This window comes from Cryptomeria japonica, chromosome 3, assembly GCF_030272615.1.
Source record: "Cryptomeria japonica chromosome 3, Sugi_1.0, whole genome shotgun sequence".
NCBI classification, from domain to species: domain Eukaryota; kingdom Viridiplantae; phylum Streptophyta; class Pinopsida; order Cupressales; family Cupressaceae; genus Cryptomeria; species Cryptomeria japonica.
The window spans coordinates 653,085,415-653,157,503 of NC_081407.1; the positions used below are offsets into that span (position 1 = coordinate 653,085,415).

At 33.3% G+C, this 72,089-nt stretch overlaps 4 protein-coding genes across 4 annotated transcripts; all 4 read right to left on the bottom strand.

Annotated features, from left to right (window-relative positions):
• Positions 1 to 25,166: 25,166 nt before the first annotated feature.
• Positions 25,167 to 25,984, bottom strand: LOC131033804 (peamaclein-like). Its single transcript, XM_057965090.2, has 3 exons — positions 25,887 to 25,984; positions 25,709 to 25,763; positions 25,167 to 25,548 (listed from the first exon to the last, which is right to left on the bottom strand). The coding sequence occupies exons 1-3, from the start codon at positions 25,950 to 25,952 to the stop codon at positions 25,370 to 25,372; spliced, it is 300 nt and encodes a 99-aa protein (XP_057821073.2). The 5' UTR covers positions 25,953 to 25,984; the 3' UTR covers positions 25,167 to 25,369.
• Positions 25,985 to 37,900: 11,916 nt separating this feature from the next.
• Positions 37,901 to 38,663, bottom strand: LOC131033810 (peamaclein-like). Its single transcript, XM_057965096.2, has 3 exons — positions 38,584 to 38,663; positions 38,406 to 38,460; positions 37,901 to 38,202 (listed from the first exon to the last, which is right to left on the bottom strand). Exons 1-3 carry the CDS (start codon positions 38,647 to 38,649, stop codon positions 38,024 to 38,026), a joined length of 300 nt encoding a protein of 99 aa, XP_057821079.2. The 5' UTR covers positions 38,650 to 38,663; the 3' UTR covers positions 37,901 to 38,023.
• A 9,930-nt stretch (positions 38,664 to 48,593) lies between these two features.
• LOC131874306 (uncharacterized) lies at positions 48,594 to 50,132 on the bottom strand. The gene has a single exon (XM_059217608.1). It carries the CDS (start codon positions 50,130 to 50,132, stop codon positions 48,594 to 48,596), a length of 1,539 nt encoding a protein of 512 aa, XP_059073591.1.
• Positions 50,133 to 64,941: 14,809 nt separating this feature from the next.
• Positions 64,942 to 65,801, bottom strand: LOC131033811 (peamaclein-like). Its single transcript, XM_057965098.1, has 3 exons — positions 65,688 to 65,801; positions 65,507 to 65,576; positions 64,942 to 65,260 (listed from the first exon to the last, which is right to left on the bottom strand). The coding sequence occupies exons 1-3, from the start codon at positions 65,751 to 65,753 to the stop codon at positions 65,076 to 65,078; spliced, it is 321 nt and encodes a 106-aa protein (XP_057821081.1). The 5' UTR covers positions 65,754 to 65,801; the 3' UTR covers positions 64,942 to 65,075.
• Positions 65,802 to 72,089: the final 6,288 nt, after the last annotated feature.

The window sequence follows — 72,089 nt, forward strand, 5'->3', positions numbered from 1 at the left end:
TGTGCAACAAAGTTCTTATGGTCATGAGAAATCTACACCACACTTTTTAGGTTTCCAAAGTCCTCTTTTGTTGACATCCCCTTCCCCATTGTCTAGTACGTCCATGTCTTCTTACAACTTCTCATCACAACAAGATAGTATTTTGTATGAGCTCCTTAAAGCCAACTTGATTACTGTCCCTTTAAAGAATCAAATAAAGAATTGTAAGAAAAATCAACACGATTCTTATTTTTATGAGTACCATCGAATTCCTAGGCATTCCACTAATGAATGTCATGATCTAGCAAATAAAATTCAACAACTTATTCTAATTGGATCATAGCTTCAATCCAAACCTCCAAATCCAATCTCAATCCTCATCCCATTACCAAAAAATCCATCCAAGCCAAAGTCTCTGAAATGCAATAATTTTTCTAGCCAAAGAACCTCCCAAAAATCTCAAATCTTCATATTTAAAAATTAACAAAAAACATACCTCACCACAACCAAATAAAAAATAATGAAAAATATAAAAATTTTTACCATCCACCCTAAAAATCGAGGTAAAATATTATTTAAATAATATTAATCCCAAATACAACTCTCAAAAGCCAATAGTAAAAGAGGGTAGGTAAATAAATAATAAAAAAATGAGTAAAAGGATAAATAATAAAAATAACCAATGGCCAATAAATTAAATAAATCAAAGGCACAAATAATACAAATACTCAATTAAATATAATCCAATAAAATAAACATTAATATATTATAAACTCCCAATAATTAAATACATTTATATTTAAATACCAAACCAACCATTAATTAAGTTAATCACCAATAAAGAATATTTATCAATTGATTAAAAATTCAATTAATTAATAACTACAACTCCACAAGGCAACACGACATAGGATAAAATACAATACCACTTAACACCTACAAGGCAACTCTAGCCATGACACCAAAATTGACAAGGTACCAACTAAGCCTAGAGTATCTAATAAGGTCTCATTGCACCTCCGATCAACTTGCCATTGGGATTAGAGACACATTCAGACTTGTGAAACCAAGTGGAGTCGATGTCTAGTACCCACATTCCTGGACAACACTAATGTCTATACAAACACATATACATGGTATACCATTCAAATACTAGATGGCAATGAGTTGGAATCTCATATTTTTCCTTTTACATAACATGTGAGTTCATATTATGTTGCTCCTCATTATGTGACATTGGTAGCTTACTTATTGGGGACTCATTGTCATCGTGATGGTACAATTTCAAGTGCAATCATACTTTGGTAGCAACATAATAGTATTTTTTCCTTGTCTTAAATCTTGGGGGAAAATAATAGAATTTCAATCATCCTTTCTTTCTAAGGACTCACTTTCCCTTTGTGAAGTATGTCATGCCTCAACATGAGGCCTAGAGGACTAAACAACCATGAACAAGAAAATGCAATTTTTTTATTTATTAACATATACATATGCTAAGAGATACATAATGAAGCACAATTAAACAACTAACAAATGTCCTCAAGGCCCCATAATGTTGCAACACGAGGTTAAACATCATCTCAAATATTTAACAAAGAACTGCTATACAAATTACAATATAAATCATTACAAGGATACAAGATTCTCATTACATTGCTTGAGAATTTACATAAGAATTCCATATACATAACAATGGATCCTCAATATACCAATCTTCAAAAAGTCCCATGAAGGGAAGAATACATGAATCTGGTACAACAATAACAATCTTCAGAACTTCTCTCGAGCCATCACGATCATGAAGCTGAAGGAGCCAAACCCAATGGGTGCAAAAAGCACTCCACCTTGTTAGGATAACCGGTGGACAACTGAGAGTGGGGGGGGGGGGGTGAATCAGTGCATAAACCAAATACCGAAATAGCAGATGTAATAGTTAAGCATAAACATAAGTTACAGAATAATTAACCAACCATCCATAACACATGATACCAAGATTTGTACGCGGAAAACCCGGTAAAGGGAAAAACCATGGTGGGAAGCCTACCCATAGTCAGCTAATAATTTTGCAGTAAGTATGTGATTAAAATAAGAGGGGCATGCACATGTAGGAAGGCACACTTCCTAGAGCACACTGCTCATCACAAAAGGAGCCTCACTGACTACAAAGAAATCCAGACTACAATCCAGAAAGATGAGTGAACTGGAAGAATAGCATATCCTATGCCTGAACATAGTTCTGGTTAAGCTCAATACCGGAGGTCTTAAACCTCTTTCACAAACCCAATTCGATCACTTATGATCGACCAAAACCTCTACATATAATTACAACATTATTCGCACACAAATAATCCTATATCCCATAAAACCACGATCTACAAAGAGATCTTACATCATATTTTTTACCAACCCAGGACCTAAACAATTAGGTCGGCCACCTAAAAGATAATATAATAGATCTATTACATAATCCTGCAAACCAATGATAAACCAAGTCGACCTAAGACCAAAATGACATAATCCAAATAATAAATCCAACCGATGATGCATCGGGAGCATCAACCAACATGTTACACAAACTGGTCCATAACCTAGTAGAATAAGACTAGACCTATAATAGGTCACCATAAGCCAAAAGAAACACCACCGATCAACTGGAACACAAACAAGATAACCATTAGCATCCTGATAACCTTCTATAAGATGCACCAAGACCACTTATTAGATTCATCAAAAGATCTTCATCAAAGTGCTATCGATAAAACCCTTACCAGTGACCAAAAGGCTTACTAGAACAAATGATAGCATCAAGATCATCAAATCCTGAACCAACTGAATGTGATATGCATTAGGAACACAGGGAAGGGGAAGTACCTTCCCAAGGATCCATGAAACTCCTCTCGTGGAATGTTAGGGGCATTGCCCCTAACAAGTAGTGGATCATAAAATGTTGCATTACATCCACTAGTTATGAGATAGTTATGCTACAGGAAACCGAGATTAACTCAGATGATATTGGGACCTTTAAGAGAAAAGTAGGCTTTAGGGAGGTGATAGGACATCCAACTACTGGAGTCTCGAGTGGCTTGGCGGTAATCTGGGACCCTAGAACGGTGACCTTTGAGTTGGTCGAGAGCCACGCACACTGGATGAGTGGTTGGGTTAAGAGTATCAAAAACAATGTTTGGTTTATGCTTATAAATGTATATGGTCCAACACAAAATAAGGATAAGAGAAGGATGTGGAGGGACATAGATCTATTTCTAAATACTATCCCAAACTAGACTTGTATCATTGGGGGGATTTTAATGCCATCTTGGACCCAAAAGAGAAATGGGGAGGAATCGGTACAAGATCACAATCAGAGAAGGATTTGAATGATTGGGTATAGAGAACCAGTCTTATGGAGACGTGAAGGATACTTACACCTGGAACAATAGGAGGTTAGGCTTTAGCTACATAGCAGAAAAATTGGACAGGTTTTTTATCTGGGGAAGTCTGATCGACTTCCCTAATTCACTTAGCGTAGAAGTCCTCACCATCTCTGTCTCTAATCATTATCCCATTCAGTTATCAATTACAGAGGAATGAAAACCCAGAAGATGTCCTTTTAAATTTGAATTTATGTGGTTGAAAGATGACAAGGCCCTGGGATTGATTGAGCAATGGTGGAAAGAGGTAGAGTTCATAGGGTTTAGACTTTTTAATGTTGTTAGCAAGATGAAGGTGGTTAAGAATAACTTGTTGAGATGGAATAAACAACACTTTGGTAATATTTTTGAAACAAAAGTCAGAATTGAGGATGAGATTAGTGCGCTCAATAGGATTGTTATGGATAAAGGGATGGATCTAACTCTCTTCATGGAAGAAAAAAGGTTACTAGTGAATTATGAGGATATACCGGCTAAGAAGGAAGTTTTCTAGCGCCAAAAGTCCAGAGATCTGTGGTTAAGGGATGGAGATAGGAATTCTAAGTTTTTTCACAATAGCACTAAATAGAGGAGGTCAGTAAACAAACTAACCAAAACTAGATTGGGTGACAGACATTATACAGAGGACCCTAACCAAATTGCAGCAGGGGCAGTCAGGTATTTTGAGAACATCCTGAATAACTGGGAAGGCTCTAACCTTAGCTCTCAACATACTATCCTGGCTAGTATCCCAAAATTTATTAATGATGCACATAATAAGAGTCTGAGTGCTAGTTTTACCAAAGAAGAAGTGGAAGTAGCCCTTAGTCAAATGAACCCTGACAAGGCTCCAGGGCCTGATGGCTTCCCAACTGCCTTTTGTTAGAAGTGTTGGCATTTTATTAGGGATGACATAACAAGGGCACTGGAGGGAGCTAGGAACTTAGGTAAGGTGCTCAAGGAAATCCACAACACCTTTATTACCCTTATTCCTAAGAAGGAAAAGGTAGAAAACTTTGACGATTTGAGACCAATTTCTCTTTGCAATACAATTTACAAACTGCTCTCCAAAACTATAGCCAACAGACTGCAGAAACTGCTCCCTCTCCTTGTAAGTGAAGATCAAACAGGTTTTGTCTAGGGCAAGTCTATTTTTTATGGCATTATCATTTCCCAAGAGGACATTCACTCCATCCAACAAAACAAGGAACTGAGTATGCTTATCAACATAGACATTAAGAAAGCTTATGATAAAGTGGACTGGCACTTCCTTTGTAAATGTTTGGAAGCCTTTGGTTTTACTAAATCATGGATAAACCTAATTTATGAATGCATTTCCTCCCCTAGAATGTCTATCTTGGTAAATGACTCACTTGAAGGCTTCTTTGACACTTCAAGGGGGTTAAGGCAGGGGGATCCTATGTCTCCCTTCCTCTTTATCATTATGACTGAATCTTTGGGAAGGTCAATATCTAGAGCCAGAGAGAGGGAGTCCCTGGTAGGTATTAGAATAACCAGGGGGTAGCTCCCATCACTCATCATTAGTTTGTTGATGACATTATGTTATATGGCATAGGCAAGAGACAAGAGGCATGCTCATTCAAAGTTATTCTCGATTACTATGCCATGGCTTTAGGGCAGGAAATTAACACTGAAAAATCTGAAATCTTCTTTTTCAACACTGATAAAAATGAAGAATTTGCAATCCGCAACATTCTAAACTTTAAACCAGGAGAATTACCATGTAAATACCTTGGCTTATCCTTAGAAAAAGGTTGTAGATCTTCTAAACTTTGGGATCATATAGTCAACAAAATAAAGGCCAAAGCGGAATCTTGGAAAGGAAAATGGCTTTCCTCAGTGGGTAAAGCCACCATGATAAAATTAGTCCTCTCTTCTATGCCAATTTATCAATTGTCTTGTATTGACCTCTTGACAACTAAAAAAGAGGAGCTAAATAGGATCCTAATAAATTTCTTCTAGCAAGGGTCAGGGGATAAAAAAGAAATATGCATTAATGGCTTGGGATAAAGTTTGCAAGCCTAAGGATAGTGGTGGGGTTGGAATTAAGAACTTTAGAGATCAGAGTAAAGCCTTAGGGGTGAAATTAGTGTGGAATATGCATAAATTCCCTCACCTTAAATGGGCCAGAACCTGGTATCATAAATATTTGAATAGCATCAATCCTGAGAGCATCTTTAGAACTGCTAACCCCCAAGAGGGTCACACATTTGGAACTTCATGCTTGACTGCAGAAGCATTATTTTGGAAAAACTCACATGGAAGCTAGGAGAAGGTGGTCAGGCCTTGTTCTTGTCAGACTCGTGGGGTTGCTATCTGGTAATCAACAAATTGGCTAATTTCAAAAATGCACAAACCCTCTTGGAAGATAAATGGGGAAAACATGTAAAGAACTATATTGAAGAAGTAGATGGATGCATAACCAATAAGTGGAGATGGAAATCTTTGGATAACATAGACATTCTGACTAGAGAGAAAGAAGGGTTGACTCGAATCCTAAAATTGAGAATCCTTTTTTTTCAACTCTGCCATGATAAACTAGTGTGGGATGGATCCAAATCTGGAAGCTATAACACCAAGGAAGGCTATAAACTTCTGGCTGACAAACAACTAAGTCCAAAATGTTACATTCCTTTAAAGCTATGTTGGGATAAAAATTGCCTCCTAAAGGTAGGTATGTTCTCGTGGCTAGCCCTTCAGAATAGGGTCCTTACAGTCGACCTATTTAGAAAATGGGGCTATGAAGGTCCAAGCAGATGCCTTCTTTCCGAAAAGGAGGAAACTGTGGATCGTTTATTATTATCCCGTGATTTCTCACTTCAATGCTGGAACTGGCTCCATAACAAACTAGGTTGGAGTACAACAATACCGAGCTCTATTCTGAATATGTTTCAAGCTTGGCCTATAAAAGACAAGAAGTGTTTGTATGGTGGTCCGTGGATCATTTCCCATCTATTGTTATCTGGGAACTCTGGAAAGAGAGAAATAGGAGACTCTTCAAAGGACAAAAGTTGGGTTGGGAACAACTTACTAACAAAATAGAAGTTGTTATTATTGAAATTCTGAATAACAGAGTAATGAAGGATCAGCTTGAGGAGGCAAATTTGTCCTTCTGGGATGAGAAGATGAGGGGATGTTGGAATGGATTAAAGATTCCCTCTTATATTGGACCAGGGCCTAAGCTAGGTAAAGGTAAAAGGGAAACTTGTGTTTGGAAACCACCAAAGATGGGCTGGTTTAAGCTTAACTTTGATGGAGCCTCCAGAGGTAATCCAGGACAAGCTGGCATTGGTTGTTGTCTTTACAACTGAGATGGGACCGAGATGGCTCAAAGGGCTAAACCAGTAGGCATTGAAACTAACAATAGGGCAAAATTATTGGCGCTAGTAGATGGGCTCGAAATGTGTAGGGCATTAGGAGTGGAGAAATTGGCTGACGAAGGGGACTCAACCATTATAATCAATGCTATGAGAAAAAGATCCATTCTAAACTAGAGGTTAGAGGCGCTGCTCAATAGAGCTTTAAACCCGAGAAAGGCCTTCAAGAAGATCATATTTAATCACATCTTCCACGAGGGTAATTCTAAGGCAGATGAATTAGCTAATATGGGGGTAGATGAGACCTACATAGACTAACAGTAACATCATGCATGTAGCCTCAAGATTCTAAGATCAAACCTCCCCCTCACTCCTAGATCTATAAGGGGCTAGCAGATAAGAGGTTTGGAGGGTGGACATAGATTATACATCTCATTACCTTACGTTAATGACACATTTACATCCCTGTCATTTTTTCCTAAAGAGAAAATTCTCATTATGTTGATATAAAGAAGAACTCTATTTATTCATGCATTTTCTCATCTCAGAGGTTCTTGGATATATAAAAATATAAATATAAACATATTCATATATATATATATATAGGTATATATATATATATAAAATATTTACATATATATATATATATATGGACACACACACACACACATATGTATATATAGACACTTATATATAGATATACATATACAGGCATATATATATATATATATAATTGGATGTATATATATATACACACACAAAGATATATACATACATGCATACACACATATAGGGTAAACTCACAATGTTGGTTCCCACTTTTTGGGACATCCTGATTTTTGCTAAAATCATAGTTTTTTTAGAAAGTATAATGATTTAAGCTTTAAGAGGTCCCATTTGAAGTAATTAATTTAAGAGAGTTAGATCAAAGGCTCTTAGATAAAAATTTCTTGGATAGAACCTCTCTACTTCTAAATCATACTTGCAATGGAGTCTCCTTTGCATCTATGAAATGTTGATAACAAACCAATTTTACATTAGCTTTTGGGGGGTCAAATGAATTCATTTAGAAGTTTTATTTTTTTAAGTATTTAGTCCTTATTATAAGCTTTCTAGAATAGTATAATTTTTAATATATTTAATTTCATTAATATATATTTTTATTTTGTTTCTTATGAATTTAGGTTTTTCACCGAACATGAACTTCTTTGTTCAATGCATTGGGAAAAATAGCAAACTAATTCAAAAAAATTCTGAAAAATATCTATGCACTAGGTATTATGTCTTCTTTCTAACAAAAAAATAAAATTGAATTTTTATATATATAGACCAATTTATGTGTTTAAACATACACCTATATCTAAATTATAATTAGTCATACTTCAAAACAATAAAAAAATATATATTCAACATATCACTATCAAACCAACTGCATGCTCTGGGTATTGATGTTACAAACCAAAATTCAAAAGAATTAAGTTTTTATCATTTCTAGAAAAAAAGTTATGCATTTGGGGATGCACATCACTCTAAAAAAATGTTGTTTTTTGTAAAAACCTAATTTTTGACGGAGATGGAAAAATCAATAAAATTTTATTCAAATTTTTTTTTTAAAATAATATTTAGAATCTACAAACAAGATGTTACAAATCACTAGTTTACATCATCTTCAAATTATTAATGTTTTAAAAGTTATAGGTGTTAGAAAGTGAAGGGTTTTTTCAAAATGTTCATCTAAGTGTCAAAGTTGATCAAAAAGTGGGAGCCAGTATTGTGAGTTCACCCTACACACACACACACACACACACACACACACACACACATTGATATACATAACATATATTTACATATAATTATAATGATGCATATGCTGACAGATATGTGTATATATATAAATAGGTGTATATGTATATATATGGGTGTATATGTATATAATTTTATATATATGTATTGATATATATGGATATACATATCTATATATATATGCAAACATTTAGGAAGATATATATGCTTATAGGAATATATATATTTTCATCAATTTGTCAACACATTTGTATAATCATCCATACATTTATACAAATAGTAATCTATAAGTTCTCGAGCATAGCCATTTCTTCTACTCAAATTAAATCCTCTATTCTGGTGGCATATTCAGAGATGATGATGTGACCTTCCTTGTCGCGTGCGCTAGCAATAACTTGTATGTAGCAATCTCAACTAATGCCGGTGGTATTAATTACCTTGATCTTGGAGATCATCTGTCTCCACTTTCCTTGCATCATGACCCTTCATTCTTGCTCCTCTGACACTCTTAAGTGATCAAATCGGTCCTTTACTGAGATAGCTGAGTTGCATTTTACGACGCCTTTCAAAGCATAATTAATATAAAGAATGGATATGTTTATAAAGCAGTCGGTTATCCCAGTATAATCAAGGCTATTTGGTGATCTGAGTGAGTTAAGCTTATTATGGATACTCTGCTGAGGCTAGTGGGGCTCAAGAAACAAATGGCATTTACAGGTGACATCAAAGAAGACAGATTGAAAGGCATTCGGGTCTTCCCAAATGTCCTAGTTATGCGGGCGGTCAAGAAAATACTAGGGGAGGAGTATATTAAGAATGAGGACCGCACTAGGGCCAATTCTGATATAGCGGCAATGTTCTTAGTGGTGGCCTTGCACTTTGAGAGGCATAAGGAGGTGGTAGTGAAATTATTGAGAAGTGTCTTTAAGAAGGAACTGCTGGGTGAACTGGAGAGGGTTGTCTTCAACGTGGATAAGGAGTTAACTGTTCCTAAGCCCCACAACTATGACAGACTCATATGGAAAAGCAATCGAGTGCCAAGATTTCCAATCTTGGAAATTGAAGATGAGGCTGCCTTTGCGGCCTAAAATCCGATAAGGCGGAGGAATTTTTCCTTTCTTATGTGGCTCCTGCATGTCAAAAAATTGCCTTGTAATAGGTGGCTGGCTAACTATCTCGAGGCAGAAGACATTGAAGTAGTCCCTGATGATATGGAGATCCCTTCCGACCCTGCCTCCAGCCCAAATGATCTCCCTGCTAGCTTAGGGATGGTGGAAAGTAAGGTGCGGTCGAGAAGGTGTCGGGCCTCTCTTAAGTCCTAATAATTGATCCCTTACGACATGATAGTTTTTGTGTTTCTTTCTAGTTTACTTTATCATCTCTCATGGCTCTGAATGGCTTCCCTTGATACTTAAAGACTACTTATACTTTTACTTCTGATATAAGTTATACAGACATTTGGCTGCTCAAGTTAATATTTTATTTAGCTTAGATATGTTATTTCTATCTCTAACTCTCTGTTCTTCTTTATTTCACTGTCTACTCTGAAGTGGTTGCATTTTCAGAATTCTGCATAATTTAATAGGTCCCACTTGAGGGTTAAGTGGATAATTTTGTGAATATATAGTTTCTTACAGCTATTTTCAAAATGTGGCTTGTTGCGCTGCGTCATAGCTCATTCCTTTTATACATACATACATACATATACATATGCACATAGATATATACAAATATGTATTTATATGTATAGGCAGAGGTAGGCGGGGATGGCCGCTACTTTCACTAATTCTCTGAGATTGTTTTGAGAGGCCTGGGATTGTGATTCATTTTAAGAACTATCAGACATATCTCATGGTCAATTTATGGCTAATTTTGAATATCATTTTATATGATTATCTTTCCTACTTTTGGTTATGCTTAGTTTTGGTATAAGGGTGAGTAGTTGTTTTAAATATTTCCTAATGACTCACACAGGCTAGTGGGAAGGAAAATGAAATCTCCTGTTAATGAAAATAAAATAGGTTTGAAACTTTTTGTGGTGGAGTGATATGAAATTTCAGCTCTTTAGGGAGGATAGATTTTCCTCTCTTCTCAGGCCCGTGCTATGTTAATATTATGTTTGACTTAATTATATAAAACATGTTAGCCTGGAACTAATGATATACGAGACTGTGTTAATGATCTATTTGACAATCTTGGTAGGGTCAATTTCCATAGTGCTATTGTAACCTGGGTAATCTTTCATCTTGTAGTCAACATTAAAAGGATTTCTTTTTTGTCTCAATATAAAAGATACCATGGTTGTAATAGCAGTAGTGGAAAGTGTTATGCAAGCCATGTTATTTGAAAATTGTTTATTTTTACATATACGGGCTAACAATTCATGAAGTGGTTTGCTGTAGGGCAGTGTTGAGACTACCTTGCAAGTAACAGAGCTAGCAGAAAGTCTGGGTGTCAAGATAAATGAGGAAAGATACTAACGAGAGTGAAGGCAGAATGCTAACAAGAGCAGTCCCATGATGGATGACCATCGCTACAAAATGAGATAAGGGAGAGAAAATCATATGGGCTTGCAGGAGTATGCTGAGTCCAGAAAGAAATATTCAAAAGGTTATGATGTAATTATAACTGTTGTTGAGTTTTAGTCATTATCTAACTGGACTTAATGTCTCGGGCAAGGCCGAAGGTTTTCTCCTCTTTGCTCTTTTCTACCGGAGCCCACACTGAGTGGAGAATGTAATTTTGTTTATAATTTAATATAATATTTTGGCTTCGACCTTTTACCGATGAAAAAAAAGAAAAGACCGAAAAAAGAAAAAGAAGTAACAACTAATTTTTAACATCTCAAAAAATATTAAAATATTTTTTAATTGCTGTTTTATGCGAGAAGGAAAGTCCTTGCGCGATACCCTACACAACATTATGATCCCTCTTTATGGACATCACCTCTTTATATCATTATAAACTCATGCTTATTATTACCCAAACATGTGGGATAAAAGACAAATAAAATAGTTTGAAGTGGCAATGGGAACGACAACATTAAATTCTAAAATGGAAACGAAGGTTTATTGAAAGATGTTGAACCGGGCACATAAGTTGTCAGGTTAGAGTGTGTCAATTAATCCCAACCCCTATTCAAATATGCTCTTAGTTAACCTATGAATAATTAACTAATCATATCTAATTAGAAGTTAAGTATGTGGAGTCCTTTGGGTTAGCATGTTAAGTGGTTTTCTACTTAAACAATTCAAGGTAGGAGGTAAGGTAGTGCATCTATCCTTATTTATACTATAGTATTTTACAATTAAGTGCTAGTGAGTTACACCCCATGATAGTTAGATGCATATAGAGTATCGTGTCATTTTAACTATTTAACTATTAGGATTATAGATGTAGAGTTAGTGTGTCTCAATCCCATTAACCTTGGATAGAGTAAGATATTATGAGTACATATTTAATTTTTTCTATATTTTTGGTATCAAATGTAGCTTCCATTCACTAGATTCCATTTGATTATCTCCCTATGTGGCACTCTACAATGGCCATACACACAAAGAGAAGACCCTTCGATAATAAAAATGGATGATAAGGGTGCACTTAATACATTGTGGTTAGAAGAAAAATACTTCCACCATGCCCCATCCCTTCTTTAACATCAACAATCACTTGGTCGGTGTCATCATTTATTATTATTATGTTAGAATTCCTACCACTCCCGATATATGAATGCATGCTTATTTGATATCATTTTTTCTATTATGTATTATTACTATGTTACAATCCCACCACCCCTAAGGTGTGAATGTATGCTTATTTAGTATCATTTGTTCCAATGTGTATAGAACGAAATTCAAAATTTCATGCTACGTCTTAAATAGTTTTACTATTAATATGTATTTATTGAATGTTATCATTATTAATGCCAATTATTCTAGTTATGCGAGATATTTGTGTATCTTGAAATATTGGTTGTATAAGAATTATCAGTAGGTTATATTATGAGTATGACAATAGTGAATACAATTATTATTATTGTATTGCAATAGTAAAAATTATGCTTTTATATATTCTCGTAGATAACTAATTGATGTTAATTAGACAATTAGAATATAAAAATGTAAAAAAATTGTTAATGCATTTATTGGAATAAATTTATATAAATCACACAACCGAGATTGTATATACATATACATATATACTTTAATTAAAAGATATTTATTGAGTTCACAATAAATGAAACACTATTTTAGTAGATAAGACCATCCTTATGAAAGGAATCAGTAACCTTGTTTATTATTCTTAGTAAGAAAAATAATTGTAAGAAGATCATTTATCCTACTTAGAAATGTGTAATGACAGACCCATATTTGTTTTAGCTCCTTCCATAACAATACTAAACCAGGAGAAATACAAGAATACGTTTGATTCATGGGCACTTGGATGTGCCCTTGGAGTTCTTTCTGTCTCTGTAACATGGGCATTCATCCTTATTCCCGTAATGCCCGCTTGGAACACAGTTGCACATTTTACAGCAATCCTTGCAGAACTTCAAGCACCTCTTCAGCCAAGCATACTCACACCTGAAATTACATTTGTCCTCGCACTCTGTAAGCATCAAAGATGTTAGAAACCAAATTTTCACCTTGTATGCAGTTATGAAACATCTTTCTGAAAACATATAGTGGTTTTTTGTTATCAGCCTTGTATGAATCTATCATCAGGATAAGGAATATTCTCTTTCATATTTTACAAGCTGCAATACTACGTACTGGCTGGTTTGGAACAAAAAGAAACGGAAGTAGAACTTTTACCTTTTTCAGTTAGTTTTGGTGCAGGAGTAATCGCAGGGCTCAAATCTACATCATCTGCTGCTGCACTCTTTGTGTTTTACAACGATAGAAACAAATATGTTAGTCTAATAATATCTCTACTTGTGAAAAAGAGAAAAATATTGGTGTGGAAGAAGCAAAGCAAAGCAAAGAAAAGAAATGAAAGAGAATACAGACTTGAAATGAAAGAGCGAGAAAAAGAGCCAACAAGAGGCAAAGGCATATTGCTTTCTTCATCTCCATTATTGCAAAATGAGAATTCCTTTTTTCTGGATTCTTTTGATTTGTTGGGTTTCTTAGGTATTTATAGGGTTTCTGAGGTCTCAGATTTTTGAATGATGGAGCGAGATTATTTTAGGCAAAGCTGAGGAAGTTTCATTTGATGTATAGTTAAATAAAATGCTCATGACCGCCCATCTCTCTAGATTTTGAGTTGTCATACAGTTGGAAGTTGGAAGGTGTGCAGAGCGATTAAAGTAGAGATTTTTCATTTGATTGCTTCACCAGTGACGTATTTTCCATTCATTTGGTGAAGTCTTCAGGGTAAAGGAAATGCTTCACTTTTATGGAATATTAACTACTTACCTAGGGAGGCTTATGCGGTGATGTCTTCTACGGATTGTTTGACTTTTGCTGCCATGGCCCAATTGCTTCCTGGCTATCAATTATTTAATTATTACACACTTGTTGGAGAACAACCCCATATATGTAGGAATTTTTCATCTAAACAATTATGTCAAAAACGAAGTGAGCACATCTCCATTCAGTGGAGATAAATATTAATCATATTTCATTTGCATAAATATTAATCATATTTTCTATGATTTTTATTCTTAAAATAAAATTTAATTGGCTAGAAAAGAGAGTTAGAAATCAATCAACCATCTCTATTTCCTTGTACCTCCCTTTGGTTCAAGTGCTAGTATATTTTATGTTAAATGAATTTTTATAATTTAAATTATTAAATTTTATTAATGAGTTGAATTTGTAGATGTAGATTTTATTTATTTATTTATTTGAGTTTAAGTTGACCATCTTCTAATTAGCTATTATATGTCAACTTTTATATCAAAAGATTTAAATTATGCACCTAAGATAAGTATAAAAGGATTTCACCTCTAGAACATTTAATTATTTGGAAAACCCCCCACCATATCTATCTCTCATAATGGATCATAAAAATCTAGCTACTGCAGTAGGTCATTCCATCATTTTGCTTCACATTCAATTACATCAAGTCTTAATGTCAATTACCAAGCAAATTTATAGCCACACCAACATCGCTTGCATTGTTGTTTGTTTTCTTCAAAAGTTTTTGAAAATCCTTAAATTGGTTCCAAATGCTTATCATTTGAAGATCTTGTTAATTTTAATCTTTAGTTAAAGGACCCCAAAATTTATAAAGGGGTTGGTTGTGTAAGGACCTTCGATTGAGGGTAGCTATGTGGCAATTAGTTCCCTCCAAACCATAATTTAACTTTTTTATTTAAGACAAAAATCATTGATTCAAACCATATTTTCAAGAATGAAATAAATTTCTCATCATAACATTTTTCATGAATATAATCCTCTAAGTAAGCTAAATCTATAAAAAATCAGTTATAATGTATTTTATTTAATCATTTAATATTTATTTTTTATTTTTGAATCAACATCAGTTTATTACAATAAATAAACACTTGTTATTTTACAAACATGAAAAAGTAGAAAATTGTGATTTTTTTTTTATCATCTATATTGATGTCCTCATTTCAAAAATAATAAAAGTAAATTTTTAAAAATTAATCTCAATTAAAAAATTAATAATAAATAAAATCTACAACAAAAATTATAAAAAATATGTATCATTGATATTAATTTTAATTGTCTATATTTAAGACATTGTGAAAATATTTGATTTCTACTTCAACGTTATATAGGTAAATATTGTCCACTTCAAACTATAACTTTGGGGTACCCATTTAGTAACAATAATTTATTCTTGTTTTATTTTTAATTAGGTGGACAAATTGTATCCCAACTCTTTAACTAAGATAAATAATTGAGTTAAATACACATTTAATTCATTAATTTAGATATTTATGTAATTTTTATTTTTTTTTTATTGTTAATGGGCCGAAGCCCGATAAGGTGTGCATACCCTACCCCCTTGTGGGATTTGAACTTGTGACCTCTCTTTCAAGAGTACAAGTTCTCCACCACTAGGCCAACTTAGGTTGTATGATATTTATGTAATATTAGTTTTAATATCTTAGATTAAATAAGTGAAAATAATATATAAATCATTTTAGGATTGTATCGTGAGATTTTGAACTTGCTTGTATCTTTAGTTTTCACATTTAATATTTTTTATTTCACATTTATTATTAAATATTGGATGGATTTGGATTCGCCCTTGTGCAATGTGCTTTATCACTCTATATTAAGGATTTATCATTCATTATTTCAAATTTCTTTGATTTCTACCCACACATTTGTGTATAGTTCACAATTTGGTTCTAGGTTATAGCTCTAGGTCATATCTATACACACAAAATTGAAGCACAAACCTTTATATCTCAAATTTAAAATTTGAATACTTAAAAATATTTTCACTCGACATGTGAGTCAATTTAGTGCATATTAGTATATATTTATGTGCTATGACTTTGTATTTAATGTCATTCATCATTAATTTTGAAATAATGTAAGGATCACCTAGGAGTCACTAGAAGAGCATCTAAATGAGAGTATTACAATGGATATAGAGTTGTAATTTCATCATCAACTTAGGTATACTACATATTTTCTTTTTGTCTTCAATCATATTTCTAAAGCTACTCAATTGATTTACGTAGGTGTAATGACTAATTCATACAATTTTGTAAATATTATTAGATCTAAGTATACATAGAAAATATAGCATCATATACATTGAAATAACCTTCACATAATTTTTATGTTAAAGATATTGTATCTTGAGATTTTGAGATTTCTTGTATTTTTAGTTTTCCCATGTACATTTAAGGTCATTCATCACTTATTTTGAAATCATGCAAGGATCACCCAAGGGTCACTAGAAGAGCATTTAAATGAGAGTATCATAGTAGAACAATAGAATTAAATGATAATTGCATCTTTAGCTTAGCTATACTATATGCTTGCTTGTTGTCTTCAATCATTTTTCGAAAGCTACTTAATCAATATACCTAGGTGTAATGACCAAATCATGTTATTTTCTAAATATTATTAGATCTAAAGTATACATAGAAAATATAACATCAAATACATTGAAATTACCTACATCTATTTTTTATATTAAATATTTTATGATATAATAATAATTTTACAATAAACTATGCTATAGGAGCACTCAATATTTACATCAAGAATTCATTACTAGATTGGAAAGCATTTGAAGTTCAAAGAAAGGGGGATTAATTTTTTTAAAAACTAATGTAAATTTTTTTTTTAATTTTTATTTTATTTATCTCATTCAAAATAAAATAATTACAAATAACCCCCTAAAATTCTTGTATGACAATAAAAATATCCTTTTGGAAACCTCCTAAATTTTTTAAGTAGCCTAGGAGATTACTATTATATCTATATACTAATTATTAGGTAAACCAAGTCATTGATTTAATATAGAAAAATGTATAAATAAATCCTAACTACCCTAGAAAGTATAGAACCTGAAAAATTGTAAGATGTAATTTGAAATGATAATAAAACATGCATAAAAGGAATATGTGCACCTAGAATATATGAATCTTATCTTTGAAAATTAAATTGGAAGGACTAACACTTGATCTAATGAAATTTTGAGCATGGAGATAAATTGGTAATTTTAGTTGTGAATGGAGGGCACTATAATATTGCATAGGGGATCTATTACTACTTGGTATGGGCAATACAAAAATTTAGGGTCATTTATTTCCTATCATTTATGGCTTCTAATACTCCTTGATCACCTTCAATCCACGGTCCTTGGGCAAGTGCAAGGTAATGGGTCACAAATTGGCGAAAGTCTGCATGTTGGAAAACACACTCGTAGAAATGAGGTCCCATTTTTGCTTCAGACCCCCGAGGCAAAAGGTAACGGGGGTCCTGAGGTGAAACTAAACGGGCCCCCATTTTGTTCTTAAACGGGGGCCCATTTTTACCGATTTTACCCCTTTTTTCCAGGGCACATTTTGTCATTTTCACCTGCAACTGAAGTGAGAAAAGGGGATAAAAAATAGGCCCCCATCTTGTGGACTCCATTTAAAGCCTCCACCATTATCCCAGGTACACATTCGATCATCCATTTTCACATTTTGTAATTTTCTTGTATATTTTTCCTATTTTTTGAGTATTATTTAAGTTTTTTTTAAATTAGCCTATAAGTAAATTTGTTTTTACATTTGTAAATTCTTAATTTTGATCTGAAATATTCTTCAACAGTTAACCCTAAACCCTAAACCAAAATCAACAAATTTACAAATCAAAACCAAATCTAGATAGTTAACAAAACAAAATATCAAATTTACAAGCTACAAGATATCTCACAAACATCAAAACCAAAACCAAATCAAAACAAAACTGAAAGTAAATGGAAATCAAAAGCAAAACCAAATTGAAACTAAATGGAAATCAAAACCAAAACCAAAACCAAATCCAAACCAAACCGAAACTAAATGGATGTATCAAAACCAAAACCAAAACCAAATATTCATTAAGAATTAGCCATTGACATAGTCAAATTATTATAGATTTGATAACTATTTTCTTATTATTCCATGACATGACATAATAGGACCAATTATGGACCTATTATGGCATTTCATGGCATAATAGGACATATTATGCCATCATGCCATATTAAGGCATGTCATGGCATAATAGGAATATGGTAGGACATGGCATAATAGGACACATTATGCCATGATGGAAAATTATGTTCCTATTATGTCATGTCATGGCATAATAGGACACATTATGTCATGATGGCATAATATGTCCTATTATGCCATGACATTTCATAATAGGTCCATAGTTGGTCATGTCATACCATGACATGGCATAATAGAACCTATAATGCCATCATGGCATAATAGGTCCTATTATTCCATGACATGCCATAATAGGTCCTTTTATGCCATGAAATGGCACAATAGGTTTGTTTATGCCATGGCATGACATAAAGGTCCTATTATGGTCCTATTATGCTATGTCATGGTATGATAGGACCAATTATGGACCTATTATGCCATTATCAAAAATATTGCATGTTGCACCATGTTGTCTCAAAAATGTAATCCTGGCATCAAAAACCATACTAGAACTATCAAGATCTTTCCATTAAGATATGTTAGTTTTCTCACCAATCACATCACCATCTACATGCAAGATAGTCAATGAATTCATGAAATCCATAGTGAAAATTACTAAGACATCAAGAGACTTTACTTGTAGTAAGATTTGATCCACTATAGTAAATTTAAATTCATCTTTCAATATTGAATTTGTGAGACTTGGGTTAAATGTTTCTAGGAATTATTTTTTTAGGTATTGGGCCTTTCAACCAATAAACGAAAAAAAATTAACCACTTCTAGCAATCCACCATTCCAATTCTTTAAATTGAACATATGTACCAAAATTATACTTAATCCTCATTAGGCAATACAAAAGTTACCACTATTAGTTATTGGTACCTTTCTAGTGCCTTGGATCATTTTTAGGTGACTATGTGGCCTTTTGGGCTATTCTAGTGGGTTATGGGAAGTTAAAAAAATAGGAGAGATACATTTTAAATTTCATGGATTAGACAAAATCCATAATTAAAACCACAATTTGATCTAATGGACATTGGGGTAACTAAAAATTCATTTTAGAAGAGGGAAATCCAAATGTATAACCTTAAATAATTAACATTACTCTTCAAATTTTAGATATCAAATTTTAGGCTTAGGTTTATGCCATGTCATGGCATAAAAGTTCTATTATGGTCCTATTATGCCATGACATTGCATAATAGGTCCATAGTTTTTCCTTTTATATCATGTCATGGCATAATAGGACCTATTATGCCATGATGGCATAATAAGTCCTATTATGCCATGATATTGCATAATAGTCCACCTATTATGCCATCATGGCATAATAGGTCCATAATAGGACCTATTAAGCCATGACATGACATGATTTTCTCGAATTGCCAACTTCATCATCTAATTCATCTCCAACACTGAAGTACTAATTCAACATTTTTACTTAGTATGATAGGACCAATTATGGACCTATTATGCAATGTCATGGCATAATAGGACCTATTATGTCATGACCGCATAATAAGTCCTATCATGCCATGACATTTCATAATAGTCCACCATCATGGCATAATAGGTCCTATTATGCCATGACATGACATGATTTTCTTGAATTGCCATCTTCATCATCTAATTCATCTCCAACACTGAAGTACTAATTCAACATGTTTACTTAGTATGATACGAACAATTATGGACCTATTATGCCATGACAACATAATAAGTCCTATTATGGCATGCCATTGCATAATAGTTGGCATAATAGGTCCATAATAGGACCTATTAAGCCATGACATGACAAGATTTTCTCGAATTGCCAACTTCATCATCTAATTCATCTCCAACACTGAAGTGCTAATTCAACATGTTTACTTAGTAAATGATCACTTAAGAGGTTACCATCTAATATATTAGTACTATTCCAACACAAAGTACTAATTCAACATGTTTACCAGCATTGTGACTAATTATTTATTATATAAATTACTTTATATATGTTGATCTTATTTTACTTTTTTTACAAGTTCATGCATGGAATATTTTATATTGATTTTAATAGTTGATGCATTTTACAAGAAATGAATGATTAAATTGAATATATAATAGATTTATGAAGTTTCAATGAAAGTTTGTATTAAGTTTTGTGCGCAAATTTTATATTTAAAGATTCAATAGTTTGTACATGTATATTTTTTTAAGTTCAATATTATATTATATTTCATGTGTATCTCATTCAATAACATAGAAATGTTACTATTTATAAATGTTTTTTTTAAAAACTAAAATAGATTCTTCTTTGACATAGAGTTGTATATAATTCATTTATATCTTTATATATGCAGGAGCTCTTTGTTATGATGGATGTTTTTGACATAGATGAATTGTTAGGTGAGAATCCCCCACTGCAACCCCCTCCTCCTCCACCTCCACCTCCACCTCCAATTGTTATGATTTGTCTCCAAGAAACTAACCCATTAAGATTATCTAGCACATTGCTATCAATAGTAAACAAATTACATTCATTTATTTCAGAGAGGGTGGTGTAATATTTTCAATTTTTATTTCTTTTCGTATCGGTGTATTAAATTTATATCCAGCTTCATTTAAATCAGCAATTTGATTGGCATTATAGTCTTGGGGATTTAAAATCATACCAGGATTCACATCCACATGAACATTTGCATCAACAATCATACCCGTGTTTGGTTCTACATTTCTTGCGTCCATCATGATCTCTTCAATGGTCTCATCTACAACAGGCACTGAACTAGATGCTTCAGTGTTATTCAATTGTCATTGTTGTGATCTTCGATCTCTTTAGTGTTTTCCCTCCTTCTCTCTTTGTGCTTGAATTTCATCCACTATCATTGTCTTACTTTGTTTCTTTTGACGTTGCTTAGAACCCATCTTTACAAACTCCTCTTCAAAAAATAATATTTCTTTTTACCAAGTTCTTTTGTAATTTGTGTAAAAAAGATAAAAAAGTAGTGCCAAATGCTATAAAAAAATGTTTGTCAGTATGGATTCAAATGATAATCTGGTAAATTGATGCAATTTGTCCTTTTCTTTTTACAATAACGGTAATTTAGGAACGGGCCCCCATTTTGAACGATAACGGTAATTAAGGAACGGGCCTCCATTTTATAAAATGGGGGCCCGTTCCTAAAACCAATGGTAACAGTAATAACAGTAATTTAGGAACGGTAACGGTAATTAAGGAATGACCCCCCGTTCTGACAATAACGGTAATTTAGGAACGGGGGCCCGTTCCTAAAACCAACGGTTAAAAAAAGCAACGGGCCCCCGTTTTCAAAACAGGGGCCCGTTCTGTGGAAATTGATTCCACAGCCCACCACTTGCCTTGGGATTAGGTCTGGGATAGGCCTGGGATAGCCACACCTGAGACATGGACCTGCAAATTCAAATCTCCATGAACGAACTCACAAATATGAACTTCTAAAATAGTTTACGTGCCTCTAATTAGAGAATTTTTATACAAAATTAAAACCCATTTCAGATTATACTGTCTATATTCTAAATATGTTAATTTACTAAAAAATCAATTATTAAACTATTTTTCATTTAATTTATACTAAATCGGGTCCATAAACTTGAAATATTAACTAATTTTGTTAAATTAATAACTTTTTTTATTTTAATGAATTTTGAAAAAAAAATTATATGTCATCAATCTACACAAAATTATTTCCTATTTAAAAAAAAAAAAAAAAAAAGTTAATTTTATGTCAAATAATGTGGGTCGTACACGTCAAATTTTTAAAAAGATAATTACGGTCATTAAAAAATTAATTGAAAAAATATATTTTAAAAAAAATACAAAAAAATATGCTCATCAATCTTCAGTGTGTTACAAACCATTTCCCAAAATGGTTTGAGAAACTAATTTTAATTGTGTCAAAAAGTGTGGGTTGTACACATGCATGGTATGGTCCTGAAACAGACATTTTTTAAAACGTAGTTTTTAGAACTCCATTCAAAAAGTTATTTTTTATCATGTGGGTATTAAAATAAATTACATATTTGGAAAGTAGACTCAGAGGGATATCTTTTATATTACTGACTTTTTCCAAGATTCAATCTCCAAGTGTTTCAAAATTTAAGCTCAAATGAGACAAAATCTAAAAATCAGGGAAAACAGTTCCACTTTTTGGCCAAAAAGTGGACTCAGCTTCTTGCACTGACCCTTATAATAATCACATATTATATATTCAAGTCTAATTTAAAGTATGAGAAATTATAAATTGAATTTAAGTACAAGTAGTAGAATAGTCTATTGTAAGGAATACTTTTATATTTACTCCCCTATTTGGTTTTGATGATCTCTTGAGGCTTGGGCCTTTGAAAGGGCAGTCAGGAAGTTTCACAGGTATGTGAATCTTGTGCGACCTATGGAACGACCTCTCAAATTTTAGAAGTCGGTTGTTCACTCTTTAGACAAGGGGTTTGGAAAGGAAAAGAATGACTAAAGGCCAAACCGAAACATCCTAAATAAATGAAAAGGAAAATTCAATGAATGCAGAGCTTTTAGAAGACTTTAAAATATTTATAGGGAACATTCTACAAAAGCTACTTATTTTGTGGATTAGGCACATTATGACATGGACTCTTCATTTCAGATGAGAATAGAACACACAAAGTGACATAGACATAAGGTGTCATATTCAAACCCCAGTTCTGATAGAGTATTCGTAAAGGCCAAGCAAAGTTGATAACTCAAATATTCTAGGGACAATCCTTTTGTATTTTTAGTGAGGATGGTATAATACATGAGTGAGTAGATATAATACATGACCCATACTTCAAGGAACTAGAAGAACACAAATTGAATAACAGCTACACATTTACTTATTGCACATAGTATTATCCATAATAACACCAAAGATATCAAAGACACAATTTGTCATTCATAAAAATAATACTAACCTTGAAACGCAAATAACAATTTACATAGAAAATAAGGTTAGACTATTTCCTTCCTCTTCTAAAATACCATTTGAGAGATATCTTAAAGAGCCTAAAAGCTTTGTGTTCATGGAAGCTTGGAATTCATTGTCCAAAAGCTGAGAAGATGAGATCCGATCATAGAATCTTATATCTTCCCCACAAATATACGACCTTTTACCAAATCATTGTATATGTATTATTTATTAGCAGTTTATAATGTAATGGTACTTTATGTTATGCTAAGTTAGTCTATTTTATAAGATGCAATTAGTAGTTTATAATGTAATGGTACTATATGCTTTAAACAGTCTACTACATTTTGTGTAAACTTCATAGCTAGTATTTGGTTAGGCTGAGACATTAGTGAGTTATGTATTGTTGATTTTGTAATGATTTCATACTATATTTCTAATACAAAAAGCTAAGTAATTTTTTAACCTTGCAAGTCCTCAATTTATGAATTTTCTTGTGATATTTCAATATGAATTGCAATAGAGAGATAGAGAATTCCACGTAGAGAGAATGACTATAGTAGATGTTGCTAATATAAAGGAGTAGGTTTTGTTTTGTAGATAGTAAATTTTCTAACTAATATTGTATAAAGAGTTTAAAAACTTATCACAATTGTGGATATTGTAAGTTTAAGAATTAAAACATTCTAAATGAATATATGTTATTTCTAATTTTGTGTGATTTAACTATATGGTTGGGTTGCTTGGTGAGTGACTGTAACCTCAACTACATCAAAACTTAACTTTTCTATATGGAATCTATCCAATTCCATACTATAGATAAAATTAGAATTACACTATAATTTGTCAACCATCAATTATCAATACCAAGAACAAGCTAACACAAGTTAGGCCACTAATTATAATCCTTATCTATTGGTCATCCTTTTCCTACCTTTAATAAGGGAAACCCATCCCTAACCTAAGGCATTTTTACAAATCATGTGAATGTCTTGTAGACCCCACCTCATGAAAATATTTTATCCTCAAAAACTTCATGATCCAAATCATCCCAACTCTTTAGGGACTTTATCCAAGGTTTATTCACAAAGAAAACATATACCACAAATAAATAAATAAATCTTCCATCTTACAATAATGCTAATCCCATGTCATGTTTGAATATCCCATTTAGAATATGCTCATTCATCCAAAATATATCAAATCCATTAATTTTACCATCCATAAATGTAAAAAAAAATCCCTTTCCCACCCATGTACACAACTCAAAGAGTCCTTTCATCCACAAAATTATAATAACATGAAATACCAATCCTCTCTTATATCATCCAAACCAATCCATATATATGTTAAGAGTGTATTTCCATCAATGATACATTTAAATTTTAAATCTTTATGATAGATATAATCATCATCATTATTATTTTTCAATAATAATTTATGTTTTTATCAAACTAGTTGATGTTTATTTCTAGACTATCACATTGTTAAAAGATTACAAATTTGGTAGTACATTTATGTGAATAAATTTGTGTGAAGCTAACAGCCCTAAAATAAGGATTGTGATATGCATTCATCCTAATTAAAGGATGTGATTTAAAGTTATTGTTTCAACTATAACACATTTTTTCCATTTTTAAATTTATCTTGAATTCTTTTTTTAAATATCTAACACTAGTTTAAAAATCTTAAACAAAACATCTAATAATTGGACAAGGCACTATCGTTTAAATTATTTCAAATTATTGAAATTTATTAGATTTTTTATACAAGCTTGTGATCTAGTGGTACATATTACTCTTGTTGTCAATGTAAAGGGACTTATAAATCTTCATTGTCTTGTTTTTTTTAAAGATAATTATGACAATTTGAAAATCTTTCATAATCTATTTAATCACATTATTTAATATATTTTAATTATTACTCTTGTTGTCAATGTAAAGGGGCTTATAAATCTTCATTGTCTTGTTTTTTTTAAAGATAATTATGACAATTTGAAAATCTTTCATAATCTATTTAATCACATTATTTAATATATTTTAATTCTTTTAAAAATTCAAAAATTGAAATAAACCAATCTTATTTTTCCTCGAGGAAACTCTTATTGAGATGCCCAATAATGAGCAGAGACTAGAAATAAACAATAGGTATTAAATGTCTGTTTAGTAGCAGACAATACATATGAATCTGCTTGGAAATGTCTAATGACAGATCCACATAATTTATTTTAGCATCTTCCATAACAACACTAAACCAGAAGAAATAAAAAGAGCAAGTTTCACTCATGGACATTTGGGTTTGCCTCTGTGGTTCTTCCTGTCTCTGTAACATGGGCATTCATCCTTATTACCATAATGCCCACTTGGAACACAGTTGCACTTCGTACAGCAATCGTTGCAGTACTTTAAGCAACGTTTTAGACGAGCATACTCGCACCTGACATTGCATTTATCCTTGCACTCTGTAAACACCAACAATCAAGTTTTCATACTCCATTAAACATCTTTCTCAAAATATGTAAAATCGTGATGGGTAAAATTCTCTTTCAGAATTTACAAGCAATAGTACGTGCTGGCTGGTTTGAAACCCTAAACAAAAAAGAAACAGATGAGAAAACTTACCTTTTTCAGTTAGTTTTGGTGGAGGGGCCATCGCTGGGCCAACCGTTGCTGCAGTCTGTGTGTATAACAACGATATAAGCAAATATGTTAGTGTAATAATATCATTACATGTGAAAAAGAAGAAAATCTTGGTGTGGAAGAAGCAAAGAAAAGAAATGAAGTGGAATGGAATACAGACTTGTAATGGAAGAGCGAGAAAAAGAGCCAACAAGAGGCAGAGGCATATTGCTTTCTTCATCTCCATTATTATTGCAGAAACAGAATTGCTTGTTAATATTTGTTGGGTTTCCTATGTATTTATAGGGTCTTGAGGGCTGTATTAAAGTTTTGCATTATGTGGCGAGATTATGTTAGGCAAAACTGGGCAAGTTTCATTTGATGTAAATTCGATTGAGGGGGGAAATACTCGTGGCTGCCCATCTGTCTGGATTTTGAGCTGTCATGCAATTGGAATGTGTGCAGAGATATTAAGATACAGAAGTTACAAGATTTTTCATTCATTGCTGCCCTTCATTAGTGGCGTATTGAAGTTTGAAACCTTTTTAGGTAGTGGAGTAGTTAAACCTTTTGGGTGAATTGAGTGAAATTATGGAGTGTGGTTTACATAGACAGGGTCATATAGTGATTGTTTTGACTTTTTTTCACATGGCTCACGGCGCTTGCTACCTATCAATTACTCAATTATTAAACACTAGTTGAAGAATAAGACTATACATTTTTCAAAGTCTCCACATTCAATTGCATTAATGTGTGGTTGACCTTTTTCGCATGGCTCAAGGTGGTTGGTGCTTTACTGATTATATATATATCAATTCTAATATCAAATCTTTCTTTAAATTGTATATATAATACGTGTATAAAATTTTATCTTTAGGTCATTTGTTTCAATAAGCGGTTATCTATTATTCACAAGCATCTAAGATCTATTCAGTGTTCAGACAAACTTAGGTATTCTCTCAAAAGATCATTCATTGGTCATTATTCGACCTTCTACCTCAACTTCTGCATAAAAATGTGGTAAAATCTAAGTAGCTATTGCATTAGGTCACTTCATCCTTTTGTATTGCATAAGAGTCAAGTGTCACTTACCTAGCACTATTGTAGCCACACTAGCATTAGTTGTATTGTTGCTTTCTATCTTACAACTTTTATCAAAACCATTAAATTGGATTTGAGGGTTCATCATAAGGAGAAGATCTTGACTTAGCAAGCATTTGGAAGAATAAAAATGCATCTCATTTGTAGGCCACTTGCAAATTTCTAAAATCTTTTTGTTAGAAATATGCCACATTCAACCAAAGGTATTGTCAATGTTTACTTTCAATTGAAGATCCCAAAATATGAAAGAATTGGTTGTGCTCAAACACTCTTTGTTCATGGTCGAGTATCAAGGGCCTTTGATTGAAGATGTTTGTGTAGCATCTATATGGAAATTTATTCCCTCCAACCAATGATGGAAATTGAAGGAATGACTAAAGTCCAAACTGAAAGATCCCAAAGAAATGAAAAGGAAACTTCAATGAATGCAAAGCTTTTAGAACACTTTAAAATCTTTGGAGGGAACATGCTAAAAAAGATACTTATTTTGTCGATTAGGCACATTAAGACATAGACTCTTCATTTCAGATGAGAACATAACACACAAAGTGACATATACATAAGGTGTCATATTCAAACCTTAGTTCTGAGAGAGTATTTGTAAAGGCCAAGCAAAGTTGCCAACTCAAATATTCCTGGGTCAATCGTTTTATATTTTTAGTGAGGATGGTATAATCTAGAACCTATCTTTACGGAATATGAAGGAGTAGATATAAACATGATCCATACATCAAGGAACTAGAAAAACACAAACTAAATAATAGCCACACATTTACTTATTGCACATAGTATTATCCATAATAACACCAAAGGCAGCAAAGGCACAATTTGTCATTCATACAAATAATACTAAGCCTAAAATGCAGATTACAATTTATGTAAATAATAAGGTCAGACTATTTCCTCCCTTTTCTAAAATACCACTTGAGAGATATCTTAAAGAGCCTAAAAGATTTGCATTCATGGAAGCTTGGAATTCATTGTCTAGAAGCTGAGAAGATGAGATCCGATCATAAAATTTGTCTTCCCCCAAAAATACGACCAAAATCATATACATATATAAAAATCCTAAATGACCTTTTATCAAATAATTGTATATGTGTTATTTATTAGTAGTTTATAAGGTAATGGTACTTTATGTTATGCTAAGTTAGTCTGTTTTATAAGATGTAATTGGTAGTTTCTAATGTAATGGTACTATATGCTTTAAATAGTTTGTTGCATTTTGTGTAAACTTTGCACCCAGTATTTGGTTAGGCTGAGACAATAGTGAGTTATGTATTGTTGATTTTGTAATGCTTTCGTACTAAATTACTAATACAAAAAGGTAAGTAATTTTTTAACCTTGCAAGTCCTCGATTTATGAATTTTCTAGTGATATTTCAATATGGATTACAATAGAGAGATAGAGAATTCTACGTAGGGAGAACAACTATATTAGATGTTGCGAATGAATGATGGTAACATAATGGAGCAAGTTTTATTTTCTTTTGTAGATAGTAAATTTTGTAACTAATATTGTATAAAGATTTTTAAAACTTATCACAATTGTGGATATCATAAGTTTAAGAATTAAAATATTTTAAATAAATATGTGTTAATTTTTAATTTTGTGTGATTTAACTATATGGTTGGTTTGCTTAGTAAGTGACCATAACCTTGAATGCATCAAAACTTAACTTTTCTATATGGAATCTATCCAATCCCATACTACAGAGAAAATTAGCATTACACTATAATTTGTCAACCACCAATTATCAATACCAAGAACACGCTAACACAAGTTAGGCCACTAATCATAGTCCTTATCTATTGGTCATCATTTTCCTACCTTTAATACTTGGGAAACCCATCTCTAACCTAAGGCATTTTACAAATTAATATTTCAAATCCCACTCTCATGTGAATGTCTTGTAGACCCCACCTTATGAAAATCCTTTATCCTCAAAAACTTTATGATTCAAATCATCCCTATTTTTTAGGGACTTTATACAAGGTCTAATCACAAAGGAAAAAATATACAACAAATATAAAAAAATTATATTCCATCTTACAATAATACTAATCCCATGCCATGTCTGAATATCTCATTTAGAATATGCTCATCCATCCAAAATACATCAAATCCATTCATTTCACCACCCATAAATGTCAAAAAAATCCCTTTCTCTTCCATGTACAACTCAAGGAGTCCTTTCATCCACAAAATTCTAATAACATAAAACACTACTCCTCCCTTATATCATCCAAACCAATCCATATATATGTTAAGAGAATTCTTAGTGTATTTCCATCAATGATAGATTTAAATTTTAAATCTTTATGATAGATATAATCATCATCATTATTATTTTTCAATAATAATTATGTTTTTACATATTTTTCTAAAAAACTATTTGATTTTTATTTTTACACTATCACATTGTTTTGTATTAAGATAAGCAGGGTTTACAGGGACCCAAATCCCAAAGTTAAAGAGTACAACAAAAATAAGTAGTCGCTAACCAGTCCATAACCAATCGCATAACAACCATAGAAACAAGGGCCAAGCCCATGCAAGAAAAAACAAAACAGAACAAGAGAAAACCTAAAACTCACTAGATCAAAGATTGCATCATCTCTAAATTCTTCTGAATCACCCTCTTGTTGATGTCCTCAAGATCATCTATTATGAACCTGGAGGTATTCTTCTCCTGGTTCTTGCTTCTAGTCCTCGTATAGGGGCCTTTGGTGGTTTGACATCTCGTACACTACAAGTTCGGCTCCTGGATTTTCTTCTTATGTTTGATGTCAGAAGAGGGAATACTGGTGGTGGAATGAGATCTTTGATTTGCTATCATCACATTTACCTTTTAATACCTTGAGCATTCTTATTCATGGCTTCCCTGCTGATATCCACTAGGTTCTTCAAATTACCCTTAATTTCTTCCAAGCTAATCTCCAACTGACCAATCCTTGATTCATGATTTGTTTTCATTGTCTTTACATCTTCAGTTAGTTCCTATCTCATTCAGAGAAGTTTATCCATATTTCTTGGCATGGGCGTCTCAGTGAAATTATTAATGACATCTTTAATTCCATCCTTTAAGAAATTAATCTCCTTACTGACCCAAAGAATGCAGTTATCCTGGATTTTGACAACGTTTCCAAGGAGAGTACCAAAATTGAAATCTTTTTGGGTATCCCCCGTTCCCCCTATTCAACATTAATTGGGATTCCAAGCTCTATTTCCTTCTCCTTTCCCTTGGTTTCCCCAGTTTTTCTAGTTTTAGACTTCTTCGTATTTGTTGGCCTTGAATCCTGTAATTTGCGGTTGGGGGTTTTATACTTAGTGACAACCCATCTAGGGTCTTTGTTTCTTTTGTCGCTTCCAATGCTAGGTGTAATATTTTGGGGGGGGGCCTCCTCTTGAGAGGGACAATATTATGAATCATCCAAGACATTTAGGTGTCGCCAGTCCATAGCCCTACTAGACTCTTCTTCATCCATCTTTGCATTTGACACATAATGAATAGCAGTGTTGGTCAGAGAGTTGGGGGGTTTAACTGCCGGTGAGGGTTTAACCCCATGATCCATAGCATATTCCATGATAACATGATTAGCCCCTCATGCAGAACAAGGTTTTCACCAATTTTGGCATGATTCACCAGGCTATTTTCAAGAGAAGATAATAGATAGAAAGGTAGAGAAATTCTTTTGTTGTGCCTAAAATGGTTTAATATCATAAAGTGGTAAGAGAAAATACTGACATAGCATCCATCAAGAGTAATATACCTCATAATCACTTCGGCCATCTCCAGCCAAAGTGATTGCAGGTCCTTCCTGTTATAGTTGTCATCCTCCATCTTTCACACCCTTTTCCTCTCGCTATCTTTGTCGAAGAAAGCAACAATGGCTTCTTTTGTCGCCTTCCATTCTTCGTAATTTTTTTTCCTTATATCTGCAAACTAGATATCTCCATGATGAAGGTTTCATCAATTCTAAACTCCACTCCAAATGCTGTGAAGATGCCTTTCTCCCAAACATTCACAATATCCTCTGCCACTTTCGGATCATTGCCATAGAGCATCTCAAGATACGACACAAGGCCCCCATAAGTAATCTTCGTCCATAGCTCTCTATTATTTTCCCATTTCTCGTAGGAGGCGGGATCCATCTGTTCTTGTCACCTCCCATGAGAAAATTACCTTCACAACAATGGAAACCAAACCAAAACCAGATACAAAAGAAGGATCTAGAAAACCTAGTTTTGGAATTCGAACAAAAATCCCACGAAAGATTATAATTCATTTGGTACTCTATCATCATTAATGTGACGAATGGCCAATGTATTCAGCATCCTTTCTCATCAGTTCACACAATCATCTTGGGAAAGTTTCCTTTCTCATCAACCGTCGTATGTTCACATAATCCACACCTATGTTTTCCAAGTGGTCTGCTAGCCTATTACCTGCCCAATAAACATGGGAGATCTTGAAATCATCCAATTTAGTAATCATGATATGGTACTCTTGAATTAAATTCTTGATAGTCCAGTTGGGCTCAGTTTTCTTACTCACACACCTGATGATATTTAGAGAATCACTCTCGAGCCAGAATTTTTTGAACCCTTCTCTGATTTCCATATGTAACCCAATGTAAGTAGCTTTAGCTTTGGCATAGTGGTTTGTCTGGGTGCCTAGTGGGAGTACCACTGTTGAAACAAGCCTTTTACACTATCACATTGATAAAAGATTCAGAATTTGGTAGTAAATTTATTTGAATAAATTTGTGTGAAGCTAACAACCCTAGAATAAGGATTGTGATACACATTTATCCTAATTAAAGGGTGTTATTTTTAGTTCTTATTCCAACTAGACCCATTTTCCATTTTTTAATTTACCTTGAGTTTTTTTTTTTTAAATTTCTAATACTACTTTTAAAACCTTAAACAAAACATCTACTATTTGAACAAGGCACTATAGTTTAAATCATCTCAAATTCTTGAAATTTATTGGATTTTTAATACAATCTTGTGATCTAGTGGTGCATATTACTCTTCTTGTTAATGTAAACGGGCTCGTAGATCTAAAGTTTAACTTAGAAATTTGTTACACTTTTAATGTATAATATTGGTTGTAACCATATTCTTTTTGTTAGGTGATTCTTATGATTATTTTTTATCAAATAGTCCAGCAACCCAAAATCATTAGAAAGGTGAAGAACCATAAGATTTGGTCATGTGGAAGGAACTAAAGGTCTTATTTTTATTTTATGACTAGTCCTGTTGAATTGAAATGATGACTCTAGAGAGAGTTTTCCCACCAACTTAGAGAATTTTATGTCTATATGGTACTATAAATGACAATTACTTAAAAATCAAAATTTTAACAAAAATATAGACAAACTATTTTATGCAGTTTCCATAATTTCTTGTTTGAAATTATTTGCATTCATTTAGATTTCTTAAGTGAAAATATTTCAAATATATTGTGGAGTAGACTCTCTTGAAAAGAGATCCACATTTTTCGTAACATCTCAAAATGTAACACCCCCACCTCACATATAGATAATGCAACTCCAATTATTACCTATTTTTCTTCAATAGATAGTTAGATAGATCATGGGATTATAAATGATATAATTTTATACCAATACTCTTGATATTCACTAGTAAACAAGATGAAAATTGATAGAAAATAATATGAATTGTTTTTTTGGTCTAACTATGCTTCCGAATGTGTTTGCTATGTGCAGGAAAGTTTAACATGGACTAAGGAAGAAATACATATTTCAAATCAGTTTCCTCTATGACAAGTTATAAGTTCAACTATTGTTTACCTAGAAGGAAATGGGGATTTATTATTAGATAAAAATGTGTTTATGAGGTTTATTAATGTGGGTCTTTACTGAGTGTTTTTGAGTCAATTACCATATTTTAAGTACAAAAATAGACCCCTAGGGTCTATACCCTTGAGATGGGAGCCTATTGGACAAGCAATAAAGGCCCTATACTTCATTTCACTCTCCAAAAGTCCTCATTAAGGTAAGTGACGAATTTGGAGGAAAGATGAGTTGTGGGTTCCAAACCCACCCCCCATACCTTATTTATGAGGGAAGATTGGGGAATGGGGTGTCCTAATTTTTGTTCCCCCTTAAATGAGGAAAAGACCTTATAGATGAAAGGATGAGAAGGTGACAAGTGTCACCTCCTCATCCAAGTTTTCCAAGTTAAACTCACTTATATGGAGTTTGTGAAGAGAGAATGGGATGTTACCAACTTCTCTATTTTGGAGAACCCTTGTTTGAGTTGAAAAAAAGAAGAGGATGTTGGAGGAAGGAGTCTTGAAAATGATGGTGGTGATCAAGAAGCATGGTCTTAGAGATAAGCCCTTCTCTTTTTTTTACTATCATGATTAAATTAGATAGAAAATTTCTTGTTGTGTTATTCTTGTTATTGTTTGGAAGACAAGGTAGGGAGAGTTCAATTAGTTGAGTAATATTCCTTGGGAGTATGTTCTCGGTAAATGGGTTTTGTAAATGAGTATTCTTCCTTGGAGCCAAAAATCAATTGGTAGTATTATCTTTCTTGGGGGTTTGGCTAGAGCCTAAGTGGTTTCATGATGCCGATAAGGTTGGGGGGAGAGAAAGTCTTATTTTTGTGCTTCTTTTTGTTTGCTAGTTGTTTATATGATTATTTTGAGATGAAAAAATTTTAAGAGATTGTTCCGTATGTTTACTTAAATATTTTCATTGTGTAATGAAAGAGAACATTTCATTCTACATCTGCATGTATGAACAAGTGCTTTATCCTTACCTTGAGTTGTTTAGTATTTATTGTTGTTGTAATACAAAACGCCATGGAAATGGTTATGCTATTGACTTCATTAATCTCTCTTAATATAAAAGGAGCTTGTAAATATCATTCTACCATCTTCTTATAGTTTGGTGCAAAAATGTGTGTAAAGCATGGGCATAAAGTTGTCCTGATCATTTATTCACTTTTGCATGAATAATTATCTTTCAATGTTCATTTTTTAAAATGCATTCGTTACTGATGTAAAAGTAAATTAAATTGCATTCTTTGTGTTAGGTTTATGCCAATGAAATAAACTTTACCCCTTACAAGTTATCCATTACCATATGTGAAAATAATAAACTAAAGGCATGTTCTTTCACATTCCCATATCCATCTAGTAAAAGTTTAAATAAATTGTTTGGTCTTCCTTTTCGTTGTTAGTGATTTGTTAGCAGATTAAAAATGTATATGTTCAGTAAGAAATAAAGGAAAGGAAAGAAAAACACTTGCAATAATATAAAATTATTTTGAAAGTAGATGTACCAATTCTTTTGAGAGCCTATTCGTCTCTTAATCACAATTGTTCTTGCATAAGTATCATTCAAAGTGAAGAATAAATAATTAGATGAGGGTTGTCATTGTCATTTGAATTGCAAAGAGGTAGCTTAAATCAGTAAAACCTAAATAGATAAGGGTGCATGAGTAGTTGAGTTAGTGTGAAGGCATGTTGTGAGGCATAGTATTAGGCTAATGATCCCGATGCTACGCATCAACTCTGGTTTGATTCTCACTAGGCTTACCACAAACCCTTTTTAAGGGCACATGAGTAACTTTGGTGTGAAGGTGTGTCGTGAGGCATAGTGTTATGATAATGATCCTGGTGCTACACATAAACCCCAGTTTGATTCTCACTAGGCTTACCACAAACCCTTTGAACCCGCATGGGTAGTGGAGTTGGCTTGGGCCATGGAATTGCTCCCCATTGGTTCTAGGTTTGACTCTTAGGCCCGGGCTTACCTAATGCACATGATTTGTGGGTAATTCCATGCATCCCTAGAGGATGTCTCGCCTCAGCTCCCTTGGGCGCCGGGTTAGGTTGCGGGTATACCTCTAGCGCAAAAAAATAAATAGATAGGGGGCAGTCAAATACAAGAGTTGTAGAAGTTACATATAGATTTATCTTTAACTCCTCCTAAGAAAGTTGTTAATATTAATTAGTTCATTAGTACTAAGAATTAAAATAATGGATTTCACGCCTATTTAAGGGGCTTTACTGGGTTAATTTGGCTTCTTTGGGGGATAAGGATGTTGTATGGGAGAAACCTTCAGAGGGATGGCGGAAGATCAACTTTGATGGTGTTTTGAAAGGGACCCCTGGACCATCAGGCACAAGTTTTATTGCTAGAGACTAGGATGGTAATATTGTGGCTATGGGGGCAAAAAATTTGGAAAATGGAATGAATAATTCTATGGAAGCATCATTACCTTTGGTAGCAGTTACACTTGGCAAGATGTTGGGATTCCAGAGAATACATTTAGAAGGGGACTTTTTTATTAGAATTCAAGCAATTATGAAGGGTAGTATTGATGCGTAGCACCTTCAAAATATAATATCTATAATAGTGGAAGAATTGGCAACCTTTCAAGACTTTTGTATTAGCCATGTGAGAAGATCAAGGAATGTGGAAGCAAACAAACTTTCTAATTAGACTTTAACATTTGATAAAGTTGATTAAATGCAAATGGAAGATTTCAAGTTTATATCGTTGGAAGAGGATGTTTGAATTCGCACTGATAGGTATAATGCTTTAATGAGACTGTATTTACTCTTTGTATTGTAAAGCATGTGAATTTCTACCAACCCAACTTGGAAGGGCGACAAAAGATGATGGGACAGTGCATTTAGATGCCCTTGGTTTTTTATTTTAGTGGCTATCTTTAATGAGGTTACTTCTTTGGTATTTTTCTCGAACTTTCAATAGTTTAGTGCAGAATTGTTTTCAAAGGAAGGTTGGTGGAAGGTGGTAACATTGTCAAAATAGAGTGCAATGGAGGCTAATTTCACATTGAAAACAAAGAAACAACTTTGCCTCTTTCTTGGTCTCATTTATAAAAGGTGGTTGATGAAGATGTTTTTGTTTAAGGATGAAAGATTAGTGAAGAGTGTGAAGATGATTTTGGGTGATACCTTTGGAGTTGTGAGTCACAAATACAAAACCCACATGCATGTATATTCACTCATTATGGCGTGGGGTTTGGATTTGGAAATTTCTACTAAACCGGTCAAAAAGGTGATGGAAGCCATAGTTCCTAAAAAATACCATTTGGGTATTGGAATCGATCATTGAATGGGCAGTTCCTATTGTTATTTTTTATTTGTGTGAATGAATTGAGAACTTTCATCAAGCAGTTTCGAGGAATTACATCCCTTTTGTAAGGTGGTAGGAAGATGGTACAAAGGCATGATTCAGAGAGGAGGCAAGAAGGGGATGGCAAGCTTTGATGGTGTTCATACAATTGATGGAGGTTGACACAATGCTCCAACAAGCAATTGAGGAGGTGAGAACAATGGAATGTACGAGGCTGCAATCGAGGAAGAGAAAGTCTACCAGTCATCTCAATCTAACTTTGGGCTATATAGTATCTGACAGAACAATCAATATACATTTAATTCCTTTATAAAAAAAATCTATAATTTAAAGATATATGTATAAAATGTGAAAAGTAATATTGTGGAAATTCTTTTATAATAATTATCCTTTTAAAAGGAATGTAAAATTGTACGTTTGGTTTTATTTCTAATCTTTTTGTTTTACTCTTTAATTCCTTCTTCGAAGTGGAAACTAAATTATAAAGTTAGAAAGAAAAAAAAACAAATAAAGTAAAAGTAATTTTTCTTAGAGGATAATCTCTTAATATAAAATAAAATAAAAAGAAATTATTGATTCTATATTTAAAATGATGTTTGAAAATTTTTAAATTAGGAATATCTATAAATAAAAATACTATAATTAATATGATTATTTTATGATGATTTCTTTTATAGCAATTTAATAAAAGAGTATCCATATATAAGATATACTAATGATTATTTTTTAGTATTTGTGTTGACATAATAAAATAATAATAATTATTATAAAGCAAAGTACAACTAACTCTTGAATAGATAGAATGCTTGTAGAGATTACAAGATATTATAATAATAACAACAACATTTGATCTTATTGTATTTAAAAATATGTCTATTTTAATTAACCTATGTTAACCTATCATCATACTTACATATAGTTTGTTTATTGATGGTTAAATTGTTCTTTACTTAAGTCTCACACTTGAATAAGTAAATGCATAAATCATGAGCCATAAGACATAAGTAGGTCTTTATATTCCTAAGGTTAGGGATGAAAATAAATTGTTATTATTTAAATCCATTTTATGGAGGCTAATATGATTTTAAATGTGTTAAGGGAATCCAAACAATTGATAGGTACTAGATTAAATATATTTTGTTGGACCCTTGTCAAAATATTATAATAAAATATGTAATTAAATTATTTAAGAGAGTTAGGGTAATTTAATCATGTTGATCAATGGTTCAAGTCAAAGTGATTAATGTGATGTATTGTGGATTATAAAATTGAATCAAAAGGTTGGTATTAAAAGTCAATTAGGATTGACTCGTCAAGTTGTCTTCAAGGGGTTTTGAATGAATTTGAGGAATTGATTATTTTGGGTCATGAAGAGTTTAACACTATATTAAATATTAAAAAATAACAATTTACAAAAAAAAAAAAAAATTAAAAAAGAACAATTTACAAATACCATGTTTTTTTTTTTGAATTATAGTAATAAATTCAAACATAACTTTTTAATTATATATTTTTAATATAAAATATATATTAAACTAGTGGTTTCATGATTTGTTCTTTTAATTGGGATTCTCTATCCAGTGATCAAGGCACTCAGATTTTGCATCTTATCCATCATAATAATGGTTGATCATTTTAATTCCTTTTCCATCATGGCAATGGTTGATCATTTTAATTCTTATGTGATCTTTAATATAGCTATGGATTCTTGAGGATGGTGGATGTGCAAGAAACCTCTTTGAATCTTTATTGTCTTGTTTTTTAAAGATAATTATGACAATTTGAAAATCTTTTATAATCTATTTAAACACGTTATTTAATATATTTTAATTCTTTTTAAAAGTTCCAAAAATGAAACAATCCAAACTTATTTTTCCTTCAGGGAACTCTTATTGAAATGCCCAAGATTGAGCACAGACTAGAAATAAACAATAGGTATTAAATATCTGTTTAGTAGAAGACAATACATATGAATCTGCTTGGAAATGTCTAATGACAGATCCACATAATTTATTTTAGCATCTTCCATAACAACACTAAACCAGAAGAAATAAAAAGAGCAAGTTTCACTCATGGACATTTGGGTTTGCCTCTGTGGTTCTTCCTGTCTCTGTAACATGGGCATTCATCCTTATTACCATAATGCCCACTTGGAACACAGTTGCACTTCGTACAGCAATCGTTGCAGTACTTTAAGCAACGTTTTAGACGAGCATACTCGCACCTGACATTGCATTTATCCTTGCACTCTGTAAACACCAACAATCAAGTTTTCATACTCCATTAAACATCTTCTCAACACCAACAATCACTTTTTCATACTCCATTAAACATCTTTCTCAAAATATGTAAAATCGTGATGGGTAAAATTCTCTTTCAGAATTTACAAGCAATAGTACGTGCTGGCTGGTTTGAAACCCTAAACAAAAAAGAAACAGATGAGAACACTTACCTTTTTCAGTTAGTTTTGGTGGAGGGGCCATCGCTGGGCCAACCGTTGCTGCAGTCTGTGTGTATAACAACGATATAAGCAAATATGTTAGTGTAATAATATCATTACATGTGAAAAAGAAGAAAATCTTGGTGTGGAAGAAGCAAAGAAAAGAAATGAAGTGGAATGGAATACAGACTTGTAATGGAAGAGCGAGAAGAAGAGCCAACAAGAGGCAGAGGTATATTGCTTTCTTCATCTCCATTATTATTGCGGAATCAGAATTGCTTGTTAATATTTGTTGGGTTTCCTATGTAATTATAGGGTCTTGAGGGCTGTATTAGAGTTCTGCATCATGGGGCGAGATTACGTTAGGCAAAACTGGGGAAGTTTCATTTGATGTAAATTCGATTGAGAAGGGAAACGCTCATGGCTGGCCACCTATGTAGATTTTGAGCTGTCACGTAATTGGAAGGTGTGCAGAGATATTAAGTTACAATATTTTTCATTCATTGCTGCCCTTCATTAGTGGCGTATTGAAGTTTGAAACGTTTTTAGGTAGTGGCGTAGTTAAACCTTTTCGGTGGAGTGAGTCAAATTATGGAGTGTTGTTTATATAGACAGGCTCATATAGTGATTGTTTTGACTTTTTTTCACATGGCTCACGGTGCTTGCTACCTATCAATTACTCAATTATTAAACACTAGTTGAAGAATAACACTACATTTTTCAAAGTCTCTACATTCAATTGCATTAATGTGTGGTTGACTTTTTTCACATGGCTCAGGGTGGTTGGTGGATTACTGATTATATATATCAATTCTAATATCAAATCTTTCTAATTGTATATATAGGAGAGGACCCAGTAGTTGTGCACCCTAACTTCGTACTTCTCAAAATCTTACGTAGAAATTTCAAATCACTCTGAATTTTTTACAGAAGCTTACTTGGCAAGTCCCTTGCTTATAACTAAGGTTTCAGGGCCACATCATCAAATATTATGCCACATCAGCATGCTTTTTGCCAAGGTGTCCAAAACAACCCCCCAAAAATTGAGACCAATAGGTGAGCAAAAGGGCCCCAATACTTGTGTAACTGATTTGGCATCGCATGATTGGTTACTTTTCACAACAAATGGTATATTTCATTCAATTATTGGTACTTATCATACAACTATTGGTGCAATGTTGTACAAAAGTTGGATATTAAATTAGCAAGTATGGGGGTATTAAATCAACAAGAATTGGAACGCTCTCAACTACTGGGTCCTTTCCCCTATAATAAGTATATTAAATTTTATCTTTAGGTCATTTGTTTCATTAGTGGTTATCTATTATTAACAAGCATCTAAGATATATTCAGTGTTAAGACAAATTTAGGTACTCTCTCAAAATGTCACAACCCGACTTAGACCCTAGTTAGATTTACTTTACTATGCCAGATACTTCTACTATTGACATTTTACACGTAATTATTTGATTAGCTTTTTAATGATGTTAAATGGTATTTTGTGGTTTAATGACATTAAAGACAATCAGTTATTTTATAATATCGTTATTTAATGATGATGAATTATTATTTTCAATTATGATCATTAATGATATTAATGTTTTAATTAGATTTTAAACCTAATAATATGAATAATGCATTTTATTGTCATGATCTGACGACCTTTTGTTGAGTTGGAGTAAGATGTAGGTTAATTGTCGAAGGCAGACATATGACCGAGGAGGGGTTTTTCTAGCTTGCCACTAGCAACCTAAGTATTGGAACCTTGTGCAAAGTATCCAATTAGATAAGCAATTAGTAAATTAAATTAAGGAGTTTAATATACAATGATAAAATAAAATTATTAAAATAAAAAGAAGGATAAATTATTAAATATACAAGTATTTAATATTACAATCAAGCTAGAAATTAATTATAATATAATTATTTAAAAGAGAGTAAATAAATAAATTAGTTGAGTAATTAAAAATAAAATTATTTGTCCAAGGGTTTGAGCTTAGTCAGTTAAAGCATTGAGTTCTCAATGTGGAGACCCAAGTTCAACTCCCATGATGGACACCTTTGTGTAGAATTCTAAGTTGTGACTCTTGGTCTTCCATTGGTTGTATTTGTTTCATTGTTTAAAGTGGATTTCTAAGTTGTGACCCTTTATCTTCCAGGAGCTAGTATTTGTAATCTTCCAATTGTTGTTTCTAGTTTGGTGTTTGAAAGGAGCTAGTATTTGTAATAAGTTTACTCGAAAGGAGCTGGTATGATTCTGTGATACTTAATACAAAAAAAATAAAATTATTTGATAGTTAAATTATAAAATGTATAAAAGTTATTTAAGATCTAATATCTTATAAATAAAAATTTAGAGAACTAATTCATTTGTAAAATTATGTGCTAAAATTATACACAACATGCAAGGGCCTAATAAATAATTATTTTCTTAAAAACTAGATATTTAACAAATTTGTAATTTAATTTAATTTAAAAAATTAATTAATTAATTAGAAATTATTTTAATTTTTATTTTTAGAGAATTCAATATTTATAACTAGCAGTTGCACGTTTTTTTTGCGTGCAACGGAAAGCTGACAGGCAGGAAAGGAATAGGATGTGCAGAGTAATTATTGATGAGATTCAAGTAATGAGAAATGCATGAAACTTGCAATCTCCATAACAATGACATATAATAGATATATGTAGCTGATAGTAACATTCAAAATGTACACAAATTTGACAAAGAGTAAATGAATTCAGTGTTATAATTGTGCAATGTCAACTGTAGAACCACACATGGCCAAATTGCAGAAGAGTTTAAATTAAGTACAATAAATGCAAGAGATATATTGTGGCATAATAATGATATAGAAGGAATTAATGTAAGCAATGTGAAGTTTTGTGCAAGAGAAGGGAAGTTGTAAATTGTTGCATGGGTCCTTTGGCAACCTGAATAAACAAAGGCAATTTGTAATTAATGCAGTGTTATGATATGCAATCCTGTAGAGAAGAGTATGTAAAATGAAAAGGTGCAAAAAATATGGAGCTGTAAGAAATGATAAATGTAGAGATTAGTTGGTGGAAAATTTACCTAAAAAGAGCAAAGAGCAACCTTAGAAAATGTGTAGGAACAATTGAATGTAGGAATGAAATATTGTGGAGAGGACATTAAAAAAATTTCCCAAGGACAATTGTTCTGCAGCGAGAAGTGAAAATAAAATAAGGTTAGCATGTAAAAATGGAAGAAAGGAAGTTGGTAGCAATTATTCATTCAATTGAAATGGTAAAGTTAAGAGTGAAAATGAGAGCAATGAAAAATATTTGATTGAACTTTATAACTCACATAATTAGTGCGATAAAACTGTAATGCAGCAAAGTTTTAAAACATCTTGAAGTGGATTTTGTGGTGCCTGCAAATTTTGTAAGGAATATAGAGGCATAGGTTTATGATATAGATGGGTGAAGTACATGTGCGAGACAAAGAGTTTTGAAATGTAATGATGATTAAAAAGGTGCAAGCAATAGAGTTGAAAATAAGAGAGCTTACTGCAAAATTATTATGTTGACGGAGCTGGCCAGTGAAGTTTGGATATGAGAGCAATGCAAAGCACCTATTCTTTGTATTTCTGTGACAGGAAAACAAACTGTATAAGAATGAGAATGTAGGAAAATGATAAACAAAGAGAAGAGGACTATAGTATCAAAATGAGACGAGAAGTAATGAAATAAGAGGGAAGAAGGTGGAAAGAAAACTTACAATGCATGAGAGCCGAGGCTTGAAAGTGCAAGGTAACCAATGAAACATATTAGCAATCCTGGTTGTGAGATTAGTAACGTTTGGTATAGCAACATATAGGATGTCCCAAAAAAGTGGATATAGTTGTTAGAGATGAAGATGCAATTAAAGTCAGATGGATATTAAAGAATACCTTAGATAGTTTTATACTTACAGGTGTAGAGGCCTGGAGAGTAGGAGACTTAAAAAACTGTATATCGCCATGTAATGGTTTTTAATGCCTGTTTCAAATTATAAGTTGTGTTGGATTTATAACCAAAGTTGACATCAACTCATAACAATATAAAAACATTAAAGAGTAGTCAACATAGAAAACAACAAAGAGCAACCTAAGAAAATGTGTAGGAATAATTGAATGTAGGAATGAACTATCGTGGAGAGCGCATTAAGCAAATTTTCCCAGAACAATTGTTCTTGCAGCGAGAAATGAAAATTAATTAATTTTAGCATGTAAAATGGGAGAAAGGAATTGGAAAGCAATTAATTATTCAAGTGAAAAGGATAAGATAACAAGAGTGAAAATGGGAGCAATGTAAAATATTTGATTGAAAGCTATAACTCACATAATTAGTGTGATAAAACCGAAATGCAGCAAAGTTTTAAAACATGTTGAAGTGGTTTTTTTGGTGCTTGCAAATTTTGTAAGGACACGGGTGTAGAGACTTGGAGAACAGGAGAATTTAAAAACTATATATCGCCATGCAATGGTTTTTAATTTATAAACACTATAGATTATATAATGAAAAGCAACAAATAGAAAAATTATTACCTGAGAAAATGTGCAGGACATGCACAAAAAAATCACATGGATTGATGAAGAGAGCAAGATGCTTGTTTCAAATTATAAGTTGTGTTGGATTTATAACCAAAGTTGATATCAACTCATAACAATTTAAAATCATTAAAGAATAGTCAACACAAATGATATGCATGTTTCTAGAAATGTTTTATTTTTTTGTGTATTCATAAAATATTTGAGTTCATACTTCTTCTGCATTGTGTATGTGGAATTTACTGCTTGGTTGGACAGCTGAATCCACACACTCATCAAGTTAAGTTCTGTGACTTTGGAAGTGCCAAAATTCTAGCAAGTATATTTAAATATATAAGAAATAATCTGAATAATAATGTTAATGATTTTCTGAGGCTGCTGAAAGCTATTTGTTTTAGGAGTTCTTGGTTGAGTTTAATTTTATCCTTAGACTAAACTGAGTTTTACATTGCAATTATGCTATAAAGAAATGTAAAATCTAAATTACTAGCTAATGTTATTATTTTGAAAGTTGAAATTTGAAAACCAATTTTGTTTCATTTAATTACCTTGTGAGAGACCACTCCAACGTTGCATATCTTGTGCTGAGCAATTATATCATACATGTCATATTTGTATTTGGTTGTTGTCATTTAAGATATTCCTCTGATGCATAACATTTAGCTGGTTCAACAACTGTTGGTTTGCAAATGGTATGGAATGGGAGTATGGGCTTGTTGTTTTTTGTTAATAGTTATTTCTGTAAAAAAAAGACGAGTTGTGTTCAGTATTCGCAAGTGAGAAAATGTACGAATGTGGGAAATTTTAAATAGATGAGAAATGGACTATTATCAGATATAAACACAATAGATTATATCAAAGAAACATTAATCGTTTGGGGAATTAATCGGCAAAACAAAAGTATAAGATTTTTTGAAAAAATTGGGAAAAAATCGAGAAAAAATCGGATTTACAAAAAAACATAAAAAATTGCAAAAAAGCAATCGAAAACTATTTTTTTATATGTTTAAGGGCATCTCCATAGCATAGAGATATTGTAGGCAAATAAAATAGACACTTCAACACATGAATTGTAGATAATAGATTTTCATTTTTTATATTCATATCATGTATTACATTGCACAAAACATAGCACAACATAAATAATATGTAGATGGTGATAGATGTCAAAATGTTGATTACAATATAGTTTGTGTCTTTGTACAAAGTCAACCTATAAACTAAGTACAAAATTTCAAAAAAATCAACACAAGCTGCCATAGATCTCGGGAGGATAAACAAAACATTATTTGTTGTTTTTAGAGGTTGAGTCATATGAACATGTAGTCTTCCAATGTTTCATCTAAAATGAGATTTGTACACCTTTTTATTTGTTCAAGTTGAAGATACTTTAAGCTCTATGTTGCATATTTGAATCCCATTGAGCATTTTTGGTTATCTGTGAACATTTCTTTCTTTCTTTTTTTCTTGATTAAGAAAAGATCACTTTGTGTAGTATGAAGCAAGGGGATGCTTATCTATGATTCTATGTAACAATTACAATGATGATGGTTTTGCCTATATTCAACTATTAAGATACAAGGACTTAATTTTTGTTGTCCTCAATAATAAAAGGAAGTAATAATGTGCTATTGCTTACTTGTATTGAAATATATATAGGATGAACATTAGATGGATAGGCATAGTTCCTTTTTAGTATGATAAGGGTCTCAATGAATGGGTTCCATTTAATAAGAAGCGTTATGCATTATTCCTCGTAAGCATTTATTCATAACAACAAATTTTAATACACTAAATTTTGATAGAAAAAAATATAAAAAATTGAATAATACTTCTGCGAAATGTATTTGGTGAAAAAATAAGCAACCAACCGAATGACAACACCCCCCCACCCAATGTCACAAGGTTCGAGTTTGAGTTTGTGTTAGGCAACCATTAAATTCGAACGAAATTCAACAAAGGGAAAAAGTTTGAAAGAAAATTCGTAATTAAATTCACCTTTATAAATTTGATTTTTTTAAATATAAGTAATAAATCAATAAAAATAAAAGACCATTATATTAAATTTGAATACAATATAATATAATATATTTTAAAATTTAATTCAATTATTATTAATAGATATATTAAATTTTAAATGTTAAATAATGAATATATTATAATTAAAATCTTATTTAAATATTTTAAAATATTTAATTTTAATACATTATAATAAATTTATAAAAGTTATAACATGATATATTTAAAAATTTAATTAAATTATTATTAATAGATATATTAAATTTTAAATGTTAAATAATGAATATATTATAATTAAAATCTAATTTAAATATACATTATAATAAATTTTTAAAAGATATAATATAGTATATTTAAAAATTTAATTCGATTATTATTAATAGATATATTAAATTTTAAATGTTAAATAATAAATATATTATAATTGAAATCTATTTAAATATTTAAAAATATTAAGTTTTAATACATTATAAGAAATTTTAAAATTAAATAACAAATAGACATGTTTTAAATATAAAATATGATAATATAAATTATATTAGAAAAAGCAAAAATCTAAACTAAAAATAAAAAATCAAAATATTAAATATTAAAACTATAGCAGCATGACATACAAACCCTAAAATTTAAGATCGAAATATTAAAATTTCAATATTGGCATTACCCTTCTTTGACCCGAGGCATATCACGAGTTCGAGATTCAGCAGACCAACTCACGATTTCTTCTCGACGGGGCTATCGGCTGTGCATACGATTTCTTCTCCTCGAACTTGGAAGAAACCAAAGAAAATACCAATACTTTCCATCGTTTTCGCTTTGTTTAGGGTTATGCTTTTTTCTGCATTTTTTTCGCATTTAAATCGGGTTTTTTTGGCGTTTTTCTAGCATTTTTTTTTTTTTAATCGTTGACCTAGGGTTGACCGATTATATCCGATTTTTTGGGGGAAAAAATCAGCAAACTCCTCGACTCCTGATTAATCAGGTATAATCGCGATTTTTTGCAGATGTTTGTTTCATTGGATTATATAATGAAAAGCAATAAATAGGAAATTTATTACGTACCAAAATGTGCAGGACATATGCACGGGAAAATCATAAGTATTGGTGAAGAGAGCAAGATGACTGTTTCAAATTATAAGTTGTCTTGCATCTATACCCAAAGTTGACATCAACTGATAAGAAAATAAAAACATTAAAGAGTAGTGCTCAGATGAAAGATAACTGTAGGGTCTAAAAATGAAACTAAAATTTTAAACATAGACAATAAAAGAATGACTAAACAAGGCAAATTTGAACTATAATATATGTTAAAAACAATTTTTGCCACATCTAGTCAGTCCTAGATGGCCAGTCACATGACAAGATGATTTGAAAATGCTCTATTTCTACAAAAGAGACCAATGCATTGATAAATTGCATATTAGTTATCATACCTCATTGGCAACCTTTTGTAGATGACATGGAGCATTCAAGCAATCTTCTGGTATATCATGAAACGCTACAAGAATTGAAGTGGCGTGGCAAGCAGAAATATGATTTTTAATTGATTTGATTGGAAGATTTGTTATAAAAGTGTCTGTTGCATTCGGAAGAAATAGGAAAATAAACGAATCTACAATCTGCACTTATTGTCTAAAGGAATGAAAGTTTAACCGTTATAGTAAATATTAGTTCTTACCCCAAGGAAGCACCTCTAACCTATGCCTTATTTGCCTTTAAAATAACCACATAATGAGTAGAAAAGTGCATAAAGGAAAAAATATTAGGTAAAACATAACTTTGGCTAACAATAGCATGAAGAAAAGCTCTTAATTTTTGCATAGATATATAATGTTAGAGCAGCAGCAGAAGTAGAATGATGTTTCAAATCAGGTTGTATCAAAAATGTTCTCTATTTTTTTGTACTAGGTATCAATGTATAGAGCGAAACTGAAAAGATTTTTTGAAGGGAGCGTTGAATATGCCTTGAAAGAATTACATGGCCACATAAAAAGAAGAGAATGTAAACTTTGTATGTTTGATAGGTATGTATACCTGCATTGTGCAGAAGAAAACTACATTGAATGGTTGATTGACAACAAGTGAAGTGGACATGCAATGTATTGTAGTTGTCTTACAAAGAGGCAAGTTAGATAAAAGGGAGATAAAGTAATGTTGGAGCATTAAAATTTATGAATAGAGTATATTTGAAGCAATAAAAGTTAAATATCATACCTGAGATAGTTGCACATGTTGGAGCAGTGAGTGATGTGGATGGCCAATTTTTTGCAGCTATGTTATACTTGATATAACTTTAGACTTTCATTGCAGACTGTGTAGATAGGAACAATTGTGTGTAGTGTTCAATGCAGCATGAAGGATGTTGGAGCATTAAAATTTATGAACAAAGTATATTTGAAACATTAAAAGTTAAATATCATACCTGAGATAGCTGCACATGTTGGAGCAGCGACTGATGTGGATGGCCAATTTGTTGCAGCTATGTTATCCCTGATATAGCTTTAGACTTTCATTGCAGACTGTGTAGATAGGAACACTTGAGTGTAGTGTTCAATGCAGCATGGAGGATGTTTTAGAATGAGTGCAAACTAAAATGAAGAGTAACGTGGAAAGAATTAGTAGCAGGGACGATTAAGAATGCACATATTTTTAAGAGATAAGACCATGTAAAATTGTAATTACCTTGTTGAAAGCAGAGGAATGTAACAAAAGTGATTCTGGACTAGAGGATTTTAAGTTGAATAGATATTTGTTTGGCTAGATAACAGCTGCAAACGAGTTTCTTCTTTCTTTCTAATGGTTGTATAAGCATTATTTTGCAGTTTGGAATACCTTTCAAAAGAGAATGGTGGTTCGATTCGTATCCCATCAATTGACTTCACTCTTGAAATAGTTGTGAATGTGAGTCCTTTCTTTTCAGTATTACCTATGTCTATTGTAGCTTTGTCCAATGTAAGTCCTTGAGGCTTGTGAATAGTGATGGCCCAGGACATTGTCAAAGGTACTTGTGTATGCCTGCCTCGTGTTATTAGCAAAATGGGTATGTCTTTTGGATGTGCTATATCCCATGGAGGTCCATTATAATCCTTGAATTGCACGACCACATATTTTGACAAGTCTAGTGGTTTTGTATTGTTTTCATATGCAATTGTTTTGATGAGACCAATAGCTCCATTGACAAGGCCAACTTCAATCCACAAGTTAGCTATTAGCATCACTTACTGATTTATAGATAGCAATACTTCTAATGGTAGTTGTTCATCATTGTCATATTTAGTATTTGTTTGCTTACCAACTTTAGCTAAACTTAGAGCGACAGGCAAATTTAATTCTTTGAGCATTTTCCTGTTATGCAACCGTGCAAATTCATTTGTTGCAAATAAATGGATTGATGAGTTGAAATCCTTCTTTTGTTGAATAGTTAATGTTGCATTTGTCTGGCACATCAGAAACTGCCAATCATGTTGCAGTGCTTGAGCATTTCTTATGTTGTGAAGGAGTGTTCTGAATTGTTGTTGTCTTATAGATACACCTTGTTGGCAGAAAATAGTGTCCAATGTTACAACAGTAGTAAAAGAATGCCATAAACTGAGGCCTGTAGAGTGAGATGCATATATAGGTTTATCCATTATAGGGGGAGCTGAGCAAGATCACCTACAAGAATTATGGACACCCCGCCAAAGCTTTCATACTGACTATTAGGGAATGCTTGGCGTAAACGACTATCTATTTTTAGTAGTAATTTTGGGCCTAAAAAGCTCATTTCATCTATCAGGATATATTTAATATGTTTCAATTGTTCTTGCAATGTCATTAATGACTGCCCTGTCAAAGGATGCATTTCTCTTATAGGTATGTGTAACCCTGCATGGATTGTTGTCGCTTGTATATTAAATGCAACAACACCTATTGGTGCCAAAACAAGCAATGGGTTTTGCTTCACAGTTGCAGATATGTTCAATTGTTTCCTAATGCAGTCTATTAAAAATGATTTACCAGTGCCTACGGTGCCTTGTACAATCATTCGTAGAGGTGTTGTTGTAGATTGTTTATTATGATGTTGTAGAACAATGTCGAGTGCAACTTTTTGTTGAGGCGATAGCTGAATTTTCTGTGTGTTCTGAGTTGAGATTTGCATGCTAGCATGTTGGGATTGTAGCTTGGTTGCAGCTATGAATTGAAGAGCAGTACAATCTAATTGATCATCCACAACAGTTGCACCCCACAAGTAGGTAATATCATAATCACGGCGGCCTAGCATTTGTAGATCATTCTGGGTAAAGTTATTTGTAGGTCCCATTTGTGACAGTAATTCCCACTCGTATAGATTTGTATCATCTTGATTTTGAGAACCATTATTATCACTGTCATCTTCATTTGGAGGGCTGCAATCATCTATAATTTGTTGGCTGTGAAGACGATTGTAATTAGTCTTTTTAAAGTTTTTCCAATTTGTTATAATTTGTTCTTTTGAAGTTCCTATCTCAATTGAGATGTCACAAAATGGTTTGTACAGCAGCAGCTCAGACCAACAAAAAAACTCGAACTCATCGGTATCTTCATCTGGAGGTTCTCTAAACTGAGGATATACAGTCACAATTGCTTTTTTATCCTTGATTTGCCATTTTGTTTTTTTGCGTTGAGAATTATATGAGAACCCTTGTGCTGACTGTAACATACTTGTTGCACTTAATTCAAAAGGGCGCTGCATATAAGCATGGATATAAGTTGCGGAAAGGTCAGTTCCATTATTCGATTTTATGACACAGTGCACTATTTTTTTGCCAACATTTAGAGAGACAAATTGTCGACTACAACTTACAAGAGGCAATTTCTGTAACATATGGCAAGTTTCTTGTGCACTAATATCACGGTCTGCTACTATGCCCATCATAAATTTCTGATATTTTAATAAGATGCTATCTTTAGATTTAGTTGTATTCACTATCGTTTTCAACATTTCAATATAGGATTGCGATTTGTTTTCTGATTTGGAAGCATACTTTGAAATGTATTGGAGGATAGCTTTTTTTGAAGTGACTGGTTGACAATCAATATTAGCTCTCCATAGTGAAAGCATCCAAGGATTATGAATATTCAAACGATCATCATTCCTTGCAGGTTTATAGCATGGGTTGTTGTCATTGTCAACTGTCAACGTAGACATCTCTTATAGAACCCATGGAGCTTTGTAACAACATTCGAGTGTGGGACCTGTTTTCTTGAGGCATGTATGTTCTGTGCATTTTGTGTGCCTCTGTAAAGTATTAAGTAATGCCTCATAATCCAATGCAGGGTCTATGGAGAAGATTTTTTTTGTATCAACTAGACATGGATCATCCAATGCAGTGTAGTGTATTGCATTCATACGGTCTGCTGCACTGTGAGGATTCCAAGCAGAAACATATTTGTCAAAAAAAGATTTTGCCATTTGGATCTCATTATCATCTGTCCAATCAATGGTTTCCATATTTGGCGCTCCAGGGAGCCATAAGCAGCCATGAATATGTCCTGAGCCATGATGCTGCCATTCATACCTATACCAATGATCCTTTGCTTGGAACAACTTTTGAATAACATTGATTGGTGTCATCATCCAGCATTGGACGTCGTTAGCACACAGTTCTATTGTACTAGATGATGAGACATTAGTTGCTCCAGGTGGCGATAGAGAGCCCATTCAGCATACGTGTGTCAATTGCTCGGAGATAGATGATGCGGACGGTGCAGATGGATCCACATCTCATCCGTGCACGATTTGTGGGAGTAGATGTTAGGCGTGCACGACTGAAGATGAGTTGATGGACATGGTGTTTGCCCATTAACGACAGACACAAGTGTGTTGATTTGAATTTATAGCATTTTATTTATTAGTCACTTTAAATTTGTAATTACATAAATGAATTTCCATTTATACATCAATTTAAATTGAGACAAATAATATGCATTTCAAGATGCAGCAGTAGTATCCCATACTCCTCCCCCAGTTACTATAGTTGCAACTTCGATGCCTGAGGTATAAATTTTGTAACATGTTAAAATAGAATAGTACACTTTGAATTCAAAAATATTACAAGATATACAAAATATCTTTAATGCTTGGTCCAATTTTTATTTTGTAGGTGTTGACAGGGGACCAAATATCCCATATTGATGACATCACACTCTCAGCGATCGATTTTGGCCTACAAGGCTATACGATATCATATTTTGTACAACCCTTTTTATGTATAGTTTTGATGGAATATGCAAGTCATTTCATTTTAGATTTTTTAAATTATGTTTAATATATTATCTATGCTAATATCTCATGTTAATTTTGTTTTTTTAGGGTACCCCCTCCGCGTCTAGGTCTTGTCCTAAGAAAAAAAATCCCTCAAAGATGCCAAAATGTGGGAAGAAGGTAATTGAACACATTTTTAGTTGTACAATTGTTTGAAAATGTTGAAATCAAGTATTAGTTGGGTTTTGTAGATTGATTAGTATTTTTTGTCTATTTTACATGTACAGTGACCATTGAGCTATGTGGATTTGTTGAATGCACCTGATTCGCCTGTGGATCAAGAGAGGGTGGAGGTATGTATCTCTCCCATTCCATCCATCTCCTCCCCCTCTCTCCATCTCTAAGGTCATATGGTATTCTTAGGGGTCATATGGTATCCTAGGGATCCATGCATGTGTCCTAAGGGGTCATAGGACACCATATAACTCCTTAGGACACCATATGACCCATAACGACACATACGAGGTCATATGGAGTCCTAAGGGTTCATAGGACACCATATGAGCCCTTAGCACACCATACAACCCATAATGACACCAAATGATGTCTTAAGGGGTCATAGAACACTATATTGTTAATTTTAGTACTTTCAGATTGAATAAAACTCAGAAAATCAGAATTAGTTTCTAACTAGGTTAATTAGATTTATTGTTTTCCATATTTAAGCATAGTAAAGGAAATGAATGCATAAAGACAAGGCACAGTTACCCTAGGAAAACCTCCTAGGAGGAAAAACCTAGCCAGAAAAGATCCTCAGATCTGATTATGGTTTTGTATTCAACTAGTAATTACACACTTATCTAGAGTATAGATGTTGCAGTCACAAGGAAGATGACATAGAAGTCTACACAATTATTTTAATGATAGAGATCATGATTTGCAGTTCTTCTAATCTGACTTGTTGTGCATAACAAGGGTTAGCTGCACCTTTCAACTAGTTCGCAATCCTTCTATAGGGTTTGCTTGAGCCTTCAATGGAGTTCTCTATCTTTTGGTGATGATCTGCTGCCTTTGATGAAGTTCGTTGTCTCCTATTAATGATCTGCTGCCCTTTAATGAAGTTCGTTGTCTCCTATTAGTGATTTACTGCCCTTTAATGAAGTTCGTTGTTATCAACTGCCTTGAATATGTATTTCGCTTCCTCAGGATATATTTCGCATTTGCTTGAAAACTGAATGAATGAATATTATGTGAAGTATATCTTTATTTATAGGAGTAGAAATACTTCTAATCATGTCAGCCTTCTTTGCAAATTAAACATTTTATTTAATTCCTTTTATGCATAATGGATAGGGTCGGCCCTATCATGGTGGCATGTTGGGTTTGGGTGTAGCATGGGGACCTTTTAGGTGAAGCCGAGAGGTATGGGTCCTGGCCCTATATGTTGGAGAAGGGGTTGGCCCCCTTAGGTGGATTCCAATGTTGCCCAAGGCAATTGGAATTCGCCAGCCCTAATTACAAACAACACTCCCTCTTAATTAGGGAAGAGAATCATAACCATAATCTTCCATCTTGCACACAAGCAAAGTATGGAACTACATAATCATAATCTTCCAGCTTGCACACAAGCATAAACTGGATCCACCTTACATTTCTCGTAGAGGGTGGAGAGGATCTTTTCTACCATCTTACATTGCCCGCAGAGGATGGTCAACAATTACACTAATACCATCTTACATTGCCCGTAGAGGATGGTTTAAAAATTACACTTCTCCCTGAGAAGTTTTACAATACCCCCTTACATTGCCCGCAGAGGGTGGTTAACATTTACAATACCATCTTACATTGCCCGCAGAGGATGGTTAATAATTACACTTCTCCCTGAGAAGTTTACAATACCACCTTACATTGCCCGTAGAGGGTGGTTTGATACAACACAATGTATCACTGAGATTGAGACTCCCTCTCAATTAGGGTTTCATTTTCCATAATACCAAGTTTGTCCCTGAAGTACACAAACTTCACTTTGGATAGAGGCTTGGTAAGAATATTTGCAACCTGCTCATCAGTGCTGACATACTTCAGCTGAATAGCTCCTCTTTGCACCATATCCCGAATGAAATGATAGTGGATTTCCACATGTTTTGACCTATCATGAAACATTGGATTGATAGACATTTTAATACAACTCTGGTTATCACAGTGAATAACTGTAGGATCCCAAGCCTGACCAAACAGCCCAACAAGAAGCTTACGAAGCCACACTGCTTCTCTGGAAGCTACACTTGCTGCAATACACTTAGCTTCAGGAGTACTCAATGCCACTAAGGATTGTTTTCTGCAAGCCCAAGAGATCACTGCAGATCCCAAGCTAAAACAAATACCGGAGGTGCTTTTCCTGTCTTTGACGCTTCCAGCCCAGTCTGCATCTGAATAACCTTCCAAGGTTATTGAAGTGTTAAGTGGATACTTCAGCCCAAAACCAACTGTGAATCGCAAGTATCTTAGGATGTTCTTGGCCACAACAAGATGAACATGTTTGGGCATGCTCATAAACTGGCTGAGAGCATTCACAGCAAAACATATGTCTAGTCTAGTGTTAACTAGATACATCAGTGATCCAATCAACTGTCGGTACTCTGATGGATCTGCAAAATCAGAATTAGCTGCAGAAACACTTAACTTCTTTAAGTTAGATTCCATAGGAGTAGACATGGGTTTACAGTCCATCATTCTAAATCTTTTCAAAATGTCAATAGTATACTTTCCTTGACTTAGAAAAATTTTGTTAGATCTTTGCCATACTTCTAGACGTAGAAAATAATGCATTAGACCTAAGTCTTTCATTTCAAATTCTGAAGCTAGTTCTTTCTTGCATCTAATAATAAGTTCATCTTTACCAGTAAGGAATAGGTCATCCATATATAGAACTAGAATTAGCATTTCATCATTGGCTACCTTAAAGTATATGTTAGAGTCAGCATCATTTTTACGAAAACCTAGACTTAGCAAGTATTTACCAATTCTTTCATACCAAGCACGAGGAGCTTGTTTAAGGCCATACTGAGCTTTCTTCAACCTGCACACATGAGTTAATCTATCCTGAATCACATAACCCTCAGGTTGCTCAATATAGACTTCTTCCTCAATGACACCATTAAGGAAGGTAGTCTTAACATCAATCTAATGTAGTTTCCAACCCCTAGCAGCAGCAATAGCTATTATTGTTCTAATAGAAGTATATCTAGCAATATGAGCAAATGTTTCTTCATAGTCTATGCCTTCCTTTTGAGAAAAACCACGAGCTACAAATCTAGCCTTATATTTTTCAATACTACCATCAACATTATGTTTAATTTTAAATAACCATTTAGAGGAAACAACAGATTTACCTTTGGGTTTGGGCACAATATCCCAGACATCATTCTTGATGATTGATTGATACTCTTCATCCATAGCAAGCTTCCAGGCATGATGAATCAAGGCTTCTTCAACATTGCAAGGTTCAGTTTCGATGAGATTGCACATCAATGCAACGTAGTTGGAGAATACCTAAGGTCTCTTAGTTTCACAGAAGGTGCCACTGGGAGCAGCAAATCTTTCGGCTTCTTGAATGGTGTTTCTTACCCAAAGAGGCCTCTTTTTGGTAACGACAATGTCACAAGGAATATCAGTGAGATTCATGGGCTCTGGTGGATCAATATGTTCTTCTTGAGGTGGAGGTTCAACTAACTCCCTCTGAATCTCAGGGTTAGTATCAACATTTATATCTTGATTGTCATTAGCTTCATCAATAACACAAGAACCTTTCGATTTCTTGAAGGCAATGTTTTCTTCAAATGTAACATCCCTACTTATCTCAACATACTTTTGACCCGAGATGAATATCCTGAATGCCTTGGAGGATTCACTGTAGCCGACTAGCATGCCTTTCTTTCCGAAAGGTTCCAACTTTGTTCGCTTTTCCTTGGGCACATGAACATAAACGGGACTTCCAAAAATTCTGAGGTGACTCATGTCTGGTTTGGATCCTGTGAAGGCTTCTTCAGGGGTCATGTTCTTTAGAACATGGTGTGGACATCTATTCTGGATATACACTGCTGTTCTAGAAGCCTCAGCCCATAGGAAGGTCTGCAAGTCTTAATCGTGAATCATAGCCTTTGCAACCTCAACAATAGTCCTATTCTTTCTTTTAGCAACACCATTTTGTTCAGGATTGTATGGAACACAAAACTCCCTCTTAATTCTTGACTCAACACAAAAATCATAAAAGCTACCGGAGGTGTACTCACCTCCATTGTCAGATCTTAGACATTTAACTCTTTTACCAAAGGATTTTTCAGTTAATGCTTTAAACTCTTTAAATTTACTTAAGACTTCATCATATTCTTTAGATTTCAGGAAGTAGATCCAAGTTTTCCTAGAGAAATCATCTATGAAGATTACGTAATAAAGAAATCCACTAGGAGATGCTATAGACATAGGACCACATAAATCAAAGTGAACAAGTTCTAATTTGTCTTTAGCTCTATTTTCACTTTTATGAAAAGGACTTTTAACATTTTTACCTATAGCACAACCTTTACAAGTGTTATCATGAATTTGACTGAGTTTAGGCATACCTTTGACTAACTTTTCAAGAGATGGAAGAGCTTGATAATGCAAGTGTCCAAGTCTTCTATGTCATAGCTCATAGGATTCAGGAGCCTCATTAATGAGGGCTTGAATAGGGTTAGTAGAGAGCTTATAAAGACTATCATATGTATGACCAATTATACGAGCATATTTAAAACTAGATTTTTTAGGCCAAGCAAGAACTTTTCCCTCAGAAAATGCAATTTGATAACCTTTATCTTCTAGAGAAGAAATGGAAATTAGGTTTCTTTTAATTCCAGGAACAAACAAGATATCACTGAGGTACAGAGAAATACCAGAGTCTAAATTTAGAGAAGTAGAGCCAAAACCTCTTACCGAATAACAAGTGTCATCACCAATTACCACGTGAAGGTTGGTATCCTTTTCTACTAAGTCTGAAAGATGATCACAGTAGCCTGTGATGTGTTTGGAGGCACCACTGTCAATCAACCATGTATTACTATTTGAAGGCACACTGCTAGATAGAGCGGAGATGAATAAGAAGTCATTACTTTGTTCTAAGACTTCATTTAGGTTGGCTTCACTTTGGGTAGGGTTATTCTGACATTCTTTAGCATAGTGACCAAATTTGTCACATCTAAAGCATCAGACATGTGAGGTATCTCTTGGTTTCTTCCAAGGGTGTTGGGAACTAAATGGTCTGAATTCCCTATTTCTTTTTGGGTAAGGCTTCTTTTGATTTCCCCCTTTCTTGCATTGGGCTGCAAGCATGTGATGATCATCTACATGGGGACTTTTGGTTTTCCCTCTTGTGATGAGGCAAGACTCTTCTTGGATGCAATCATTCTTAAGGCGATCAAGGGTAGGTAACTCAGTCCTGCCACCTATGGTATGGAAAAATGACTCCCATGAGTGAGGTAGACCATTTAGGGCAATCATGACAAGGTCTTTGTCTTCCATGTTATGACCAATTAAACCTAGTTGATTCTTTAGTTTTGAAATTCTCATAAATTAGGAAATAATAGAGTCTTCTTTTGCCATTTTGATATTAAGTAGTTGTTGTCTTAAAGTAATTTCCCTGCTGAGATTGTTAACTTCATAGGTACGTTGTAGATGGCTGAACATTTCCCTTGTAGTGGTAAATGAGATAATAGAGGTGACTAGGTGGTCTTTGACTGAATCAATGAGAATCTTCCTGGCCTTGATAGCATCCTTTTTGAATTGTTTTAGCTCAGCTACATCCGTAGGTTCAGTTAGCTCTTTCGCTTCAATGAATTGGAGAAGATCTTCTTCCTCTAGTGCCAACTTGATTTGAACCTTCCATGCATTGAAATTGAGATTCTTATCAAGCCTATCTTCAACTTTCAGCCCCATTGACCTGACCTGCAAATGCGACAACAATCTGGAAATAAAGGAGTACTGAATTCTAAATCTGAAAGTTGATCTAGCCTATAGCTCTGATAACATGTTAATTTTAGTACTTTCAGATTGAATAAAACTCAGAAAATCAGAATTAGTTTCTAACTAGGTTAATTAGATTTATTGTTTTCCAGATTTAAGCATAGTAAAGGAAATGAATGCATAAAGACAAGGCACAGTTACCCTAGGAAAACCTCCTAGGAGGAAAAACCCAACCAGAAAATATCCTCAGATCTGATTATGGTTTTGTATTCAACTAATAATTACACACTTATCTAGAGTATAGATGTTGCAGTCACAAGGAAGATGACATAGAAGTCTACACAATTAGTTTACTGATAGAGATCATGATTTGCAGTCCTTCTAATCTGACTTGCTGTGCATAACAAGGGTTAGCTGCACCTTTCAACTAGTTCGCAGTCCTTCTATAGGGTTTGCTTGAGCCTTCAATGGAGTTCTCTATCTTTTGGTGATGATCTAATGCCTTTGATGAAGTTCGTTGTCTCCTATTAATGATCTACTGCCCTTTAATGAAGTTCGTTGTCTCCTATTAGTGATCTGCTACCCTTTAATGAAGTTCATTGTTATCAACTAGCTTGAATATGTATTTCGCTTCCTCAGGATATATTTTGCATCTACTTGAAAACTGAATGATTGAATATTATGTGAATTATATGCTTTATTTATAGGAGTAGCAATACTTCTAATCATGTCAACCTTCTTTGCAAATTAAACATTTTATTTAATTCCTTTTATGCGTAATGGATAGGGTCGGCCCTATCATGGTGGCGTGTTGGGTTTGGGTGTAGCATGGGGACCTTTTAGGTGAAGCCAAGAGGTATGGGTCCTGGCCCTATATGTTGGAGAAGGGGTTGGCCCCCTTAGGCAGATTCCAATGTTTCCCAAGGCAATTGGAATCCGCCAGCCCTAATTACAAACAACATATATGACCTTTTAGGACACCATGCGACCCATAACGGCACCATATGGAGTCCTAAGGGATCAAATGGTGTCCTAAGGGGTCGTTGGAGACCATATGACCCCTTAGGACACCATATGATCCCTAACAACACCATATGGTGTCCTAAGGGATCATAAGGTGTCCTAGGGGTCATAGGACACCATAAGACACATAACGACACCATATGGTGTCCCAAAGGGTCATAGGACACCATATGACCCTTACAACACAATATGATCCCTAACAACATCTAAGGGGTCATAAGGTGTCCTAAGGGGTCATAAGACACTATATGATCTCTTAGCACACCATAGGACCTATAACGACACCAAATAGTGTCCTAAGGGGTCATAGAACACCGTGTGACCCTTTAGGACACTATATGATGTTGTTATGGGTCGTATGATGTCCTCAAGTGTCATATGGCATCCTATGACCCCTTAGGACACCATATGGTATTGTTATGGGTCATATGGTGTCTTAAGGGGTCATATGGTATCCTAAGGGGTCATAGGACACGATATGACCTCTTAGGAAACAATATGACCTCTAATGACACCTAATGGGTCATATGGTGGGCTAATAAAATGATATATTATTTAGTTATGAATAGAACATCATACAATAGAACATTGGTAGTTTAGTTTTGATATAGCTAAGTTAGACCATTGTCAGCATAAGAGAGACTCCAAGCGAACAAACAACGAGGCTTTGCTAAAAAGCAAGTGTAAGAGCTTGACCTAACCCTAAGAGTACTGCCTTTCTAAAACATATGATGCTATTAAATTTGCAAGGTTATAGGACTTATCTCAATTGTGACTATAGGAATTACACATGACTTGATTTCTTTCATGGGTATGTACCCTTCCAGGCCTTTTGACAAGTGATGATCATCATATACTACCACTGCCAAGCTTACAACAAGCTTTAATTTCTTTAGGTGACGGGTGTTGTGTAAGAGCATGGGAACTCTCGCATACCCACCACTATCATTCTCTATGACATCATCTGTTTTACTCTCCCTCTTTGTCTTCCTATCGGTTTTTTCCTTTTGAAAAACATATTGCAGGTAGTTTGACTAATCATTTTGCTTTGTTGACAATATTTTCCACATCTGCTCTGCTCATTAAAAACACATTCGAGAAGAATATTGCAGCAGGTTTCCTTGTTTGTCATGGTAATGCACCTGTGGTTCAATTTCAGACCCTTCTTCCTCCTATTCAATATACACACACAAATCCATCAGTCAATTTTCTTAGGAGAGCATACATGATAAAAATCAAAGAGGAAGTTGCAAACAAGAAATAAATTCACTTACTTCTATAGAAGTGCAGACACAGTTGTAGTGGGCTATGGAGGGAGGGAGGGAGAAAAGAAGAGAGAGAGGGATGGGGTATGGAGGAAGGGAGAAGGGAGAAGGGGAGAGAGAGAGAGAGAGAGAGAGAGAGAGGCACCTTGTACGCGCTTGAGAGGGGGAGACAATACACTTATATGTGTGTATATATGTACTTAATATATTATATATTGTTATATACATATATATATATATATATATATATAAATTATATATTATATGCATATACACATATTATATATACAATATCATATTATACACACACCCAAAATTTAAACAAACGTAACATGTACACGTTCTTTATAGTAAACATAGCGTGTACATGTTGTTTATAGTAAACATAGTGCGTACATGTTGTTTATAGTAAACATAGTGCATACGCGCTTCTTAAACCATAAGTACCATGTACACGCTTTTTATACCATAAGAACCTCGTACGCGCTTTTGACTATTTAGGCTTGGAAATAGGCCTGGATGACAAAGCTACAGTTTGGAAGTTTGATTTCCCTCCTTTTTGACGTGTTTTATTTTATCAACTTTGTCATCATCAAGTTTACACTTCATCAAGTGGTTATTTCAAAAATTGCCACCATATTTTCACCCATCTTCTGAGATTTCTAACCATATAATTTTTTAAAATTTTGAACAACAATAACATATTATTATTGAATTTCTTTTACCAGTGTCTCCATAGTTCTCACAGACATAGGTGCACCATTTTTTGAATAACTTTTGATATACTTATCCAAATTTAAAACAATTTATATATTATTGTAGTGCACTTGATTCTTTACAATTTAAAAAAAATAAAATTATATTTTCAATTTGTTTAGTGCAACTTATGCTTCGCGCACGAACAGGTACCTAATTTTCAGGATGTGCTCGATTGGAAAAATCATAAAAAAAATAATACTCAACAAAAAATTACAACAAAATACACATCTTCTAGTGCTTACTCTTAAATATCTTTCTGCCAAAGGATTTGTCAAAATACTAAATCTAACTATGACTTTTTTGATGCGCACATCAGACACTATGTTATGTTTTTTAGAAAAAATCAAGGTCTATGTTTTTTGCGCGAAGGATTTGACCCCCTTTATCTTATCCAATTTTGAAAAAGTTTAGTAGTTTGGAAACTAGATTCAGAGTACTACAATATTTGTTCTTTGATTATCTTCATATCTTGAGTGGATGACTTTCAAATTTTGCCTCCAAGTTCAGGTTCACCTGATTTCAAAAAAAAGTATCCACTTATACCCCCCTTTTTTACCACCATCTTTATGCACTTACCCTATCTAGTTAAGCTTAAATTACATGGTGAATCCAATGGATCAAGGTTGATGGGTTATTTAAATAAATAAATCAAGATAAGAGGTGACGTAGTAATCTTTATCCCTTTTGTACAATATTATTATTATATTATGTGTTGGTGAGATGCCCCACATGGTAGTTAGATGTATATAGTTGCATTGTGTTGTCTGAGCTATTAAGACTATGGAGATAGAAATATTGTGTCAAACCAAAAAAAAAAACTATCAAATGAAACATTATAAGTACATGTTCAATTTTTATTTTTATTTTTTTTGTATGACATGTAGCTTCCCTATGTTATACTCTATTTGATGCTTTTTGGGTGTTTTATTTTTCTCTTACTTGGTGTCATTTATTGGTATATTAAAGTTATTATTACTTATGAGGTATGAATGTATAGTTATTTGAATTTTTTTGTCTATTTCGATAATATCAATGTTTTGTTCTTATGATTTGATATTATTATATATATTTTGTGGTAGTGAATTGTGTATTTGATTGATTTCATAAAGAAGGAGAATATGTGATGCAGTCAAGGTAGGGAGGTCCAATGAAGGGCAGCCCCACCTTGCAGCCTAAAACATAAACACCTTGAAAGATATCGATAATCGGTTGACACAGCACAAGGTATAACCAGGGAAAATAGAAAAAGAGCAATCCTTATAATAATTTAATGAATTACATATGCCCTCGGGATTTATAGATGCTAGGCCGCAGCCCAAGATTATAAAATGGTTCAAACAACTTAATTTCCTGATCTGATAGATCATCTACCTTCTACTCTGTCCTCTACTCTCTCTATTGATTTGGACCTTAGTCTGCTGGACCAAAACACCTCAGCACCTTTGGAATCTACATCTTTTCTAATTCTTGTCCTTCACGGATCTCCTCCTCCTTAAATCAATCTCTTTACTTCCCCTTTATACCATCCACAAGCCTCAACAACTTAATCAAGTCATCCAAAATGCTCCGGTTTATGATGAAACATGTAAACACAAACACATCGGCCAAATCACCAAGAACACATCAAAAAATGCTTAGGATTTTGAGTGGACCCCCATGATCATCAGCCAGGTCCAAAACAATACTCCCATATGATTCGCAATTTACGAAAACAATCTGCAACCCAATTCTTCTTCACCCCACACACTGTAAGAACAATCGGTAAGAGCACACCAACACTAGACCAATACTGAAATCGATATCTCACCGAAATTTTTGAATATGTTTAATTAAAGGATCTCTAGATGATAAATCCAGATCCAGAGCTCTAAATTCTCAAATATGAAGAAACACAACAATCTCCAAGGTCACCTCCTTAGTAATCAACAACTCCATGGTCAACTGCTCCAACCAGAAGAATTTTGTAGATGCGCCTGCATCAAACTGTTGGGGTTATTTGAAAAGTGAGCCCCATCACTTCGATCTACAACATGTCACAATCAATGTTATCTCTAGAATTCAGTTCAACGATATTTTCACAGGTACTTGCAATTGCCTCAACTTCGATGGTCTGACTACAAGTTCCAATTGCCTCTCCTCGGTGATCTATTGGACACCCTTGTAGCCTGCCTCAATCAGCGATCTATTCAAGACAACCTGCCAACTACCTCAAGTTCTTGCTTCTAGGTTCTGTGGTCTTCTTGCAAGCCTTGTACAGCCTCAATATGCGGTGATCTGAACAAGTCTTCAAGCCGCCTCAAGTTCTCTTCTTCCAACAGGTTCACAACCATCTTTGTTCTCCGATACAACCTGATGCAATCAAGGTAGGGAGGTCCAATGAAGGGCAGCCCCACCTTGCAGCCTAAAACATAAACACCTTGAAAGATACCAGTAACCGATTGACACAACAAAGGGTATAACCGGGGAAAACAGAAAAAGAGCAATCCTTATAATAATTTAATGAATTGCATATGCCCTTAGGCTTTATAGATGCTAGGCCGCAACCTAGGATAACAAAATGGTTCAAACAACTTAATTTCCTGATCCAGTAGATCATCTACCTTTGACTCTGTCCTCTGCTCTATCTGCTGATTCGGACCTTAGTTTGTTGGACCAAAACACCTCAATGCCTCTGAAATCTACATCTTTTTTTATTCTTATCCCTCGCGGATCTCCTCCTCCTTAAATCAATCTCTTTACTTCCCCTTTATACCATTTGCAAGCCTCAACAACTTAATCAAGTCGGCCAAAATGCTTTGGTTTATGATGAAACGTGTAAACACAAACAAATCGGCCAGATTACCAAGAACACATCCAAAAATGCTTAGGACTTTGAGCGGACCCCCACGATCATCGGCCAGGTGCAAAACAATACTCCCATATGATCCACAAGTCACGAAAACCATCTGCAACCCAATTCTTCTTCGCCCCACACACTATAAGAACAACCAATAAGAACACACCAACACCAAACCAATACCAGAATCGATATCTCACCGGAATCAAATCCAAATGCCATGAATTTCGAATATGTTTAAGTCAAGGATCTCTAGATGCTAAATCCAAATCCACAACTCTAAATTCTCAAATATGAAGAAACACAACAATCTCCAAGGTCACCTCCTCAGTATTTAGCAACTCCATGGTCAATTGATCCAATCGGAAGAATTTCCCGGATGCACCTACATCAATATGAAATCCATCTGAAATAAAATTTTGAACTTAATGGTATGTCTTAAATTATTTTAATATTAAGGTTTATAAATTAGATGGCGGTATTGTTAAAATTATTCTAATTGTTGAGTATGATTAATGAAAAATTTATATTTTAAATCATTATGGTAGATATGATCATCATCATTATTATTTTGCAATAGTAATTTATATTGTTATAATTTTTTAGACAATTAGTTGATGTTTATTTGTAAATTGTCACTTTGTTAAAAGATTAAAAATTTGATAGTGCATTTATTTGAATAAATTTGTGTGAATCTCACAACCCTAGAAGAAAGATTGCCATATGCATTCATCCTAATTAAATACTATTATTTTTAGTTCACTAGTAGTAGACACAATATTTTAATAGATAAGATTTTCCTTATACAAGGATTCAATAATCTTATCTAACATTTTTATTAAACAATTTATTACTTGCAAAGAAAAAAAATCTCATAATTTTATCCTACTTTAAACACATTTTTCATTTTTAAATTTATTTTGAGATTTAAAAAAAATATATCTCACGCTATTTTAACAATTTTAAACTAGTAAGAAATTATCTCGAATTCTACTCATGGATATATAGTATAACTTAGAAAGTTGTACAAATTTTAGTTTATAATATGGATTCAAAGAGAATGAATGACTTTGGATTCCTATGATTTTGTTTTCATCAAATAGTTTCACAACCCAAAATCATTATAAATGATTTGGTCACATGAAAATGGCTAAAGGTCATCTTTTTATTTTGTGGATAGTCTCATTAAATTGAAATGGTGACTCTAGAGAAAGCTTCACCACCAACTCAGAGACTTATATATCTATGTGGTACCTTGCATGATAGTTATTTAAAATCAAGTTTTTTAACAAAAATATGGACAATCTATTTTATGTAGTTTCTATAAAAAAAAAAAAATGAAATTATTTGCATTCATTTAGATTTTTTAATTGAAACTAATTCAAATATATTGTGGAATACTCTCTTAAAAAGGGGTCTAAATTTTTTTAAAATTTTTTAATTTTTTCTTAATATTAAACTAGTTGATTTGTGATCATTCTTTTTACTTAATTGTTTATGTTTTTTATTATAATTCTCAATCCACTATACTCCGATTTTGCATCTTATCCATTATGATAATGGTCCATCATTGTAATGCCTTTGTGATTTCTGCTAGGATTATGTATCATTGTAATTTGTTTGTGATTTCTGCTAAAATTATATATTTTTAAGGAAGATAGATTTGCAAAAGACTTCTTTAAATCTGATTATCTTTTTTTTTTTATGATAATAATAACTGTTTTCGTAATCTCTTTAACATCTTACTTGATCTATTTTAATCCTTTTTAAAAAGAACCAAAAATTAAAACAAATCCAACCTTTTTCCGAATTTAAATTCAGATGAGCCAAAACTTTGAGGCCAACAAAAAGCACAGACTAGCAACAAACAATCGGTATTTAATTAGACTTTAGATGTCTGTTTACTAGTAAACAATACATATGAATCCGCTCAGAAAATGTGTAATACATTTATTTCACCTCCTTCCATAACAACACTAAACCAAAAGAAAGAGCACCAAGTTTGATTCATGGGCACTTGGATTTGCCTTTGTGGTTCTTCCTGTCTCTGTAACATGGGCATTCATCCCCATTACCAGACTGCCCGCTGGGAACACAACTACAAGATTTACAGCAAACATTGCACATTTTTAAGCACATTTTGTGGTACCCGTCATTATTCTTGCATCTCACCTCGCATTTCTTACCGCACTCTGTAAACAAACACCAACAAATGCAAACAACAAGTTATGAAACGACTTTCTGATATCACAAAACCAACAATCAAGTTTTCACAATTCATCAAACATCTTTCTCAAAATGTGTAAAATGCCGTTTTCAGCTTTGGGGATCACAGTCCCTGATCTATCATCATGATGGGGAAAATTCTCTTTCACATTGTACAAGCAATACTACGTTATGGCTGCTTTGAAAGAAAAAAAACATACTGGAAAACTTACCTTTCTCAGTTAGTTTTGGAGGAGGGGCCACCCTGTAGCCGTTGTCTACAGCATATGTTGCTGCACTAGTCTGTGTATAACAACGATATAAGCAAATATGTTAGTGTAATGATACCTTTCCTTGTGTAAAAGAAGAAAATCTTGGTATGGAAGAAGCAAAGAAATGAAATGGAATACAGACTTGTAATGAAAGAGCGAGAAAAAGAGCCAACAAGAGGCAGACGCATATTGCTCTCTTCATCTCCATTGTAGCAGAATGAAGACTTCCTTGTTAATATTTGTTAGGTTTCCTAGGTATAAATAGGGTCTGTGAAGGCTTTAGCACCAGTATTAAAGTTTTGTATTGTGGGGTGAGATTAGGTAAAACTGGGGAAGTTTCATTTGATGTAAATTCAATTGATTGTGCGCTTTGAGGAGGGAAACGCTCATGGCTGCCCATCTATCTATATTTTGAGCTGTCACGCAATTGGAAGGTGTGCAGAGATATTAAAATAGAAAAGTTACAAGATTTTGCATTCATTGCTTCATCAGTAGCGTATTGAAATTTGAAACCTTTCTAGATATTCGAGAGTGGTGTAATTAAACCTTTTGGGTCAAGTAAGAGTGAAATTATGGAGTGTAGGCTCATGTGGTAATTGTTTAAGTTTTTCTCACATGGCCCAGGGTTCTTGCTACCTCTCACTAAACGCTAGTTGAAGAACAACACCAAAGTCTCCATAGTCAATTGCATGAATGTGTGTTTTTATTTGTTCTTCCTACCTTTCAATTACTTGATCATTAAATGCTAATTGAAGAACAACACCAAAGTCTCCATATTCAATTGCATGTGTGTTTTTATTTTTAAGTCATTTGTTTGATTAAGTGTTCATATTCAAGGCATCTAAGATAAAATTATTAAGACGAATCTAGCAAATGTGTTTTACAAAAGATTATTTATTAGTCATTATCTAATCTTTCATATCAACTTTTGCATAAATACATGTTGGCCAGCCTTAAATTACACACACTAAGCAACATATTAAGCCTAGAGAATGATCAACTCTTGAGTGTTTAACACTTTTAAGCCTAGAAATCAAAGCTTAGTTTGTGTGATTTAAACCAACTCACACATGCTAAATTATTAGCTATTGCATTAGGTTACTCCATCTTTTTGTATTGCATAAGAGTCAAGTGTTAATTACCTAGCATTATTGTAGGCACACTAGCATTAGTTGCAATGTTGCTTGCTATCTTCCAACTTTTATCAAACGGGCATTAAATTGGATATAATGATTCCTCATAAAAATAAGATCTTATTTAACAAACACATGGAAAATAAAAGTGCATTTCATTTGTAGGCAACTTACAAATTTGTAAAATCTTTTTTCTGTCAAAAACATGCCACCATTATCTGGCACCATTATAGACACACTAGGATTAGTTGTGTTGTTGCTTGCTAGGTTCCAACTTTTATTAAAACCATTAAATTGGTTCATCATAAGGAAGAGATCTTAACTTAGCAAGCATTTGGAAGAATAAAAATGCATCTCTTTTATAGGTCACTTACAAATTTGTAAAATATTTTTTGTAGAAATAAGCTGCATTTGTAAAATATTGTCCATCATAAGGAGGAGATATTAACTTACAAAGCATTTGGAAGAATATTGTTTAGTGTTGTTATGGATAAATATGCCAAATTTGTAAAATGTTGCTCATCGTAAGGAGAAGATCTTAACTTAGCAAGCATTTGGAAGAATAAAAATGCATCTCATTTGTAGGTCACTTACACATTTGTTAAAAAAAAAATTGTAGAATTATGCCACATTCAGTCAAAGGTATTACCAATGTTAACTTTTGTAAGTCCCAAAATTATAAAAGGGTTGCTTGTGCATGAGCACCCTTTGGTTATGTTTGAGTATCAAAGGCCTTTGATTGAAGGTGTTTGTCTAACATCTATATAGAAATTTATTCCCTCCAACTTATGGTTTAACATTTAATTCCATAAAAACTTTTGATTCAAGTCACATTTTTCATGATTAATTTCTTTTGTCATGACATGATAGTTTACACAACAATAACCCTCAAAGTGAGCTAAATCTAAAAAATATGTATTTTAATATAATTTATTTAATTATTTATTTATTTATTTTGATAGGTACAGCTTAGAATTCCACTTTAGATGTCCCTATTGGGAATTGAACTTGGGTCTCCATAGTGAGAACCCACTGTTTTAACCAATTAAGCTCAACCCCTTGGACATAATTTATTTAATTATTATAATATTTATTTTCTATTTTTTAATCAACATAGGTTTAATAGAAAATATAAGACAAATGTGTAAAAATAGAATACGATGATTTAGTTCAAAAATAAGATCATCATTCATATTGACATCTTATTAACAAAAAATAATTTGGACAATTATGAAAAAATGATTCCTTGCCGAAAAATATGTGTCTAAATTATCATTAATCTCATTTAAATGTGATTAAAAAAATATCAACAAAAATCATGAAAAAAATTATAATTAGTAGTATGAAATATAGGGAAATGATAGTCTCTTAAAAATACTATAAAATATAAAATATTTTTATTAAATATTAGAAATTGTATATTTTAATATTTTAAAATTAAAAATAATAAGAAATCTCAAAAATCACTAGTTTACATTATCTTTAAATTCTTAATATTTTGTTTCCTACAATTGAGAGAAGGTTAAAAAAAAAATTATTGACTTTATTGACCCGCTTAGATCAAAAGGAGACAGACACTTTTATGTTATTACCCAAGATCCTAAAACTATTTATCAACATCATCAAAGTTTCATTACAGATACATACATTAGGTCAATATATTTGTTTGTAGGTACATAAAGTCTACACGCAAAGTTAAATATATATTAAATATCATTTCTACACAATTGAAATCATATCCATAGATATGGAGGCAACTTCACAAATAGTTTTGGATATCACATAGTGTAGTTGTCTTGATCAAGTTTTTTCCAAATCTAATCTCTAATTTTAGTTGCATGTGTCTACTAATGCCTATTTCATCTCTAACTATGAGGTACACATTTAGTGACAATATTTTATTCCTATTTTAGGTTTAATTAGGTACACATGTTTTCTAACTCTAATTTAAGTTAAATTTTCAATTAATTGTATATTTAATTTATTATCTTAGATATTTATTTAAAGGTTGTTTTATTCTCTTATATTAAATTAGTGAATCTAATTTATGAACCCCTTAGGATTTTATATCTAATGGTTTGACACTGTTTGTATCTTTCATTTTTAAATCTAATATTTTTTTTCTTGCATTTATTATTCAATATCTAAATAGTTTTTGGACCCACTCGTGCTTCATCTCTATATATTTCAGTTTGGACTTTCATTGTATCCTATCTCTTTGATCACTAACCTTAATTTTATGTATAGTCCATAGATTGACTTTGGATCATAACTCATTGGTCATTTCCACATATATGTAAAATTGAGCCTCAAACCTTTGTAATTTAAATTTTAAATTTTAGTTCTTATTAACTTCTTCTACCTATTGAGAGTTGACCTGGTACAAATCTATATCGATTTGTGTGTTATGATCTCATATTTAAATGCATGCATTATTTTTTGATTAAGGTAAAAGCAGGTTTTGAAGGGGGGCCGAAACCTTTTACAAAATATCCTTAAGATATAAAAGCATTAAGCAACAAGATGGAACAAACAGCTAAAAAGCCAGTACAGAAACGATCAAAATCTAGCAAAATACCCCACAGAACCAGCAACAACCAGCAAAAACAGACAAAATCCAGAAGAGGAGCAACTAGATGTTTTTCAGGGCATTAGCCAAATTTCCACTAATCCCATACAATTCTTTAATATTATCCTTAAGTTTAGGGATTTCCTTTGGAGAAGCCACATCAGCTTTCTTCATGCTCGCCCTCGTTCTCTTTGCAGCTCCACCAGGAGCACTTTCTGCAGTCCCAATCTCAATGGCATCTTCATCCATATCAAGGTCCACAACTGGCTTAGGAGTGCTAGATCCCTCAAGGACTTTAGAGATTTCATCTAAGTTCTTTGTAACAGCAGTCAAGATATCCGGGATCATAACCAATAGGTTTTTCATTGCATTTTTTCCTTCCTCCAACTTCTCAATCTAAGCTTCCATCTTCTTAGTTTTTTCCTCCAAATCCTTCATCCTTTGCTTCTGATCCCTTTCATCTTTCTTCCTCTCCTCTTCCCGATCCTTCCCACTTTTTAAATGCATGCATTATTTATTCTTAAATCATTCAATGATTAATTATAAATTATTAGAGGAACATTCACGTGAAATAATCATAACAAAATAAGAAAGCAGTGCATCATTATCTTAAACATACTATATGCTAGACTACTACCTTTTATTAATGTTCTAATTTTTTAAAATAAATCTCCCTAGGGGTTTGAATGGGTAAAATGTGATAATCTATAAATAAGAGCATAAATGATATTTTAAAAAACCACCCAACTTTAAACATGGGACATTGAGCTAAGTTAAATCTATTATCATCATCCATTCTTTAATAGTTCAAAATTGTGGGCCTAAGTTTACCTTTGCATGCATGAGAATAAATTCTATAGATAGAAATATAAATCAAAATAATTAAAAATTAATTAATAAATTTCAAAGTGCTTGTCTTTATCAAAGATTTGATATTCAATGCAATAAATAATTAATTTCTAATATATGTACAATAACATATTGGACCATTAAAAAACAATAACATATTAAAAAAACAAGTGAAAATATCTGTTAGATGTGTATGCAGAAAGTGTACGCATAGACAAGGCACATGAACTGATTGACAAAATGCCTCCAAAAATTGTTTGATTAACTGTTAACTGTTAACGTGCTCTGAAACAATGTTAACTGTTAACGTGCTCTGAAACAATGGCATTTTAGTTCAGCAATCTCTACTGTCTCAAAGTCTACAGAAGGAGGAATCCCAACAGAGAGGTTGAATTCTATGTATGCGCGCTGCATAATAGGTGCCAATGCTTTCACGTCCTCCACAGCTGAAGCTCTAACCTCCATTAACATTTCTGGACATTAGCATCCTCCCAGCCTGTGCGCAAATGAGAGGTTTGGAACAGGGCATGGACATCCAAGGATAAACGATAGATGGATTTAGTCACATGTAGCTCTAATTGATCTGCTAGATGTGTATGGAGAAAGTGTACGCATAGACAAGGCACGCGAACTGCTTGACAAAATGCCTCCAAAAATTGTTTGACCGAATTAGACAGGTGAACTGTTTGGCAGAATGCCTGAAAGAAATATTGCCTCGTGGAACTGTTTGGCAGATTAAGTTTTTCCTTTGCGTGGAGTAGCATCATACTATACTATTCACTTTTATTATGCAATGCGATGTCTGCGGAGGATTCAGAGCACGTTCAGCAATGAGTATGGCAATAATCAACACCACGCCGTCGCTTCAACTCTCCATGTCGTTCCCTTCAACCCTTACAATTTTGGCTTTTCATAACTAGCATTTGCCAGCTAATACCTGATAGGACATTAAAGGAATGGCGAACAGGCATATGCGATGGGCAGATGTGCCATTTGACGATCATGATATGGCTCAACTACAAACTTCTGATCATTCTCCTCAATGGGTTGTCAAGGATGGTCGCTGGCATGAATTGGCTTATGACAAATTCCTGCCAGCTTCGTCATATTTTCGCAAATTTACAGGTAATTCTATTCCAAAACTTTCGCGTTCTTATTATAAATCTTCTGTTCCCAAGGCATTAATATTTCAGGGAATTCTGGGTCCTCATCCTGTTGATCACCCAAAGACTCCTTTTAAGAATTTTCATTCCTTTTTTTGTTCTAAAAAACCTAGGAAGCATAGGTATGTTTCGCCTCAACCGCCATTCGACATCTGTGATGGCTCCCCGCGTCCTGATGGTTTTTCCCCGTTAGCTTCTTCTAGATCTCCCTCCCAGGATTGTAATCCTTCCCTCCCATCTTATGTCACCTGGCCAAATAACACTTTGGTTTCGAACCCTCACTTCCTTTCTTCCCCGAATGACATTCATGTTGCTAAACGAGCTCCCTTCCATCCAAATCCACTTCCCCATAACTCTCCCTTTGCATTTTCCAATTCGATCAGAGGTAATCCACATTCTTATGTGCAGTATAAGGTTATATTCCCCGATTACATGATTCAGGACTCTGTGAAGTTATTGCAATCTACTGCCCTCATTGGTAAGCTTCTTTCTCCGGTTTCTTTTGGTAAACTGTTAACATGGGCAAAGTCTAATTGGGATGGTATGAAGGATTTATTTCTGTTTGATAAAGATTCTCTATATTTCACTATGATTTTCGATTCTGAAAAGTATAGGGATTGTGTGCATAAATTTAAAGGGTGGTTTTGTTTTGGGATAGGAATTTTTACCTATGCTTGGTCTCCTCATTTTGATATTCAATCAGCGAAGCCACAGTTTATGCCTTTCTGGGTAACTTTCCCGGTTCTTCCTTTGGAGTATCGTGATATATATATGGTTGAAATCTTGGCAAACAAATTGGGCAATTTTATTAAGCATGATTTAGTTCCTTT

What these genes read in the sequence shown, in the direction of transcription:
- LOC131033810 (XM_057965096.2), bottom strand. Translation starts at nt 38,649, where the DNA reads ATGGAGATGAAGAAAGCAATATACCTCTGCCTCTTGTTGGCTCTTCTT. An exon ending in TTCTCGCTCTTCCATTACAA is followed by an intron (nt 38,461 to 38,583) that starts GTCTGTATTCCA and finishes TTATACACACAG; the next exon opens with ACTGCAGCAACGGTTGGCCC. An exon ending in ACCAAAACTAACTGAAAAAG is followed by an intron (nt 38,203 to 38,405) that starts GTAAGTGTTCTC and finishes TGGTGTTTACAG; the next exon opens with AGTGCAAGGATAAATGCAAT.
- LOC131033804 (XM_057965090.2), bottom strand. Translation starts at nt 25,952, where the DNA reads ATGGAGATGAAGAAAGCAATATGCCTCTGCCTCTTGTTGGCTCTTTTT. An exon ending in TTCTCGCTCTTCCATTACAA is followed by an intron (nt 25,764 to 25,886) that starts GTCTGTATTCCA and finishes TTATACACACAG; the next exon opens with ACTGCAGCAACGGTTGGCCC. An exon ending in ACCAAAACTAACTGAAAAAG is followed by an intron (nt 25,549 to 25,708) that starts GTAAGTTTTCTC and finishes TGGTGTTTACAG; the next exon opens with AGTGCAAGGATAAATGCAAT.
- LOC131033811 (XM_057965098.1), bottom strand. Translation starts at nt 65,753, where the DNA reads ATGGAGATGAAGAGAGCAATATGCGTCTGCCTCTTGTTGGCTCTTTTT. An exon ending in TTCTCGCTCTTTCATTACAA is followed by an intron (nt 65,577 to 65,687) that starts GTCTGTATTCCA and finishes TGTTATACACAG; the next exon opens with ACTAGTGCAGCAACATATGC. An exon ending in TCCAAAACTAACTGAGAAAG is followed by an intron (nt 65,261 to 65,506) that starts GTAAGTTTTCCA and finishes GTTTGTTTACAG; the next exon opens with AGTGCGGTAAGAAATGCGAG.
- LOC131874306 (XM_059217608.1), bottom strand. Translation starts at nt 50,132, where the DNA reads ATGTCTACGTTGACAGTTGACAATGACAACAACCCATGCTATAAACCT.